The 71,717-nt window shown below is 48.1% G+C and overlaps 1 protein-coding gene and 2 long non-coding RNA genes across 4 annotated transcripts; 2 read left to right on the top strand and 1 right to left on the bottom strand.

Moving 5' to 3' along the window:
• Positions 1–23,432: 23,432 nt before the first annotated feature.
• LOC135365323 (uncharacterized) lies at positions 23,433–36,297 on the top strand. Of its 2 annotated transcripts, none has more exons than XR_010412929.1 (2): positions 23,433–23,554; positions 34,992–36,297. It is a non-coding gene; the product is annotated as an uncharacterized LOC135365323 (long non-coding RNA). The 2 variants fall into 2 exon arrangements; XR_010412928.1 differs by having other exon boundaries at positions 23,434–23,501.
• Positions 36,298–36,386: 89 nt separating this feature from the next.
• Positions 36,387–42,578, bottom strand: LOC135365322 (uncharacterized). The gene is made up of 3 exons (XR_010412927.1): positions 42,162–42,578; positions 38,482–38,569; positions 36,387–37,665 (listed from the first exon to the last, which is right to left on the bottom strand). It is a non-coding gene; the product is annotated as an uncharacterized LOC135365322 (long non-coding RNA).
• Positions 40,323–41,111, top strand: LOC135365237 (olfactory receptor 2AJ1-like). The gene has a single exon (XM_064595578.1). The coding sequence runs from the start codon at positions 40,323–40,325 to the stop codon at positions 41,109–41,111; it is 789 nt and encodes a 262-aa protein (XP_064451648.1).
• Positions 42,579–71,717: the final 29,139 nt, after the last annotated feature.

The following is a 71,717-nucleotide window of genomic DNA, read 5'->3' on the forward strand; positions in this document are numbered from 1 at the left end:
GAAAGTGGTTGCTTTTCTGTTCAGAGAGTTGCTGCTATTCTTTTCTTCGATCTCCTGTAGAGTTTGTAGGTGTTCAGAATGGTTTGATCCCTATCCAGCTGAATTTCTGGGACCAGACAAAATCCAGGTCTCCTACTCCTCCACCCTCTTTCTCCGCCCCTCCCTTCTGTGTCTGTTTTTATGACACTACAATACTATTTTGATTACTAAACCTTTTGATATATTTTGAAGATTGGAATCGTGCTGCCTCCCATTTCCTTTTTTTTTTTTTTTTTCAGTATTGCTTTGGCGATTAGGGATGTTTTCTGGTTCCATACAAATTTTAGGATTGCTTGTTCTAGCTCTGTGAAAAGTGCTGTTGGTATTTTGATAGGGATTGCATTAAATGTGTGGATTGCTTTGGGGAGTATAGACATTTTCACATTCTGTTCTTCCAACCCATGAGCATGAAAATCTTTCCATTTCTTCCTGTCATCTTCAATTTATTTCATCCCTATTTTGTAGTTTTCAGAGTACAGGTCTTTTCCTTCTTTGGTTAGGTTTATTCTTAGGTATCTTATTATTTTGAGTGCAATGGCAAACAGCATTGTTTTCTTATTTTTTCTTTCTCCTGCATCATTTATAGTGTACACAAATGCAAGAGAGTTCTGCACCTTGATATTATACCCTGGGACTTTACTGAATCCATTGATCAGTTCTAGTAGATTTTTGCTGGGATCGTCAGGGTTTTCTGTATAAAGTATCATGTCATCTGCAAACGGTGAAAATTTTACTTCTTCCTCGTTTGGCTGCATTTTATTTCTTTTTGTTGTCTAATTGTGGGAGATCCATAGGGCAGTCAAATCCCCAGAAAACCAGACTTGCCAGGAGCCTTTTGACCAAACCGCCTCCGACCAAGCTTGGCACAAGGCAAATATGTCATCTGCACAGAAGGGTGACCAGGAGCCTTAGGACCATGGGCCCTCCATCTCAGGTTTGTACAAGGCAAAGGAATCACCAAGACCCTGGGCCAAGTGCATGAGCACCGATGCAACAAAGAACAGCACAACTGAATCCTCAGAAAATCAGGCCTCCTAGGAGTCTCAAGAATATGAAACCTCCAACCGAGCTCTGCACTGCCCAAATGAGGACCCTTGACACCAGGCTGAGGTAGAATCGTCTGAACAGGAGCCCTCCAACACAGCCAAGCACTGGGCACAAGAATCCCCTGGACACCAGGCTGAACAGAAGCACCCTGAGATCATGAGGACACCATCCCTGCCAACCACAGGGTAATCAGGTCCCCAGAACACCAGGAGCACTTAAGCTAGGAGCTCTCCAACAAAGTCTGGCATGGCTAAATGAATCACCTGGACCGCAGACTGCAAAGGAGCCCTCAGAAGAAAAGCTATCCAACCCAGAAGAGCATAAGGCAATCAGGCTCTCAAACACAGGATTTTGAGCCCTCTGACCAAAACCCCTCCAACCAGACCTGTCAGTGGAAAAATGTATTATCTGGACAATAGGCCCAGCAGGAGCCTTAAGTCCAAAAGCCCTCCAACCCAACTCAGCACCAGGGAAAGGAGCCACCTGGAACCTGGCACAAAGAAGGGGAGTCTTATACTGCTGTACAGAAAATGGCAACAAAGTCCCCAGAACACCAGCCCCAATAGATGCCCTGAGACCAGGACACCACCAACCCAGTGGCACACTGGGCAAAGGAGTGCCCTGGACACTGGGTTGAGGGGGAGTCCTCTATCTGGGAGCTCTTCAGCCCAAGAAAGCAGAGGGCAATTGAGTCCTCAAAACACTGGGCCAAACAGGAAACTTCACACTCTCCAACTCAGCTTGGCAGTGGGCAAAGGACTCACTTGGAAAACAGGATGACTGGACTCCTACCAAATGAGGACCCTTTAACTGAGGAGACAGCTGGCAAATGAGTCCCTAGAACACCAGGCCCACTGGGAGATCTGGGACCCCAAGCCTTCTGTTTCAGCTTGGCACTGGGCTGAGTCTCTCAGACATCAGGCTGAGCATGAGCACTCTGACCCAAAACCCTCCAACTCCACAGAGCACAGGACAATTGGGTCCCCAGAACACAGGTTGGCTGGGAGCCCTCTGGTCATGACTCCTCCAACTCAGCTCTACACTGGGCCAAGAAGTCTCTAGAACACTAAACTGACTGGAAGCCCTTTAACTAAGGCGACCCCAGGACAAGTGAGTCACCAGTGCCCAGGGATACACTTCAGCATAAAGTCCTTGTAGCTAGTCACCTGGGTAGCCCTCATCTTTTTGAGAATTATCCTCAAGAGAAAAGGATAACAGGCACCTGGGTGGCTCAGTTGGTTAAGCGACTGCCTTCGGCTCAGGTCATGATCCTGGAGTCCCTGGATCGAGTCCCACATTGGGCTCCCTGTTTGGCAGGGAGTCTGCTTCTCTCTCTGACTCTCCCGACCCTCCCCCCTTAATGTGCTCTCTCTCTCAGTCTCTCAAATAAATAAATAAAATATTTAAAAAAAAGAGAGAGAGAGAGAGAGAGAGAAAAGGATACCAAGCCAAAAAGCGGAGTCAAACCAAAAGTTTGGAGAGTTTGAAATAGAACCCATAGCAGGAGATGAGGTAGGGGGACAGGAGGGGCTTGTAGAAGAGACCCCAGGCCCTGAGAACAGAGGACTCATTGGCAAAGGTCCTCCAGATGAAGGTGAGGTGCTCCATCCTGGAAGAAGAAGTGGAGACCTTAGAAAAACAAGTCAAGTAGTGGGGTGAGAAGCAGGCTCAGGTCTATGAGGTGGAGAGATTCTTTGGGTACATCAAGGACTTGCTGGAAGTTTTGCCTCCCAGGCAACATCATCCAAGTGTTGATGTCCCAGCACCCTCCCATCCAAGATGACATAAATGTGGAGCTTGGAAAAGTTTGGTCATCTCCAGGAGTGAGAGTTTTAATATTTTTCAGAGGCCTAAATAACTTAAAACCATTATTTCATAATGAGTCCAGGAAACAACCCCTGGGTGACTGTGATGTACAGCCTGGGTTACCGTCACTACTGTGCCTTATAAGTCATCACATTCTCCAGTTGGTGGGCAGGGGCCTCCACAGCTCTGAGAAAGTGTCAGTGAATTATGCAGAGCTGACCCTGAGCACAACCTTCCGATCCCCATCAACACTTTCAGACATCCTGTTTTGTAGAAATCAAGGTCAGCTGCTGAGGTCATCCCCATTCCGAAGGAAGGAAAAAATAAGCTGTAATGTCCATATGTAGGTATTTCTGCAAAAATGATTTATGTCCCTAGCCCCATCACACATGCTCTGGCAAATTGGAGTTTGGACCCTGGCATGAAGTTTCCAAACTCTGGTCACCAGAGCTAGTATTTCCTGACTGCATGTCCCTGTGTGATGCGGATCTCTGAAGAGTAAATGTGACAAGATGAGGGAACCAGGCTGGAGGGAGGCCAGAAGCAGGGGACCATTCCCTGCCTCTGGATGATTTCCTGTGGGTGAGGTACGTACAGACTGGAGTGAGGAGCCTGGAGTGTGGGCTTTCTGCTCTGAGTCACAGAAGCACTGCAGAAGTTGGGGGAGACACAGATTACTACTTGCTGCTCCATGTGGAGGGGTGGATGGACAGAGTAAAGAAGAGAAGGAGACAGGTAGGAAGAAGTGGGAACAGGTGCGCATGGAATACTCAGGTGTCTGTGGATATGGAGGAAGGTGTCTACCTCTAATAGGCAGAGCTGAGATTCTGCCATTCATTGGACAGAAGGAAGGAGGAAAGTAAGGTTCCAGGTTTGTCTTCTCCCTAGAGATTATCCCTTAACCTCAACACAGGATGTGGGAGCTCAAGTGCCTTGTGGATGCTCATGAGCTGGGGTCTGCCTATGACTGTAGTGGAGGTAAGAGAGACTAGAGCCATGGACCCTTGGGGGAGCTCAAGGCACTGTGCTCATTTCACCTAGGCATGAACTGATTAGAGCCATGAAAAAGCTCTCTTAGGGAAGGTCAAAATGAGGGGGACTTGGGAGGAGAGAGGTTAGTATCTCTAAGATGGATGGTGTCTGATCTTATAGGAGGGCTGCTGCTTTCAGGAGCCAGTGGGGAGTCTGGTGGAGTCCAGGTCACTTGGATTTGAGGGAGAAGTGGATCACACTGTGATCCCAGAGCTGCTAACCTCTAGTGGCCACCTGCTCAGACCCCACTTACCAGACACATGTTTCTGGACACAGCAGGATCTTGGAGGTGCTGGGACCCCACTTTGGAGGTGTGAAGCAGAGCAGTTCACCCCTTGAGCCTCCATTCCTTCATCTGTAAAATGTGGGCAACTTTGGGGGGATGGCTGTGTGAGCAGGATGCAGGAGAAGGCAGGGTTGGGGAGGGGATCTACAAGAGCAGGGGACAGATGCTGTCCAGAGGAGGGACAGCAGGCTGTGAACCAGGTCCATGTCCTGTCAGTTCCTTCCCAAACTCAAAACAGCAGGTTCAGGAGGAGAGCAGTCTAGGTCCTGCCTCTGTCCTGTCCCACACCTGGCCTTCTCTGCCCCTTAGGGTACAGCACATCACAGCCCAGCACCTGCCCAGTCACAGACCATCACCAGGTTCCTCCTGCCTCCAACGCTGCTGCTTAACACCCACACATTAGGGTCCTGGGGAAGCTTGGAGCTTCAAGGAGCCAGGGTGGGACTGATAGCTTTAGGGAACTATTCTGAGGTGTGTTGAAAGGTAGAGCCATACTATAGGGAGGGAGGGATTTAGGTACATTTAGTGATTCACAGGAAGGTTCAGATAGTACAGAAAAGTCCCTCTGCAGAGGCACTCCTGGCTCATTTTGCCCCAAGGTAACATCCTACATCACTACAGGACACTATTCGCACCAGGAAAATGACAGTAGTATGATGGATATGTCTAGGTCTGTCACTTTGTCATGGACATTTCTATGTTCAACAGCACAATCCAGGTAAGGAACTACTCCATCAGCATGAAGATTTCCCTCTTGCTACCCTCCCCTGCCCCAGCCATCCCTTCCATGCCATTCACCCCTGTGTTTTACACTTTGGCATTTTGTGTTGCCATTTTGTTGGCATTTTGTTACATGAGGGGACTCCTACAGCTGTGACCAGTGATGATGTTTTTTTGTTTGTTTGTTTTCACTCAGGATAATATACCTGGAATCCATCCACGTTTTGTGTTATCCTAACTTTATTACTTTTTATCACTGAGTTGTGCTCCCTGGGTTGGAAATGCCACAGTTTGTTCATCTGCTCCCCTTTTGAGGGGTATTTTGCTTTGTTTCCAGTCTTTAGAGACTACAAATATACCCACAGTGAATATTTGGGCACAGTGTTTTGTGGGATCTTAAATTTTCATTCTCTAGAAGAAAGGTCCAGGACAGTGAGTGCTGGGTTGTCACATATAGGTTTCGCTTTTGCAGAACCTATCAAACTGTCTTACCAGAGTGGCTGTTCCATGTACATTTCCACCAGCAATGTAGGAGAGCTGGCTCTTTCCTACATTTGATGTTTTTACTGTGTTTTATATTAATGAGCTGTCCTAAAAGGTAGGTAGTAGTGAATTTCAATCAAGTTTTTCGTTTACATTTCCCTCATGGGAACTAATGTACAGTTTTTTCTTGTGCTTAGTTGCCATGTGCATGTTCTCTTTGCTGAAATGTCTGTTCATGTCTTTTGCCCATTTGCTATTTGGATTTTTTTTTTTCCTCCCCCTGTTGAGTGTTGTTTTTTTACATATTATAGATAGAAGTTCTTTGTCAGATAAGTGGTTTGCAAATATATTCACCTAGTCTATAGCTTGTCTTTTCATCCTCCTAACAAGATCTTTACTACAACAGAAGGGTTTAATCTTGATAAAGTCCAGTGTTATACCCTATGAGTCCTCCTTTCTTGTCTTGTATAAAAATGCACCAAATGCTAGGTTTAGAAAATGGCTAAACATCCGTAATGCATTTTCTCACAGTTCTGCTGCATAGAAGTCCAACATAAGGCACCAATTTGATCAGGTTCTGAGGAAGCCTATCCTCCTGGAGTTTTGTCGATAGCCACCTTCTGGATTTGTGCTCACATAACCTTTCTTTGCAGATGTGCATGGAGAGTGAAAGTTCTCTGTGTCTCTTCTCATAAGCATGCTAATCCCATCATGAGAGCCCTAACCTTGTGACCTAACTCAACCTATGTTCCTCCCAAGGTGCCAGGTCCAGTTTCATAGGGGTTAGAACTGAAACATGGGAGTGGGATGGGGGATCAAATTTAGTCTATATCATGTGTCTTGACAGATGTCTTGGGGTTCCCTATGGGTTTTGTTCATTTTCTTCAATTTTAGGCTCATGTTTTATGTCAAATTTGGGAGATGATCAGCCATGTTTTCTTGAAATATTCTTTTTTTTTTTTTCCTTTACATTTCCTTGAAATACTTTTTAATCCCTCCTTTTCTTTTTTTCTCATTCTGGGATTCTTGTGACATGAATAGATTTTTGTTTTTGTAGATTTTTTTTCTCTCCATTGTTCATATGAGATACTTTCTGTTGTTCTACCTTCAAGGTACTGACTCTTTACTCTGTCATCTACATTGTCCTACTGAGCCAATTTACTGCGTTGCAAAAATTTTAGTTATATTTGTTTCAGTTCTAATTGTTAATTATGTTCTTTTTATATCTTTCTGTCCTGAGACTTACTTTCATTTGATTCAATCCCAACTGCAATAGATTATTGAAGCATTTTTATAATGGTTCCTTCCAAACACATTGGAAATCCCAACATCTAGGTCATCATTGATCTTGGCGATCTTTGGATTGTGTGACATATTCAAGTTGACATTTTTCTGGACTTTGGCATGGTGAATGTTCTTAATTATCCATCTTGCATATTTGAGGTGTTATGTCATGTGACTCTGGATCTTCTTCATTCTGGTGTGTGAGCAGGTGTTGGGTCTACAAGAGTGTGGCTAGTATGGGAAGCCCCAGTTATGTGCTCAAACCAGAAGAAGCAAACTGAAGGCTGGCCAAACATAGCCATGAGTTTACAGTGTACCTGTGGGGAATGTCACATCTTCCTGTCATTCTTACCAGAAGCCAGAGATGAGGGCACATGACAGCTAAAAACATGTTGTTTGCTGAATTAATTTCTGTGCATGGATGAGGCCTTTGTAAGGACCCAAAGTCTACTTGGGAGGGGGAGATTTTAGGAAAAGTGTGTTCCGTGTATGGACGTCATTTGAGAAATTTTGTTTATGTTGGTGGAAGAAGGATGGGCTTACTGAGATGGCTGGTATTGCTGTTGGGCTTGTTCAAAACTCAAGTCAAGGTGGCCCCTCTTACGAGTGTCCTCATCCTAGATATCGTCCTCCCAGGAGCTGCTGAGGGAGCTCAGGCCTCATCGAAAAGGTGAGCCCGAGCTGGTGGGCAGCCTGGTGTGAAATGAGACACAAGTTCCCCTCCCTACTCACTTTTGCAAATGCCAGCTTGGGAATGACCTTTACCCTCATCCAAGCCATCACAGTGGAGTCACAAAGGGAGCATAGCCTGGTAGTCAGCTCACCCGGAAGGCCCAAAGGCTAGTCTCTCCCTCTCTCTTCATCAGCCTGGGGCAGCTGTGGGGTCCTCTCACATCCACTCTGGCACTCTCTAGGGGAAGCAGACCACTCACCACTGAACACAGGACCAGGGGTCTCATGAAGTATTCTCCTTTCAGGCCTACCCCCAGGACCATTCCCAGCCCTGATCAAGCCTCCTCTGGGCTGCAAGCCCCAGGTGCTTGCTTCCTGACTGGCAACCTCTTGCTCTGTTTAGCCAAAGCGAGCCTCTCCTCTTGCACTGGGGAACCCACATCACACAGAACTGCTGGAGTAGGGTGACTTTTCAGATCATCGCAATAAGACAGGATGAAGAGAATATCCTTGAACCCCCCAAAGTACGGATCAGGCATGTCAAACCATCTCTGCTTCTTCCAGAACAGCTCTCTCTACAGTCCATCATGACTGACCCCACAGATGGGGGAGTCCATTCATTCAGGGCAAATTAAGACATCTCTTTGGGAAACTCTGTTGCCAAAATTAACCCTGAACATTTCCTTCAAGGTGTGGGTTTCCTGAAATAGAAGTGAGCTCATGAAACCACACTCTGAAATTCAGCATTTCAATTCCACAGGGGAAAACTGAAGACGGTTTAAACTTGCTCATACTGCACCCCTCAGTTTGGCAGCAGTGGGAGGACCTGACTGCAGGGTGGTGAGCTGGAGGGGCTGTTCCAGGTGCAGCTGCAGCCATGCCCTAAGTAGACTCGCCTGAAACAGGGTTCTCAGGGTGTCACAACACACAGTGAGTCTCAAGGGACTATGGTTGTGCTGCAACTTGTAGAAACCTCAGTAGACCTTTGCTTCCCACAGTGAAAAGGAAGAAAACCCTGTGGGACAATGCTACACAAATCCAGGAATGGTCTCCCCAGTTCAGCTTCATAAATGGCCCCACTGTCCTACTCGCTCATGCCCCAAACCAAAAGGCCCTCCTGGACTCCCTTCCGGTAAACACCCATCTGCCCGGGTTGCTCTTCTCTGCCCATTTAGCTGATGTCCCTGTGGAGGACTGAGTGAAAACTCTGCAATCCCCTGTATCCCACACTGGTCCTGCTCAGACCTCCTGTGGATTCCAGGACACATGTTCCTCGGTCGACTGCACCCTCTAGCCCCCCATGTCTGCACGTCACCACCTTTCACTACCTATGTCCGCTGGAGTGCTGCTCCCATACGCTATGCTCCTTGCCACTTAGGGTTGCCGCAGGAACTCCTCAGAGAACACCTCCCTCTACAAACTAGTCCATCGCCCAGTCCCCTCTGTCCATCCCCTGCGCTCACACACTGGTCCCAGGAGTCACCGACATTGCTTCACTGCACTGCGTTCTTTCTCTCAGAATGCTACCTCCATGAGCCCAGGGACGGATCCCCTCCATCTGTTTAGTGTCCAGTAGGCCTTAGGCACTAGTGAATGCTCTGCTCTTGAGGGAAGTCACATGGGAAGAAACAATCCAACTCAATGTAGTGGTATGCAATATGAACAGGCAGCTATTTTATCTACTCTACTGCCTGCTTTACATAAGCTAAACGTTCCCTGCTTGTCACCATCTTGGATCCCAGGTTTCTTCAACTGCATGATCATGTGGGAAAGTTCTTGGACACTCTGTGACCTTTCAGGCTTCAGCAGGCCTAAGCTCAAGTGGCTGTTAGCAGCTGTGGGGGTGAAGAGCTTGCTGGGCAGGGCAGCCAGCTCACATCCTGGGGGATCCACTGCCAAACCTGACCCCTGCTGAGCCCTGCTTCTGGAGGGAAGGGATCTCACAGCACTGAGACCCAAAGACAGAAGCTCACATTCCCAGAGCCAGGGTGCCCCCCCGGCTCTCCTCATTCCTCACCTACACGTCCCCTAACAGAGCCAGCCAGGACCCCACGGGAGATCCAGCACCAGCAGCATCAGTAGGAGGAGAGTCAACTCCTGAATGAAAACTCTAGTCCCTTTCTCTCCACATCTGGAAAAGCAAACACCGAACCTGGGGTTATCGTGCAGTGGGCAGAGGGTGCAGGTAGACTGCAGCTGAGACAGAATGAGCTGGATTTCTTAACACTGCCATTTTCTTTGTCTCTGGAGAAAAAGAGAGGTGATTAACTGAGGTTTTAGCATTTCTCATTTCAGCAGATATAATCAAAAAAATAGTTGGAAATGGTCTTTTATGTGCACAAAGCTTTCCACATTTCTAGAAAGGAAAATGCTCAATTGACAGGGACTGGCAGAGCAGAACTGGATAGAGCCCAGGGGTCCTCAGGCCTGACATGCAGTCTGGATACGACAGAGCTTGGAACTGCTATGGAGTGACGTTGGAGACCTTTAAACTGTATTTCCAGGTGATAAATTAAGAGAGAAAGTTATGTTTCACAACATAAGTTTGTGGGTATTATACTCTAACCCTGTTCACTAACCCCCTTTTTTTCAGTTTTAGAGGTAGAATTTACTGATTCATCAGTTGCATATAACACCAGCGCTCATTACATCACCTGCCTCCTTAATGTCCATCACCCAGTTACCGCATCCCCACACCCACCTCCCCTCCAGCAACCCTCAGTTGCTTTCTAGAGTTAAGACTCTCTTATGGTTTTTCTACCTCCAATTCATTTCTCTCCCTTCACCTATATTCAATTTTTTTGTTTCTTAATTTCTATATATGAGTGAAATCATATGATAATTGTCTTTCTCTCATTGACTTATTTCACTTAGCATAAAAACCTCTAGTTCCATCCCCCTGGTTGCAAATGGCAAGATGTCTTCATTTTTGATGGCTGAGTAGTACTCCAAGTGTATATAGAGCAGATCTTCTTTATCCATTCGTCTGTCAATGGACACCTGGGCTCTTCCCATATTTGAGCTATTGTGGACATCACTGCTATATACATTCAGGGGGTGCAAGTGCCCTTTGAATCACTGTATCCTTTGGATAAACACCTACTAGTGCGATCCTGGGATTTGGGTAGCTCTATTTTCATTTTTGAGGAACCTCCATGCTGTTCTCCAGAGGGGCTGCACCAGCTTGCGTTCCCACCCACAGTGCAGAAGGAGCCCTTTCCTCCGCATCCTCACCAGCACCTGTTGCCTCCTGTGTTGTTAATGTCAGCCATTCTGACAGGTGTGCGGTCGCCGCTCCCTGTGGTTTGGATTCGGATTTCCCTGATGATGAGTGACATTCAGCATATTTCCACGTGTCTGCTGGTCGTCTGGAAGTCTTCTTTAGAGATATGTCACTCGTGTCTATTTAACGTGCCTCTCAGGGAAACTCATCCTGGTTTTGATTTCAGCACAGCAGCTTCCCGGGCAGTGACTGTCCTCGCCCTTGACTCCGGTGCTTCAGCATCACAGGGTCGACTGTGCCCTAAGGCCGGAGAGTTCATTTCCCCTCTTTCTGCACCGGGCAAGCTCCTGACTTGAGCTCGATGGCTGACGTCTCCAGGAACCACCCTGCGGGCCAGGCCAGCAGACCTGCAGGCCCCTCCCCACTCAGAGGCGCCTCTGTTTGGGAGGATCTGGGTGGGTTTGCACACCTGCCCACTGTGCCCCTTGCCTTTTCTCTTCCTGTGCTCGGAGTTCTCGCACTGACGTTTAAGTTCATCAGTGAAGGAGGAACCCTAACCCCCGCCCCCACCCACCGCCCCAGCAACAGCAGAGGCCCAGCCCCAGGCGCTGTCACCTCCAGGACCTGCAAGCAGTGCACCGTGGATTCCCGCACGTTCCCGGGGAGCTGCAGCTACAGGGCCCCGGAGACCCCAGCAGCAACCCAGGGTGAGAGGGGCGGGGCCTGCTGCCTGCTGATTGGACAGGAGGAGAGGGGCGGGGCCAGCTGCCTGGCGAATGGCCAGAATGAGAGGGGCGGGGACAGCTGCGTGGTGACTGGCCAGGATGGGAGGGGCGGAGACAGCTGCGTGGTGACTGGCCAGGGTGAGAGGGGCGGGGCAAGCTGCCTGGCGAATGGCCAGAATGAGAGGGGCGGGGACAGCTGCGTGGTGACTGGCCAGGATGGGAGGGGCGGAGACAGCTGCGTGGTGACTGGCCAGAATGAGAGGGGCGGGGACAGGTGCCTGGTGATTGGCCAGGGTGAGAGGGGCGGGGACAGCTGCCTGGTGACTGGCCTGGATGAGAGGGGCGGGGCCAGCTGCCTGGTGACTGGTAAGGGTGAGAGGGGTGGGGACAGCTACTCTGTGACTGGCCAGGGTGAGAGGGGCAGGGACAGCTGCCTGCTGATTGGCCAGGATGAGAGGGGCGGGGACAGCTGCCTGGTGACTGGTCAGGATGGGAGGGGCGGGGACAGCTGCCTGGAGAGGGGTCAGGATGGGAGGGGCGGGGACAGCTGCCTGGTAACTGGCCAGGTTGACAGTGGCTGGGACAGCCGCCTGGTGATTGGTCAGGATGAGAGGGGCGGGGACAGCTGCCTGATGACTGGCCAGGATGGGAGGGGCGGGGACAGCCGCCTGGTGATTGGCCAGGATGAGAAGGACGGGGACAGCTCCCTGCTGATTGGCCAGGAAGGGAGAGGCAGGGACAGCCGCCTGGTGACCGGCCAGCATGAGAGGGCCGGGGACAGCAGCCTGGTGACTGGCCAGGGTGAGAGGGGCGGGGACAGCTGCCTGCTGATTGGCCACGGTGAGAGGGGCGGGGACAGCTGCCCTAGAGACGGGCCAGGATGAGAGGGGCGGGGCCAGGTGCCTGGTGACTGGCAAGGGAGAGAGGGGCGGGGACAGCTGCCTGCTGACTGGCCATGGTTAGGGGGGCGGGGATAGCTGCCTGGTAATTGGCTAGGCTGAGAGGGGCGGGGACAGCTGCGGGCTGATTGGCCAGGATGAGAGGCGCGGGACAGCTGCGGGCTGATTGGACAGGATGAGAGGGGCGGCGACAGCTGCCTGGTGATTGGCAAGGATGAAAGGGGCGGGGACAGCCGCCTGGTGACTGGCCAGGGTGAGAGGGGCGGGGACAGCTCCCTGCTGATTGGCCAGGATGAGAGTCTCAGGGACAGCTGCCTGGTGATTGGCAAGGAAGAGCCGGACAGAGAAAGCTGCCTGCTGATTGGTGAGGGAGAGCGGGGTGGCGACAGCCGAATGGTGATTGGCCAGCGAAAGCGGGGAGAGGACAACTGCCGGGCTCCTGCCAGTGGGTGAGGGCAGGGACAGCCGCCTGCTCTTCGGGCAGGGACCACAGGTGAAGAAGGCTGCCTGGCGACGGGCCAGGGATTGGGGGGTGGGGACATCGCCTCCTGCTCCGCCAGGGCCTGGTGGTGACTTAGGGGTCCTGGTGCAAGCAGTCACCAAAGCCAGGACCCCAGCGCTCCGGGGGGAGCGAGGACTCCACCTCTGCGCCCCGCCCGTCCCCCGGGCGCCCGAACGCACACACGCAGCCAGGAGCAGCCCGGCCTCCCTCACTGCGCCGTGCATGCGGGCCCACGTCCCTGCTCCAACCCATGTTTGCAGAACAGAGCCCACGCTCGTTAACGGGACACCGTGACCCACACGGAGAGCCGCCGACCCCCCTGCGCCCCTGCAGACGCTCCCCAGGCGGAGGCCGCCTGCCCAGCCCACTCCCCGCCCTCTGACACTCGCCCACACGCATCGTGGGTGCCCAGCCCCATGCTCTCCCTCGCTACTCCCAGAGGCCGCTTCTGCCTGTCCACTCAGCATCGCTGCCTGGTCCAGACGAGCTGGCTGCAAGCTTTGTGCACCAGGCCCCGAGCACCGCACCCCATACTGCCTTCCGAGAATGTGAGCCCGGAGGATGCACACCGTGCACGGGACGCAGAAACCTCCCCCTGCCTCCTGGAAACGCACCGTGACCACGTACTTGGCTCCCAAGTGGTGTCCCCATCGCCAAACAGGGAAGAAGTGGCCGCATGGACCCTCCCACCCCAACACAGGCAGTGACTCTGGAAGACGCTTGGAAGATCAGGCCACGGAGCACAAAGAACCACCCAAACCAGAAAAGTAGGGCATCTGTACCCAGACGTGGGAAATTTTAGGCTACTACCCAGGCGCAAATCCCCCACTCCGGTAGAGGATCCAGGTGTGGGGTGTCTGTGAAGGGAAATGCCGTTCCCTCTCTTGGGGTCTTACTCCCTAATGTCAGTGATTCAGGGCTGGATGCCAAGACCTGGCGGAGCTTGCCGCCATCCAGAGTGCCGTACCCATATTGGGTCACTGTGCCCAGATGCTGGTGCTTCCATGGCCTGCAGGCCTCTGGCCTGGGCTGGCTTCAGCCTGATGTCTTGGCTACACACCGCCTGGGCAGCCTTTTATCATTTGGGGTATTTTCTCCTGAGTGAGCCAAGGATGACAAGGCTAAAGACAAGAGGAAGACCAGCAGCCGGGAGAGCTCACCTTCTCCAGATACACCAATCTCCACCTATGTGTAGAGCAGATCCCCCCAAAGAACAACTGAGGGCAGTCGGAACAGCTTCTGCACAACAGGAGAGAAACAGAGACATCGTAGCAGAGGACCCCAGCCTAGCAGCCTGCCAACTGCGGTGGGGAGAGTTAGTTCTGGGGCCCGTAAGCTGATTTGTCTGCCTGGGGCCCAGAAATGAAGCTGCATTTTAATGCGCAACTAGAATGTAAAAGATCCACCGCAAAAGCTCCCCGAAATGGGGAGGGGTAGTGCTGGATGTCTCTCTCTGCCAAGGTCCTGGCAAACACCATGGTCACATTCCACTCCACCTTGAGAACGTGGACAGAAGCAGGGTCTGAGCACCCCAGGCAGGGTACTACCTTGCTGAGCCCTTGGTCCCCAGCCCACTCTAGACCCAGCTGTGCCTACAAGGCAAACCCAGCTGGCACACACTGGGGCACCCTGGTCAGCATTCAACACAGCGCGAGACCTCACACCGAGGGGACACAGGTGCTCAGCACCCCAGAACACTCCAGGCCTACACGACTCGGCTTCCTAGGGCACCCCTGCAAGGAGGGCTACGGGACTTCCTGGGTCACTACTGCTTCAGCTCCAGGAGCCCTGCCAAGTAGCTCCCTATGTGGACAGCCCAGGACCACCCAACCCAAATGCTGTCGAGGCTCTCGTAGGGCTGAAGACCCCAGGACTCCCCAGCTTTCGCCCACTTGGCTTCAGCCATCTTTCTAGGAGATCCTGTGCACAGAGAACCCCCCCAATCCTGAATTCACTTCTGCTATAGCTACCATCCCAAAGTGCCTTCCCTGCAGAGAGCACTGGGACACTCCAGCACACACCCACCTCAACTACAGCTGTTTGACCAGGCTACCCACTGTGCAGAGCACCCCAGAAAAGCTCAGCTCCTGATCCATCTCCACTCCAGCCACCCTCTGCACAGAGAGCCCTGTGATGGCAGTCGTACCCAATTCAGCGTCAGCTCAACAGCGTGGGTGCCCTCGGTGTGAAACTAAAACACCTCTACGCTTCTTGTAGCAGGACTCCCAATAGACAAGGTATGGAAACAACCCAGGTATCCATCCAGAGGTGAATGAATGAGGGCTACCTTTCAGCCTAAAAACCACCTCCCTGCTTGCCTAGCCTGGAGTCCCTGCCTGCACCCCCAGGTCCCACACTATGCCCGCACACCCCAGGGTCGCAGGCCACACCCTGGTACCCCCACTCCCCTATGCCAATGAAGCACCTGGAAGTACCTGCAGACCCTGGTCCTCCTCCTCCTTGGCAGCAGCTGACTCAGGAATTGGTCCAGGAAGCCAACATGCGGGAGAAATTCCACCTGGAAGAAGATGCACAAGACTCAGAACGTGGGTTTTCATGTGCTTCGTGAGGTCACACAAAGATCACCACATCGTCCCAACCCCTTCAAAGCTTGCTGTCTCTGATACTACAAGTTAGAAACGCTTCTTTGCCTTAGCAGCCCAATCGTGGTCCAGCAGCACCACTGTGGGAGAGCACAAAACAAACTTTGTAGGAAAGCTAGGAATTACAGAGTTCATAAATACACCCCAGAGATAGGATACGTCACCCCTGGTACATATTTCTGAATTAGAGGCACATAAGATTGAAACAGGGAATGAGCTTTATCCTCAAGAAACAGGTCAGCCTTTAGTGATTATAGCTCCAGAGGCAAGGCTCTTCCACGCTGTACACTCATGGATCAAAACTAAAATCCACACATAGCCAGTTATTGATCCTATCCGTGGAATGCACTTTATACACTTACCCACAAAAGAATCCTCAAGGTCCTCCAGAGAGGTGCTGTCTGAAGTCAGGGGATAGATGGTTCTCCACATGAGGATCCTGAGGAGAAGAGCATGAACACCAAGTGAAGGGGCGCACAGGAAAAAGCTGGCAAAGGAAGCTGAAGCAGAAATCAGCAAAGAAGGGAATTGGAAGTAAGTTATGCAGAACTGGAGAGTGGAGTGTCCCCAAGAGACCAGAGTTACCTTCAGCCCTTAGACAGGCTGAGGGAGCCTAATTCCAGCTGGATTGCATTTGGGTTCCTGTCACTCCCAGACAAACTCAGTTCTCTTTTATAGATATACTTTCGGACTCATTTTTTTTTTTTTTTTTTTTGAAGCATAGTTGACACGAAATATCATGTTACCTTCAGGTGGACATGATCGTGATTGGATAAGATTTGCCTTATGCTACACTCACTACAAGTGTAGTTACCTCCATCACCAGAGATACAATTAAAATATCATTGACCATATTCCCTATGCTGTGCCTTTCATCCCCGTGACATGTTCATCTCATAACAGGAACACCTCTCTGCTCTTTCCTCTTCTCTCCCCTAAGTTCCAGACCCTATGTATCTGCTCTGGGAGGAGACAGCTCCATCTGAGCTCACTCTTTCAACAAGTACTCAGTGGAAGCTTGCTGTGTGCCAGGTGGGAACAAATATGGAAGGTTCAGGAACACATTGCATTTTTGTTTTTTTTTTTTTTAGTTTGAGGCTAAATTTAGGGATGCATCAGTTTTATAGAAAACCCAGTGCTCATTCCATCAAATACCATCCTTAATGCCCATCAACCAATCAACCCATGTCCCAGCCACCTCCCCACCATCAACCCTCAGTTTGGTCCCAACACTTAAGAGTCTCTTATGTTTTGCATCCCTCTGTGTTTTCATCTTATTTTATTTGCTCTTCCCTTCCTCTATTGTCATCACTTGTTTCTTAAATTGCACATATGAGAGAAATCATATGATATTTGCCTTTGGCTGATTTATTTCACTTAGCATAATACCCTCTAGTCCTATCCACATTTTTGCTAAGGGCAAGATGCCATTCTTTTTGGTGGCTGAGTAATATTTGATTGTATGTTTATACCTCATTTTCTTTATCCAGACTTTCAAAAGTTCTGATTTTGCAAACCAATGCTTATACTACTTTGCAGTACTCTCCTCAAGCAAGCCCCCTCTCCTCCCCTGTATCCTCAGCTATGTCACACCAGATTCACGTCTCCACACCTCCTACCTTCTAAATGGTGGTCACTTTTCTACTTGTAGACTGGTAGCATCTGTTTTCTCAGATCTCTGACTCATTTCTTGGGTGTTCTGAATGATTTGATAAGTATGTAGTTGGATTTGAGGGAGGAGTTCCCCCCATAACTTTCTGATTGGACGCAGGACACGAGGACTGTGAACCTGGTGATAGGCTGGAATTTGTTGTCCCTTTCTAGGAGAGCTGAATGCTGTTTTGACAAGCAGGTAATGAATTGTGATACGCCTTCATCTTTTCGAGGTTTAGGTGTATTGTGAGAAGATGTACCAAACATAACGCCTACCATTCTCTAAAATTCTATTTCAGCTTTGATGGGTTACTTGACAGTAGGATTTCCCTAGTGCCATGTTGTCCCCCTTACCCAACAGCAGTGATGTGTCTTGGGGTCTAATGTCCCATGTCTTCACTAACATCGGTGTCAGCGTTTTAGGGAAAGGTGACTCTGTGTGACACATTTAGCTTTCTACTAGTTGGGTCTTTCAGCCTCACCATGTCCTTCACTATGAATTCATCCCAAATAGGAATTTTTCATCTTGAAGGAAAGCTTATCTATTTTCCTTTAAAACAAGGTTTCTAGGCAATGATGTCAGGAAGGTCACTGAGATAGCCATCAGTCATTGGCCAGCCAAACTGCATGGTGATTGGCCACCCGAAGGAAGCCAACGTGACAGCGCCCTGGTGATTGGCCAGGGCATGGTGGTGACATCACAAGAAGGCATTCTCATGCCCCAGAGCTGTTTTAAAAGCTCGGCAACAGCCACGGCTGCACAGAGGAGAGAGATGGCGCTTCAGCTACAGCTCTTCCTGCTATTCCTAGCATTCTCTGACCTTTTTCTGCCCTGCCCATGGCAAGCCCTCTGCCCACTGCCTGCCCTGGGCCGTTCACCAATACTCTGCAGTCCACCTTCATGTTTGCACCTACCTTTGCACCCCTGTGTGGTCCTGAGGTCCTCAAACCTTCATCTGGCGACTCCTGAACCCTCTTCCCACTATGAGGATGGCCCAGCTGCTCAGGAACACATCTCATTTGGCACATGGGAGTGGGACACTGGAAATCAGGTCACCATGGATTCTCAGCCAGCTGGTTCCCACACCTCTGGGTTCCCAACAGGGCTCAGCACAGGAAAGCTGAGTCCACATCCTGAGGGAGCACTGGGCACATTACTACTCTGGAGCCCTCCAAACCACCTCAGCACAGGGACCATGAATGAATTGAACGTCCATACGTCCCTGATGTCGACAATGTTTAGAACGCCTACAGACACCAGGGAGAGCGGGACTTTTACAAAACAAGTAAGTACTGGGGGAAGGAATCACCACATCATTGGACACAGTGCAAGTCCTTGGACCACAAGTCCTGAGACCACAAGCTGGCTGAACCAGCTCAGCAGTAGACAAAGTAACCCCCCAGACACCTGGCTGACCAGGAGCCCACAGACCACAAACCCTCCAACAAAGTATAACAAGCAGAAAGTCAGTCCCCGTAAGAGAGCACCAACCAGGAACCGAAAGACTGGGAGTCTTCTGAACCAATTTGACACTACTGGGCAGATGAGTCACACAGACACTGGGTGGACAAGAAGTCCTACCACAAACAGGCCACTCCAGTGTAGCACAAGGCAAGTAAGTCCAGAGAATACCAGGCTTGCCAAGGGTCAAGAAACCATGAGTCCTGCATCCCAGCTCAGTATTTGGGAAAAGGATTCACCTGAATAACACCATCACCATGTGCCCTTGGAACTGGAGTCCAAAAACTCAGCTCTCTACTAGGACAGGCAGGCCCCTGGAGAGTGGGCTTATCACGTGCCCTTGGATCTGGAAACCAACACCTCAGCTCTATCCTGGGCCTAGCAGGCACCTGAACAGCAGGCTCACCATGTCCCCTTGGACCTGGAGACCAAGAAAGGAGCCCTGGGCTAGGCCAAGCAGACAACTTGACAGTGGGATCACCATGTACCCTTGGACCTGGAGACCCAAAACACAGCTCTGTACTAGGCCAGGAGTGTACCTAGACAGCAGGCTCAACATGTGTCCTTCGATGCCAATAACAACAACTCAGCTTTACACTTGGCCAAGCAGACGGCTAGAGAATGGGCTCATCATGCTCCCTTGGACCCGGAAACCAACAACTCAGCTCTATCCTGGGCCAAGCAGAAACATTGATAGCAGGCTCACCGCGTGCCCTTGGATCTGGAGACCAAGAAATCAGCTCTCTATTAGGCCAAGCAGGCACCTGGACAGTAGGCTCACCATATGCTCTTGGAGCTGGAGAACAACAATGCAGCTCTGCACTAGCCCAAGCAGGAACGTGGACAGCAGGGGCACCAGGTGCCTTTGGGCCCGGAGATCAACAACACAGCTCGCAATTAGGCCAAACAGGAACCTGGACAACAGGGTTAACATGTGCCCTTGGACCTGGCAACCAATAACAGAGCCCTGGGCTAGGCCAAGCAGATACCTTGATAGCGGGCTCACCATGTGCCCTTGGACCTGGAGACCAACAATGCAGCTCTACACCAAGCCAAGTAGGCACCTGGACAGCAGTCACACCATGTGCCCTTGGACCTCAAGACCAACAACTCGGCTCTTTGCCTGGCCAAGCAGGCAACTGGGCAGTAGGCTCACCATGTGCCCTTGGACCTGGAGAGCAACTACCAAGCTATCTGATAGGCCAAGCTGGTGCCTCGTAAGCAGGCTCACCTTGTGCCCTTGGATATTAAGACCAACAACTCAGCTCTGCGCTAGGCCAAGCAGACCCCTTGCGAGTGGGCTCACCATGTACCCTTGGACCTGGAGACCAACAGTGCAGCTCTGTGCTAGGCCAAGCCGGCAACTAGACAGTGAGTTCACCATGCGACCTTGGATTTGGATTCTTCCTTTCCCCCAGAGCATAGAGCACCCAAACAATGGGCTTGCCACTTGGTCTCTCATTATGAGACCTCCAAACCTGCTCAGCCTTGCACCGATGTGTCCACTGGATCCATGGAAACCTGGGAGTCTTCAAACTGTGATTCCTCCATTCCAACCTATCACTGCGCTACAGAGACACAGGGACACCAGCCTAACCCAAATTCCTCTGAATGGGTGCCTTTCCACTATGCAGACAAGGGGACATTGGAGTCCTTTCTCACCTTGGATTTACTTCAGCTTGATGTCCATGTGGCCTGCTATCTGTGCATTATTCATTTTGGGGGGAGTTCTCCTCAGAAGAAGAAAATGGCACCATGCCGTGGGAGATGAAATAGTCCAGTGGTTTGAAGACTTTGTATTAAAACTCAGGGCAGGAAAGGAGAAGGGGGGATGGGAGGGCATTGGGGAGACCCAGGCCTGGAGAACTATGGAGACATTGTCTGAGATCCTCCAGTTGAAGGAGAGGTGCTCCATCCTCAAGGGAGAGGTGGAGGTCTTAAAACAAGAGGCCAAGCAGTGCAGTGAGAGGCAGGCACAGCTCCATGAGGTGGAGAGGTTCTTCATGCAAATGAAAGTCTTCCTGGAAGTTTCTGCCTTACAAAGGGTGACGCCTGTGCACCCACCCAGGATAGCATAGAAGGGGAGTTGGGAAAAGTGTGGTCATCTCCAGGATTGGGGGTTGGTACAAATGTGAATATTAGTTTAATTAATAAGAAAAATAGTTATTTTTAAAAAACAATTAAAAATGATCATTTCTAAATGAGCAATTTATGAGAACCATCCTTGGGGGATTGTAATGTGCAGCCTGGCTTGCAGTCACTACTGTCCCTTCTGAGTCATCACATTCTCCTGATGCTGGGCAGGGGTCTCCATGGCTCTGAGAAAGGGTTGGTGAATCATACCCAGCTGACACAGCATACCCTGCCTGCCCCGTCAAAACATTCAGACATACTTATTTCTGGATCTCAAGCACAGCTGTTGAGGTCAGCACCGTTCTTATTGGAAGAAAAGGAGAAGCAGTATGTCTATATCCAGGTATTTCTGCATGAAGCGTTTCTGGCTGAGACCTCCCAGCACATTGTTGCTAAACTTGAGGTTGGACACTGATGTTATAGCTTCCAACTGTGGCCATGACAGCAGGTGTTTCTCCGCAACAGGTTCCTGTGTGATACAGGCCTTTGAAGAGCAAATGTTACAAGGCCAGGGAACCAGGGTGAGGCAGTCCAGAGGCATGGGACCATTCCCTGTCTCTCGGTGAGAAGGTGTGGGGTCTGGACGGTAGGCAGAGTGGTGTGAGGGGCCAGGATGGTGGGCTCTGTTCTGTCCAAAGAAAGACCGCAGGAATTGGGGGAGACATGCGGGATTCACATTGGGTGCTTTAGGTGCCTGGCTGTTTGCACAGAGTAAGGCACAGTGCGAGAGAGGTGGGGATAGGTGCACCTTGCAGACTGTAGGGTCTGCTTGGGTATGAAGGAAAGGGACCCCTTCCAAGAGGCAGAGCCGAGGTTCTATGATAAAGTGGACACTGGGGGTCAGAAGGGAGTAGGAAGGTGAGATTCTAGGATGGCCCATCCTGAGAAATGTTGTTCCTTCTTAGCGCCAGGGATGTGGGCTGGAAGCTCAGGTGAGTTGCAAATCCCTGTGAGCTGGGGCCCACCTGTGGCTCCTGCTGAAGTTGCATGGGAAGAGCCTAGAGCTGTGGCCCCTGGGCTGAGCTCAGTCAAGGCAGTGTGCTCATAGCAGCTGGGCATAAATGGATGGAGCCATGCAGAAGCTACCTCCGGCTCCAGACCCCAGGTCTCTGGTTGGGGGGGGGGGCAGGGAATGATGATGTCCCTCTGGGGGGGACAAGGGGTTGGGAGGGGTTTCTGTTGTCGTCAAAAGCTGTGGGCGGTCCCCGCCCTGAAGGCCTGGTTTTAATCACTGTCCAGGAAGTCACAGCCTGACTTTAACATACGAAAGGAAGGAAGACGGAAAATGCTCCTTGCTGGGGCCAGGGTTTCTCCTTCGGTCCCGAGCCGGTTCCTGACCCTCCAGGACCCCTGGCAGTTCGTTTTGAATCCTTAAGTTGACAAGCAGGGTTTACCTGAGCAAACACACATGGGCCTGGAGGTGAAGCTTCCTGCCTCTCGGGGCAGGCTCATGAGGCGCTCTCGGGGGCGTCACCGCGAAGGGCCAGGAGGCAGCGGACGCCAGCACCCAGGTATCCCCCCAGCAGGCGCGCCCCCGCCGCTGCGCGGCTGCAGGAAGGGCGGCACCTGCGCCCTGGGCACCTGCTGCGTAGGCCCCGCCCACCGCGCCGGCCGTTACTGCGAGCACGACCCGAGGCAGAGGTGTGTGCCTGCGGGAGCGGGCTGAGCGTTGGGCGGGGGGCGCAGCGGGGCTTGACCTTGCGGAGGGGAGCGGGGCGGTGGGCGCCGGGTAGGGGTTGGGGGCGTGGAGGGGCGTGGAGGGGCGTGGGTTGGAGGGGCGCGGACACGAAGGGCGGGGCTTGGCGGGGCGCGGACAGCGCATGCGCTCCGACCCCGCTGCTGCCGCCTCTCTGTCTGGGGGCCGGGCGGGGCGGGGCGTGGAGGGGCGGGGCGGGGCGGGGCGTGGAGGGGAGCGGGCGTGGACGGAGGGCGCGGAGTAGGGGTTGGGGGCGTGGAGGGGTGCGGACACAAAGGGCGGGGCTTGGAGGGGCGCGGGTAGCGCATGCGCGCCCACCCCGCTGATGCCGCCTCTCTGTCCGGGGGCCGGGCGGGGCGGGGCGTGGAGGGGCCTGCAGGGGCGGGGCGGGGCGTGGAGGGGCGCGGACACGAAAGGCGGGGCGTGGAGGGGCGCGGACACGAAGGGCGGGGCGTGGAGGGGCGCGGACACGAAGGGCTGGGGGCGGGGCGGGGCGTGGAGGGGCGCGGGCACAAAGGGCGGGGCGTGGAGGGGCGCAGATAGCGCATGCGCGCCGACCCCGCTGATGCCGCCTCTCTGTCCGGGGGCCGGGCGGGGCGGGGCGTGGAGGGGCCTGCAGGGGCGGGGCGTTGAGGGGCGCGGACACGAAGGGCGGGGCGTGGAGGGGCGCGAACACGAAGGGCTGGGGGCCGGGCGGGGCGTGGAGGGGCGGGGTGGGGCGTGGAGGGGCGCGGGCACAAAGGGCGGGGCGTGGAGGGGCACGGGTAGCGCATGCGCGCCACTCCGCTGGTGCTGCCTTTCTGTCTGTGGGCCGGGCGGGGCGTGGCGTGGAGGGGCGTGGAGTTGCGGGGCAGGGCTTGGAGGGCGTGGACACGAAGGGCGTGGCGTGGAGGGGCGCGGGTAGCGCATGCGCGCCGACCCCGCTGATGCTGCCTCTCTGTCTGGGGGCCGGGCGGGGCGGGGCGTGGAGGGGTGTGGACACAAAGGGCGGGGCGTGGAGGGGCGTACAGGGGCGGGGCGGGGCGTGGAGGGGCGGAGCGGGGCGTGGAGGGGCGGGGTTGGAGGGGCGCGGACACGAAGGGCGGGGCGTGGAGGGGGCGGACACGAAGGGCGGGGCGTGGGGGGCGCGGGTAGCGCATGCGCGCCCACCCCGCTGCTGCCCCCTCTCTGTCCACTCAGGGAACGCGGCGCCCTGAAACACGGAGCCTGGACCTGCCGCCGCTGCCGCCTTTGCAGGTGTGTGTTCGCAGCTCTGCACTGTCTCCCCCGGCAGACGCCGGGCAGCTGCGGTAAGAGGAGCGCGTCCTGTGCGCACAGTCCCCGCTCGCAGGGCACTGCTCCTTGGTGCCCTCCAATCCGCAGGGATGTAGCTGGGCCAGGCGACACGGAAATGAGAAGCGGGGTTGATCGATCACTTAGGAAAGTCACACTGGTTGGGAATCACATAGCATATTATCATTATTATTTAAGGTGGTTCCTAGGTTTACTCGGCCCCGACTGCTGGGTTTAAGTGTGTTTTCCAAACGGTGTCCTTGGAGTGCGCAGACTTGGGGGAGCTCAGCAGCTGGTAAGCAGAGCCAAGCCTGGCAGAGAGGTTGCCCACGCGATCTCCAGTGACGGCCCTTCACCACGCCAACACCGTCTCCTTAACTTTGAAAAGAGGACGGCACCGGAGCAGAGCGGGGACCAGCGTGGATGGCCAGGCGCCGCCCTTTAGAGCCAACCAGGCAGTGCTCCCTGAGAAGGAAGGCACCTTGTAACCACCCTCAGACCTGCCAGGCATACGAAAAGCCAGGAGGGTGTGGAGAGCACATGGGGTGAACACTCATCTGTGAGAATTCTGAGCAGGGAGCAAACTCAAGGCACGTGTTTCCCTTGTTAAACTCCGGAACATGAGTTTCCTGGGTCAGAAAACAGACTTAGGAAAAGGAGGCACAGCATTTCCATCCTACATCCTGCGCCCTCTCCCGTCTTCCGCACGCTCTGCCTGGACTCCAGTGAGAAGCCCAGTGAATGAAGGCGCACCCCTTCAGCCTCTTCATCAGCCCTGGGGGCCTTGGCTGTGCAGGGAGCACTCAAAGCTCCCAGACCCCCTTTTCTGTTCCTCCGTCCACCTTCTTCGACTCTGGCCGAATCCCACAGTTGAAGGGGATTTACTTCCTCATATCACAGCCCTTCAGCAGCACTCCCCACGCCTCCATCCACGGTCAGGACTGCAGGGGAGGGGCGGCACCACGGGGGTGGACCCTCCAAAGCAGCGTCCTGCCCCTGCCTTCCTGGTGGGCCCAGGAGTGGAGGAGCACACTTAAGGACTGCTCAGCTTCCAGCCCACCTTCCTGCCCCTCCCTCCCTGTGCTGCAACCTTGGGGAGGATGAGCTGTGAAGAGAGGCTGAATGAAGGTACAGCCCATCAGATATTACATCAAAGAGAACATGCAGATGGAAAATTAGCACAAGAAAAAATGTACAAACTCACTAGCCATGAGGGAAATGCAAATGAAACCCTGAGAGTTATCATGACTACCCACCTGTTAGGACAGCTGGTTAATATAAAATACAGTACTACATTTCGGGTGGGAATGTAAATGGAACAGCAACGCTGGTAGGACAGTGTGATAGGTTCTATAGAAGTGAAACATAAACCCTATAACCTCGCAAGCACTCTCCTGGACCTTCATCCCAGAAATGAAAATTTAAGATCCCATGACTCACTCTGCACAATGGTTCACTGCAGGTTTATTTGTAATAGATGAAAGACTAGAAACAAACAAAGGGGTGAAGAGTGCCTCTGTGAAGGGACGTTTCTGAACTACCGGCAGCTTTCTGTGAATCTATAAATCGACCCCTCTACCTCCCTACCTCTCTGTAGCAGGTGCTCCACCTGTCAGCACACCTCAGAATAGTCCCTAAGACTAGCAGTCCCACCCTGGCTCTCTGGATCTCCAAGTATCCCTAACAGCCCCAGAACCCTAAGATGTGGGTGTCAGGCAGCAGTGAAAGAAGCAGGTAATTGTTCTCTGTTTTGTAGTTTGTTCCTGTCTTCTTCTTTTGCTGTCTCCTTTGTGATTTCCTGATGTTTTCTACTTATGCTTAGATTCCTTTTTCTTTCTCTTTACTATAACTACTGGAGGTTTTAGCTTTGTGAATGCTACCAAGTGTACATAAAACATCTTAGAGTTATAACACTTCATTTTAGGTGATCAAAATTAAATTCAATAGTATATAAAACCTCTACAATTTTCCTACTCCTGCCCCACATGTTTTATTCTATTGATGCCAGACTTTATGTTCTTTTATATTGTGTATCCATTAACACCTTATTGTAGTTTGGATATTTTTAATAATTTTCTTGAAGGGCCTGTTACCAAGGACATTGCTGGGCTTGGATCCTACCTGGTCCCTGGGTGAAGTCATGTCCTCCAGGACCAGAGTCAGTAAGAATGAAACTGGGACAAGGTTCTACTCCAAGGTACACAGTTGAGTCCACAGAAAGTGAACTATAACCAGGTTTGTGAATAAAGGATCCTTCCACCAGTTCCTGGGAGGTTCTTGTCAGGTAGGTGGACAGGTCCTAGTTCAGGCAAGATTGGCCCCATACCATGGCTTAGCAAGGCAAGAATTGAGTCATGATGTTGCTTCAGAAACCAGAACTGGGACCAGTGTCTGCAACTTGTATCTGGGGGTACAGATAATTGTGCCCCCTGCCATGTTCTTGGGTAGGCAGGACTGTCCCTTGACAACAGAGCAGTGGGCAGGGAGGTAGGTCGTAGGGCTGATCAGAATACTCTGATCAAGGTCAAGGGGCCTGCCTATGGGGACAAGGATGGGTGTGGTTCCTCCCAAATCCCTTGGTGGATGATGCTGGTATAAGGACAAAGTCCATATACAACCGTAGCTGAGTCTACAGGGAGACTGGGTGTCTACAGAGGTCCTTCTCAGTCTATAACCAGGACCGTGGCAGGAGAATGTGACACATGGTTGTACATATGCCTTCTCAAAAAGGTCATTCTCAGGCTTGGACTCCATCTGTTTTACACAACATCATACCTGGATTCCAAAGGTCACTTAAATACAAGTTCATCAGTGGATGGCTGCACATTGGTGTTGCTGGGGACTATGAATGGGGAAGCCTCCTATTACACTATCTTCTTCAGCCATATATTCCTGATGAAATTAAAATTTTTTCTGATGGGGCATCTACGTGGCTCAGTTGGTTAGGCCATTGGCTCTTCATTTTGGCTCAGGTCATGAAATCAGGCTCTTGGTATAGAGCCCCATATCAGGCTCCATGCTCAACACTGAGTCTGTTTGAGGATTCTCTCTCTGCCTGCCCTCCCCCTCTTTAAATCCATAAATAAATCTTTAAAAAAATGTTTGCTTATGGAAGAAAGAAATTTATAAATGAGAATAATTTTGGAGAGGAGAGAGGTTATGTGGAGCCTCAAAGGCTGAGAATATCTACAATTTTGAGAAACTGCCTACATTCCATGATCACTTCCTGTCTCTCATGGGGATTTTATTGAAGAGGGGCATAGTCAACACAAGTTAAAAGCCTAGTTTATTTTGATAGACTCTGTCTATTTTGAAAAGCTGAAAAGAAAAAATTTGTTTACACTTCAAAGCAACAGTGTTAAAACTAATATGCAGCACATGGACAGAAACCTTAAAGAAAATTATGATTTTGGGGGCACCTGGGTGGCTCAGTCAGTTAAGCAGATGCCTTTGGCTCAGGTCATGATCCCAGGGTCCTGGGATCCAACCCCGTGTTGGGATCCCTGCTCAGCAGAGAGCTTCTTCTCACTCTCCCTCTGCTGCTCCCCCTGCTTGTGCTCTCTCTGTCAAATAAATAAATACAATATTTTTTAAAAGCCTACATCAATAAAAAAAATAAATATTTCAAATAAATAAATTTATATACCTCAAAAACTAACAAAAGAAGAACATACTAACCCCAAGTTACCAGAAGAAAGAAGAAATAAAAATTACCTCAGAAATAAATGCAATCTGGGTGCCTGGGTGGCTCAGTCGTTAAGCGTCTGCCTTTAGCTCAGGTCATGACCCCAGGGTCCTGGGATCCAGCCTCCCATTGGGCTCCCTGCTCAGCGGGAAGCCTGCTTCTCCCTCTCCCACTCCCCCTGCTTGTGTTCCCTCTCTTACTGTGTCTCTCTCTGTCAAATAAATAAAAAATCTTACAAAAAAAAAAAAAAAGAAAGAAATGCAATCAAGAACACAAATGCAGTAGAAAACATCAGTAAACTAACAGCTGGTTTTGAAAAGATAAAGTTATTTTTTTTGTTGTTAGATACACAAGGACAAAAATCAAATAAACAAAATTACAAATGAAAGAGGAGACATAGCAACAGATAATACAAAATTATAAGGAATCATAAGAAACTTCTATTAACAGTTACTCTACAAAAATTTGTATAACAGAAACAGAAAAAAAAATTCCTAGAAATAGCCAACCTACAAAGATTGAATCATAAAGAAATAAAAAATCTAAATGAAGAAAGAACAGGAAGACTGAAACAGTAATCAAAGAAGAGCAGGGAACACTTGCAAATAATCTTACCAATCTTACCAGGGAAGCCTTACTGTTAAACCAAGGCCAGAAAATGACACCACAAAAACAAAACTACAGGCAAATATCCCTAATGAAGATAGTTGCAAAAAAGCCTCAATTAAATACTAGCAAACCCAATTCAAGAGCACATTAAAAAGAATCATACACAATGACCAAGTGGGATTTATCCCTGGGATATAAACATGATTCAACATATACAAATCAGTAAACACGATAAACCATATATTTAACAAAATGATATAAAAATCATATGATCATCTCAATAGGTGCAGGAAAAAGCATTTGATAAAATGCAACATATTGTCTTGATAAAAACTCTCCACACATTAGTTATAGAAAAAAAAAAAACACATAATAAATCAATACTAAAAATGCTGAAAACTTTGTTTCTCTAAGATCAGAAACAACACAAGAATGATCATCTTAAAATTTCTATTCCGTATAGTACTGAGAGTTCTAGCCAGAACAATTAAGCAAGGAAAAAATAAAAGATATTCAAATCAGAAATAAATAATCTAACTTACTTCTTTTTACAGATTATATCATCTTGTATCCAGAAAACCACAGAAGAGTCTATCAAATAATTGTTAGAACTAATAAACAAACTCAGTAAACTTGCAGGATATAAAATCAATATACAATAATACACTAATGATGAAGTATCAGAAAGAGAAATTAAGAAAATAATCCATTTACAATAATATCTAATGAATGAATATATATATATATATAAACAAACAAAGGAAAGTTAGTTGAAGGAAATAAATAATGAGGATCTGATTGGAAATAAATACAATAGATAATAAAAAGAAAATAAAGGTCACCTGGCTGGCTAAGTCAGCAGAATGTGTAACTTTTGATCCCAGGTTTGTGCCGCATGTTTGAACCCCATGTTGGGTGACCCCATGTTGGAGCCCGATGTTGGGTGTAGAGATTACTTAAAAATAAAATATTTTTTTAATAAGAGAAAATACAAAAAAATCAATGAAGCTAAGAGCTGCTTCTTTTATAAGGTAAACAAAATTAACAAACTTTTACCTAGACTCAAGAAGAATAAAAGCATTCCAATAATTAACATCAGGAATGCAAAAGAAAGCATAAATGATGCCACAGAAATACAAAGTACCATAAGAGACTACCAAGAAGATTTATATACCAATAAATTAGACAACCTAGAAAGATGGATAAATCCCTAGAAATTTACAATCTTCCCTGAATGAATCATGAAGAAATAGAAAATCTGAATTTCCATTTTACTAATAAGGAGAGTGAATTAGTAATCAAAAACCTCCCCACAAACAAAAGTTCAACAGATGGCTTTACTAGTGAATTCTATGAACATTCAAGAATATCTAATAGTTATACTTCTCAAAATCTTCCAAAAACTCAGAGCAGTTGGAATGTTTCCAAGCTCATTTTACAAGGCTAGCATTACCCAGATACCAAAACCAGGCAAGGACACCATAGGAGAAAAAAAAAAAGAAAAGAAAAGAAAAGAAAAAAATACATGTGAACTATTATTTTATATTATATCATATATGATATATATCATGTATGATATATTTTATATATATTATATATATTATTTATATATTTTATATTATATATCACAGATGAACATAGATGCAAATATCCTCAACAAAATACTAGCAAACTGAATTCAAGAGTACATTAAAAGAGTCATATACCATGTTCAAGTGGTATTTATTCCAGGGAGGCAAGGATGATTCAACATATATAAATCAGTCAGTGTGATAGATCACAGTTACAAAATTAAAGATAAAAACCATTGATTATCTCAATTAACTTAGAAAAAAAATCTGAAAAAAATTTGACATCTATTTATTATAATTCTCAACAAAGTGTGTATAGAGGAGAAGTACATCAACATGATAGAGGCCATTTATGACAAACCAACTGCTAAAATATAATGGTGAAGAGCTGAGAGTTTTTACTCTCATATTAGGAACAAGACAAGAATACCCGCAATCCCCACTGTTAGTCAACATAGCATTAGAAGCCCTAGCTGAAGCAATTAGATTTTTTTTTTTTAAAAAAAAAGGTAATATAAAAGGCATTGGCAAATCAGCAAGGAGGAAGCAGTGCTATCATTTGCAGATGATATGATAGTATATATATAGAAACTGTGAATGGCTACCAGACACTGTTAGAACTAATAAATAAGTTCAGTAATGTTACAAGGTATAAAATTAATATATAAAAATCTATTCTGCTTTTTTCAAAGATTTCTTTATTTGAGAGCAATTGAATGAGCAAGAGATAGAGCCCAAGCCAGGGGAGGGGCAGAGAAGTAGACTCCCTGCTGAGCAGGGAACCTGATGTGGGACTCAATCCCAAGACTCCAGGATCATGACCTGAGCTGAAGGCAAACCCTTAATCCACTGAGCCACCCAGGCGACCTTTATTCTGTTTTTATACAATAATAATGAGCTTTTAGAAAGAGAAATCAAGAAAATCCCATTTGTAGTCATATCAAAATGAATATCAAGAAATAATTTTTCAAGGAATAAATTTAAGCAAGGAGGTAAAAGACTTGTACATTGGAAACTATAAGATATTGAGGTAAGTAGATAAATGACAAATGAATGGAAAGAAATTTCATGTTCATAGATTGGTAGAATTGATATTGTTAAAATGCCCATACTACTCAAAGAAATCTACAGGTTAGTACCTCTGGTGAGGCAACAACAAGATTCAGTAAAATCCCTACCAATATGCCAATCACATTTTTCACAGAAAAGTAAAACAAATAATTCTAAAATTTGCATGGAAACACAAAAGACCTCAAATAGGCAAAACAATCTTGAGAAAAAGAAAAAAGTGAGACATATGCTCCCTGATTTCAATGTCTAATACAAACTATACCGTTCAAATCAGTATGGTATTGACATGAAAACAGACACATAGATCAATGGGACAGAATAGACAACCCAGAAATAAACTCACACATATATGTTTGATTAATTTACACAAAGAGGGCAAGAATATACATTAAGGAAAGGACTGTCTCTTCAGTAAATCATGGTGGGAAAACTGGTCAACTATATGCAAAGTACTAAAACGAGATTGCTCATTTATATCACATACAAAAATCAAACTAAAATGTATTAAAGACCTAAATGTAAGACCTTTTTTGTTTTGTTTTATTTAAAACTTATAGAAGAAAACATAGGTAGAATTCTCCTTGACATTGGTCCTAGAGATGCTATTTTGGATATGATTTCAAACGCAAGGGAAACAAAATAAAATATAAACATATGGGGCTGCATCAAACTAAGAAGCTTTCCTGCACAGCAAAAGAAAGCATTAACAAAATGGAAAGCAACCTAAGGAATGGAAGGAGATAGTCTCAAAAATATATCTGATGAGGGGTTAATATTCAATGTGTACAAAGAACTCATACAAATTATTAACAAAACAATCTGATTTAAAAATGGTCAAAAAAGAGGCACCCGGGTGGCTCAGTTGGTTAAGCATCTACCTTTGGTTCAGGCATAATCTTGGGGTCCTGGGATTGAACCCTGTGCTGGGCTCCCCATTCAGCGGGGAGTCTGCTTGTCCTCGTTCTGCCCTTCCCTCCCTTGTGTGCATGACAAATGTAATAAAATTTCTATTATAGGAGTCCCAGAAGAAGAGGAGAGAGAAAGGGGGGCAGAAAATTCATCTGAAGAAATAATAGCTGAAAACTTCCTTAAAGTCGGAAAGGATACAGACATCTAGATTCAGGAGGCAGAGAGAACTCCCACCAAAATCAACAAAACACATTCTAATCAAGACATATTGTGAATAAATTTGCAAAACCTAGCAATTAAAAAAATCTTAAAAGCAGCAAGACAAAAGAGGTCATTGACTTACAAAGGAAGACCCATAACCCTAGCTGCAGATTTTTCAACAGAAACAAGGCAAGCCAAAAGGAAGTGGTATGATATATTCAAAGTACTGAATGGGAAAAATCTGCAGCGAAGAATACTGTACACAGGAGGGCAGTCATTCAGACTAGAAAGACAAATAAAGAGTTTCCAAGACAAACAAAAACTAAAGAAGTACCTGACAACTAAACCAGCCCTTCAAGAAATAGTAAAGGGGACTCTGAGTGGACAGGAGAGACCAAAAGTGTCAAAGACAATCATAGATCAGAGAAAACCTCCAGAAAAAAAATTACAAAAGAAGTAATGAAATGGCTATAAATACATATCAATAATTACTTTGAATGTAAATGGAATAAAGGCTCCAATCAAAAGACATAGGTTGTCAGAATGGATAATAAAACAAGACCCATGTATATGCTGACTACAAAAGACTGATGTTAGATCCAAAGACACCTGCAGATAGAGAATGAAAGGATAGAGAAATACTTACCAAGCACCTGGATATCAGAAGAAAGCCAGAGTAGTAACACAGATATTGGACAATTAGAATTTATATCAAAGAATGTAACCAGAGATAAAGAAGCGTACTATATCATAATAAAGGGGACAATCAACAAGAAGACCTAACAATTGTAAATATTTATGCACTCAACATGGGAGCAACAAATATATAAAATAATTAGTAACATACTTAAGGAACTAATTTAATAATAACAAAATAATAGTAGGGATTATAACACCTAATTTATATTGTGGAGAGATCAGCCACAGATAGATAATAAATAGATGATAGATGATAGGTAGATATAGATAGATAATAGATAGATGATAATCAGCCATAAAAAAGAATTATTCAGCCATAAATAAAAAATACAATTTTGTCATTTGCAACAACATGGATGGAGCCAGAGAGTATTTTGCTAAATGAAGTAAGTCAAAGACAAACACCATATGATTTCACTTATATGTGGAATTTAATAAACAAAACAAATAAGCAAAGGGAAAAAATAGAGAAAAAAAAAAGAAACAGACTCTTAACTCTAGAGGAACAAACTGATGGTTCCTAGAGTGAGGTTGGAGGGGCAATGGATAAAATAGGTGACAGGGATTAAGGAGTGCACTTGAGATGAGCATTGGGTGATGTATGGAAATGTTGAATCACTATGCTGTATATCTGACACTAAGATAACACTCTGTGTCAATTATATTACCTCATTAACATATAGCTGTCATAATAATGATGTGTAAGAACAGTAAATTAACTATGCTTTGTTACATTTACTTTTTTAAAGATTTATTTATTTATTTATTTATTTATTTATTTGAGAGAGAGTCAGAGAGCATGAGCGGGGGAAGAGCAGAGGAAGAGGGACAAGCAGATTCCAAGCTGAGCATGGAGCCTGATAGGGGGCTGATCCCATGACCCTGAGATCATGACCTGAGCTGAAATCAAGAGTCAGAAGCTCAACCTGCTGCCACTCAGGTGCCCCTTGTTACTTTTACTTTCATATTTAGTTTATCAATAATCATTTAATTGACTTATGAACCTATCAGGAATAAAAATAAGCATAATCGCTCATATAAAACAATTCCATCTTCTTATCTGCCTCTCTGTAGTAGGCTGTCTGTGGGATAAGAAGGTTCATTCGTTGACTCCACAAACACCCAGGAGACTCTCCATGCTGCAGCAAGTGAGGTCAGCCTAGTGGCCTTCTCTAACGCTGGTATCTAATGTAAGAGGCAGACCACACACAGTTCCCTGAACAGACAATATGCTCTCAGGCTTTGAAAAATGGGAATAAAATATGCTAAGAACAGAAGGTATAATGGGGAAGGGCTCAGAAAGGCGGGGTTTTTTTTCTTTAACAAATGTTTCATCTCACTTTATTTAATCCATCTGAAATAGACTATCTCCCTTCTGTCTCTGACACCAGGATTTTTTCTGCTCTATCCTGAGGAATGCCTGTCTGTCTCAATGCTCCCACCCCTCTCCACACAAACAGTTTCCTCCTGTTCCCTTCATTTCCCTCCCCAGCTGTCCTCTGGGAATATGGCAGCCCATGTCACCCATCAAAGAGTAGCTATTTTCTCCTCCAGAAGCTACATGGCACAGGATTCCAATGGGGTAGGTGTCCTCCCTGCTTTTCCTTGGTCCTCCCAAATCATTTATCCCCCTTGTCCTTGCAAACTCTCAGCTACTTTAAAGCAAATTTCTGGATTGGGGCATCACACCATGCCTCTGTCATTCTGGAAGCAGTGACATTGAGGCCGATATGCGAATGGTGTGGGCAATGGCTAGGCACCAATGAGGAGGGGCCTCTGGGGAGCAAGTGAGCCCAGTGTGTTAGGTGTGAAGTAATCCATCAACAAGGCTCTGTCCTCGGTGGTATGAAATTGGTAACATTAATGAAGTGAGAGAAGAGGGCCCTTGGGAGACATTAGGGGCTAGGGAAGGAAGAGATGAGTAGGTCACATTCAGGGTGCATAGAGGAAACATAAACTCAGACAGTGCAGCTGTAGATGAAAGCAGATGCTCTGACAGAGCTGCCCAGTTCTACACAAGAAAGAGAAGCAAGGAAGCGTGGTCTAAAGAGAGCACGGAAGTCTCCATGGAAGGATATGTTTACATCAACCCCTAGATTTTGGGAGACTTTGAAGGGGTTAGAAATGGTGGGGAAGACTGTTTATGTGGAAGAAAGAATATGAGTGTGGCAAAGATGCAAGAAAGACAATGTCATGTAAATATAATTACTTTAGTTTCAATGGAAATGGGAACTAGAGATAGGGAGATTTTATGTTGTCGCTTGTTTGTCTGATTATTATTTTTAACGTGTATAGAATGGAATGTGCATACAGTGTAATCTAGCAGATTTTCTGCATGCTCAAAACAGTGTTCCGGATAGAATAAACTAGACTAGACAAAAAGTGTACTCATAGGGGGAGAAATTGGAGGCAGACATTTACTTGAATTATCTTTACACTATTATAATTCTTTGAAATTCTATGTCATAAAAGGATGTGTTATGCCTTTTGAATAAAACACACTGGAATTATCCTAGATCCATTATCCAAAAAAATGTATGACCCGATACGAATGCTAAGGAGAGCAAGAACACACCACGGAAATGTCTTGCCTTTTCCCTTCCCAAATTATTTTTCTAACAATTTGGTGAGTTACTTTTCATTAGTATTCACACATTATTGTGAATAATAAATTGGCTCCTAAGCTCCCGGGTTTTATTTCCTGTACAGATCTTCCAGAAAGAATGCAGGACCACACATCATCACCTGTAGATGTAACTCACAGGCCAAAGGAGTGAGAAAAGTGTGCTTCCAGTCCCAAAACTCTGCCATTGTCATTGTCTGAAACTGACTTCATCGGCCACACTCTTCTGACTTCAAAAAGAGCTGTGAAGTGTGTGATCGTATGTGGACAGTACTGAACCCATACAGATCTAGACATTCTACTAACAAAGGATAGAAGAGATGCTTTAGAGTCACCATGACGACCATGGACTGTAGCACCATGAGGAGGAATAACCATGGGAGACATTTATGTCAGGAGAGTTGGTAAGAGATGGTGATTTTTATATGGAGGAGCGCAGAGATAAAGAAAAGTTGGGATAACTTTTTTTTTTTTTTTCTGATTTCTGGCTCGGGCTGTTGTAAATGGTGGTACCAATGGTGATACATGCTTCAGGAGACTTTGGCAGTTCATTGTTAGGCACGGTGAATTTGATGTCACTGTGAGAGACTACTCACAGGACTCCCTTAAACTGGCATGGCAGCAACAACGAATAGATACAAGTTGGCCATGCAACAGTTCCTTGGTGTATGATTCGGTGTCCCGAAAAGTCAAAAGGACAAACAAAAAAAAAAAGTTAATTATAATGTCAATTAGCTAGTATAGAATGAAATTCTGAGCAGCTCAGCGGATTGGTTTCATAATAAGGAGCACTGCTTAGCTCTCCACACATGCCTGTGTTTGTGTATATGGGTGGGAAACAAACCACACGCTGTCATTCAGCAAACTGCAATTCCACTTCCCCCAGAGAACCTCATGGACCAATTTCACCAGGCAGAGTACACAATCTGCTTCTTTCTCACAACATCGAATTCTATTTCTTTACTCGGTTATATGCTCTCATATCCTGAATACTACTCTCTCTTTCTAGAATATAGTAGTTTAAATGCTTATTTAAAATATAAAGTATGTTGGCTAACTGAACATAATGAAAAATTAATAAAAAATAAACCAAAATAATTATAGAAATACTAATACTGCAATTTTAGAAACAATAATAAAAACAACAGTAATAATCCTTGTCCCTATGTAACGACTAAGTGCTAAGCTCTGTTCTGCGTGTGCATGTATGTACCTGCGTATGTGCATGCATCTCTGTCATATACTGTGTTGTCTCTTAGTCTAGAAAAAAAACTTTGATAAAAATTCATTTGATAAAAAATTGATTTGATAAAAATTCATTTCAGATAAAATTTCATGTCTGATTGATGTGTTGTATAATAAGACAATATAAAATATTTCAAAGATACTGTATTTGCATTGTATTTTCTTGTTTATCTCTTCAAATCTTGGAAATTTTTCACTTATATTACTACTCTCTTAATATAATCATTTGGTCAGTAGCATACCCATTCCTAGGGAAAGTCACACTATCATACATTTATGGTATGCATTTTTCATGTCAACTCCTTTAAATAAGCAATGATTTTATTCCATCCATATTTAGGGAAATCCATTGTTAGACCTCTGCCTCTTCTATGAAATTCCATTACAGTCAATTATCAGCAAAGACCACTTAACTGGAATCAATTGCACACCAACCATGTAAGTCTGGAATTTAAGACAGTGCTTATAATAGCTATATCATTTTGGTCATTGATATCATACATTTTTAGAATACATCCAAAAATAAAAGTAGCATTATCTTTTAGTATAAATAGAAGCATGTATATCAATCAGACTTAATATTCCCAGGATTTCTACATTAAACACCTGAAGATAAATATTACTCAGGAAGTAATGATCTATTATTTTTGTCCTTCATCTTACAGTCAAAATTTTAATATAAAGATGTAATGTAGGAACATACAAATAATTGAATAGATGTGTAGTCTTACTAATTTTATTGAATAGTTTCCTTCTATTTAAATGTAATTTCCCTTCTGTTTAAATTTAAGGAGATATTCTGAATGTTTTATTCATGTACTGAGAGATGTGACAGAAAAATGAAAAGAATATTTTTCAAACTAGTTAAGTCAAATTAGTGCTGCATAATGAATTTTCAAAATGTTGACAAATGTAAAATGGTAAAAAATATTTGAGCATATTGCATTCACTAGGTAAAGTGCATGGGAGCCTTTCTTTTACCTGGGAGGCAAGTTTGGGATATGACTGTGTTTATAGCTAAAGACTTGGTATCTAATGATGACAGCATCTTCTATAATTAGTCTCCAAACTTCTAGAGGTTAGCATGGTGTAAACTGCATGTTACGTTTCTTTACTTACATTTAGTATTATTAGACAGAGAATATTTAATGTCATATAGAGAGAAAGAGACTATAACTTTATAACGGTAGCACAGATTTGGAAGATTTTACAGGATATGTAACATTTGTCTTCCCACTTTTAAACATAGTGTTAGGAAGCTCACCATTAGAGTATACCTCTTTGGATTCAAGAACACATTTCATTCAACATTCTGGATGGCATAGAAGGTATCATTTTATCTATCATTCTAGCATCATGGAAGGATATTCCAGATGCCCGATTGACCAGTTAGGCAAAGATTCTTAAAAGATGGTTGTACACCTGGGGGGCTTAGTTGGTTAAGCAGTGGACTCCATCTCAGCTCAGCTCTTGAACTTCAGGTGCCCCATGGAAGTGGAAAGAAAGTAGCAGAACCTAGAAGATGAAGTAGTTGTTGAATTTATTAGGGAGTACTTCTAAAATCTGAAGACAAAATGTAGACAAAATATTCTTGTAGAGGCAGCACAAACTCTTTAAAAATGTAAATATAATTGATATATTGTGGATAACTTTGGATATCAGAGTCCATAGTCAAAAATACCTTGAACAAACATTTACTGAGAACCTACAATAGGCCAGGGACTACTATGTGATGGGGTTCTGCAGAAAATAGACATTACATATACTTTTTTTTCTTTTTTTTTTTTTTTTAAGATTTATTTATTTTAGAGAAAGAGAGACAGGGAAAGGGAGGGAAAGTGTTAAGCAGACTCTGTACCTGTGTGCACAGCCTGACCTGGGGCTTGATCTCATGACCCTGATATGACAACCTGAGACAAAACCAAGAGGTGGGCATTTAACTGACTGTGTCTCTCAGATGCCCCCACACTTCTCAACACTAAAATCGAGTATGGATTTTTAATGAGAATGAGCATAACAATTGAAATCATTAATGGAAAATGGAAAACCAGAATGACAAAATTATTTTTGGCAGTGAGAAAAAGTCAACAACTTTGGATAATGATATATTGAATTTGAGTTGTCAATAATATTCATTGATTTTTTTTATTCATAGATTTTAAAGACTAACTTATGATCCACCAGTTCATGGAAGGCATCGATGTCCTTAAATCTCAATCCATGTCCTTACCAAATTTTACTGAGCTGTTGGTCAAACCAGTCAAAACAGCAAGACCTACTTAAACATGTATATATCTGCAACGTCATTCAAAGGTTAATCTTTTCATATACCTAACGTTATAGCAAAACAGTGGTCACATTCCAGGCCATCAAAATAGAGTGTAGAGGTTGATTTCATAATGAAGAATCTCAATAATCACTAAAATAAAACAGAAAAATACACATTATTTATATTTTATCAGGGACATATTTGTACATTTGCTTCCCAAAGGGAAAACCAAAACACATTTCATTCAAACTTAAAAGAGTTTTTTTGTTGTTGTTTTTAAGATTCATGGTGCTTGAACTTACAACCCTGAGATCAAGAGTCACATGCTCTACTGACTAAGCCAGACAGGAACCCCAAACTTATGAATAGTTCTTAAAGAAGGCAAATAACTTGTTTTATATGTTATTTATTTTTCATGATTTGCAGCAGTGTTTTCTTAAATTCTCTCTGTGTGTATAAGTATGTATGCATGTATATCTATTTATTGAGGGATAGATCATACATAGTGAATTTGTGCACATATAGTAAAGGGAACACATCTAAACAATTTCATTATTTAGGAAACAATATGATTCTCTATATAAAGAATTAATGAAATATAATTCAATTTTGAGGCGTTAATAAAACTGGCCCAATCAAAATATATTCTTATTTTAACTGAATAAAATTTTCATTTTTTACATTTAAATGCTGATATTTACAAATTACAGATTAAATTATAAATACAGATTAAGCTAGTTTTTATAGTATATCATTACTTATTATTTTAGAAAGATGTATAAATAATACATTACATTTCATTTCCTTTAAGCTTTATCCAAATAAAAAATGAGACAGAAAATTGAGTGCCAAATGCTATTCATTTATTCAGGTATTTAAAGGATATTATTGAGCAACTACTATATACCAGGCATTGTGTAGCCATTCAGTTTATACAGAGGGCAAAACAACGATTTCACATTGGGAAGTTTAAGTTCTGATGAGTTAGAATGACCATAAAAAATAAATGTAGTTCATAAGTTTATTGAATATGTAAAAGATGAAAAGTGATTTGCAAAATACATCAAAGGACAGCACAGTAAGGAGAAATAGGCAAGTCGGGGGTTACTGAGATTTTAAGTACACTGTTCAGGGTAGGTCTCATTTAAAAAGTGACATTTGACAAAAAATTGAACTGCATTTAAGAATACGGAATTAAGACTACATGGAGCTAACAGCTTTCTCAATAGACCAATATCATCAGTTGATTCAAGCAAATAAATGGCCATCTTGTAAACCAAGCCCACCTCCAAAGCTGGTTGAGAGTCTGTTGACTTGAACTGCAAAATCTGCATCACTCTCATTTTATTATGCTTCTAAATGTAAATGAGTTTGAGATTTATGCCGCTGCATTTTAGCTCTATTTTTTTCTATTTTAGGAAAAGAGTGGAGTTCATGATGGGGCATGAGAATCACAGTTTCACCAGTGACTTCTTTCTTTCTTTCTTTTTCTTTCTCTTTCTTTCTTTCTTTCTTTCTTTCTTTCTTTCTTTCTTTCTCTCTCTCTCTCTCTCTCTCTCTCTCTCTCTCTCTTTCTTCCTTCCTTCCTTCCTTCTTTCTTTCTTTCTTTCTTTTCTTTCCTTTCCTTATTTTTTAAAGATTTTATTTATTTATTTGACACAGAGAGAGACAGCGAGAGAGGGAACACAAGCAGGGGGAGTGGGAGAGGGAGAAGCAGGCTCCCCACTGAGCAGGGAGCCCGATGCGGGGCTCGATCCCAGAACCCTGGGATCATGACCTGAGCCGAAGGCAGACGCTTAACGACTGAGCCACCCAGGCGCCCAGTGATTTCATTCATTTAGGACTCTTTTCTTCCTCTCAATCAAGTCTAGTTTTCATCTCCTTTATATTCATCATTTTTATTATGACTATAACAGAAAACACAATCATGATCCTCCTTATCCTCAGGGACTCAAGACTCCATACTCCAATGTATTTCCTGCTCAGCCACCTGTCTTTCATGGACATCTTGCATATTTCCAACATTGTTCCCAAAATGGTCACTGGCTTTCTGTCAGGCAGCAGAACTATTTCATTCGCAGGTTGTGGCTTCCAGATATTTCTATCCCTCACCCTCCTGGGTGGTGAATGCCTTCTCCTGGCGGCAATGTCTTATGATCACTATGTAGCCATCTGTCACGCACTGCACTATCCCATTCTTATGAATGACTATGTCCGCATTCTCATGGCTAGAGGGTCCTGGATTGCTGGGACCGTCAACTTCATAGTCCACACAGCTTATGCACTCCAGTTTCCCTTCTGTGGCCCAAGAGCCATTGATCACTTTTTCTGTGAAGTCCCTGCCATGTTGAAGTTGTCCTGTGTGGACACAACACTCTATGAACGAGGAGTTTATGTAAGTGGCTTAATTTTTCTCCTTGTCCCTTCCTCCCTAATCCTTGCTTCTTATGTCCAAATTCTCCTTACTGTTCTTCAAATGAAATCATCAGAAGCACGGAAAAAGTCATTTTCTACCTGTTCCTTCCACATGATTGTGGTCACAATGTACTATGGGCCATTTATTTTCACATACATGAGACCCAAATCATACCACACTCCGGGCCAGGACAAATATTTGGCAATATTCTATACCATCCTCACACCCACACTGAACCCTATCATCTACAGTTTTAGGAATAAAGAGATGTTCTGAAGGCAATGAAAAATATGCTCAAAGTCACTTTCTCCATTAAAGATAGTAATAAAAATGCTTGAAGCATGTGTTTTCTATATCAATATTCAATGCTTAGAGATTATCCATTAGTCATATCTTTAGAAAGAAAATCAAAGTTTCTATCCATCAAGAGTGGAAAGTGGATTTTTCCAAACCTCCAATGAAAATAAAAAAAAGTTTTACAGGTATTTGTTTTATAAATACATACATCCAGAAATGTACTGTTCCCTCCCATGAAAAATTCTAAGAACTTATAAAAATTGACTTTTATAATACAATCACGTTATATGGGATCTATCCATATAACTTTTGTATTTCATGAAACAGTAAAATTATAATTCCAAGGTTACAAGCACTTATCAAAAATTCATAAAAAAATTATAGGCAAAAAGGGTGCAGGTGTTCAAGAGGTAAAAATTCTAGTTATATGATACATAAGTTAAAAATAAGTAAGTCCTGGAGGAAGGGGCGGAGCAAGATGGCGGAGGAGTAGGAGACCTGGATTTCGTCTCCTCTCAGGAATTCAGCTGGATAGGGATCAAACCAATCTGAACACCTACAAACTCAACAGGAGATCGAAGAAAAGAAGAGCAACAACTTTCTGATCAGAAAAGCGACCACTTTCTGGAAGGTAGGACGTGCGGAGAAGTGAATCCGAGGCGATATTCGGGAGGATAGACAGTGGGGGAGGGGCCTCCATCGGCCGGTTCTGGCAAGTGATAGAACCACGGAGCACAAAATCGGAACTTTTAAAAGTCTGCTCCGCTGAGGGACATCACTCTGGTGGCTAAGCGGGGGGTGGAACCCTCCGGGACAGTGTGGTCTCAGGACCCTTGTGGTCACAGAAAGACCGGGGGGTGCCTGAGTGTGGCAGAGCTCCCAGGTAACGGAGCAGGGAAGCCGGCTGCAGAGGCGGAGCCCAGGCGCAGGCTCTCAGCTCGGGGTCGCCATAAACTGGGATCCGCGGCACAGTCGGGTGCCTGCTCCTCCAGCAGGGACCCAACAAGCGGCAGATCCGGGGAGACTCACCTTCCTCCCCCGGGAGGAGCCGCGCAGGAGTGCACCGCAGGGATCTGCTGGGTTTGGAGACTCCACCCAGGGTTGGGTGCCAGAGACAGAAACGTGCGGTCACAGGCCGGTTGAGCACGGAGTGCAGCTGCAGACCGGGGAGACGAGAGTGACTGACGGCTTTTCTCTGGGGGCTCACTGAGGAGCGGGCCCCGAGTTCTCGGCTCCTCCGGGGCGGAGATTGGGAGGCCGCCATTTTCACTCTCCGCCTCCAAAGCTGTACGGAAAGCTCGCAGGGAACAAAAGCCCCGGAGAGCAAACCCGAGCAGATTACTTAGCCGGGAGGGGGCAAGGGCGGGGCAATTCCGCCTCCGGCAGAGACATTTGAGAATCAATGCAACAGGCCCCTCCCCCAGAAGATCAGCGAGAACAGCCAGCCAAGACCAAGTTTACCAATCAATGAGAACGGCAGGACTCCAGCGCTAGGGGACTACTGCACATAGAATTCACGGCTTTTTTACCATGATTCTTTAGTCTTTTAAAGTTAATTTTTTTTAACTTTTTGTCTTTTTATTTCTTTTTGAATTTTTCTTTTTCCCTTTTTCAACCAACATCTTATCAATCCCTTTAAAAAAAAATTTATTTTTCATTTTTAGAGCCATATTCTATCCCTTCATAGTAGTTACCCATATTTTTGGCTTATATATATAAGTTGTTCTCTCTTTAAAATTTTGAGATAGTTTCTTCTAACAGATTAAAATATACCCTAAATCTCTAGTATATGGTGTTTTCTATTCCCCTGCCTGATCACATCCTCTCCCTTTTTTTTTTCTTTTTTCTTTTTTTAAATCCTCTTCTTTCTTTTTTCAAACAACTTCTTATCAATTCCTTTTATAAAATTTTTTATAATTTCCATTTTTACAGTCATATTCCATCCCTTCATCATATCAACCCTTATTTTTGTACATATATAAGTTTTTCTTTCTTTAAAATTTTGGGAGGCACTTTCTTCTAAAAGACCAAAATACACCCCAAATCTAGTGTGTGGCACTAATCTATATACTATATAGATCATATTTGATCACATTCTGGTTTTTCTTTTGTTGTTGTTTTGTTTTGTTTGTTTTTGTTTTTATTTTTATCTTTTTCTTTTTTTTTTTCTTTTTCTTTTTTCTCTCTTTCCCTTTCTTATCCCACTGCTTCAGGTCTTTTCTGATTAGTTTAGAGTATATTTTCTGGGGACGTGGTTACTCTGCTAGCATTTTGTTCTCTCATTAATCTATTCTCCTCTGCACAAAATGACAAGACGGAAAAAATCACCTCAACAAAAAGAACAAGAGGTAGTACCGACTGCCAGGGACCTACTCAATACGGACATTAGTACGATGTCAGATCTAGAGTTCAGAATCATGACTTTAAAGATACTAGCTGGGCTTGAAAAAAATACAGAAGTTATTAGAGAAACCCTTTCTGGAGAAGTAAAAGAGCTAATATCCAACCAAGTAGAAATCAAAAAAGGCTATTAATGAAGTGCAATCAAAAATGGGGGCGCTAACTGCTAGAATAAATGAGGCAGAAGAGAGAATCAGTAATATAGAAGTTGAAATGATGGAAAATAAAGAAGCTGAGAAAAAGAGAGATAAACAACTACTGGATCACAAGGGCAGAATTCGAGAGATAAGCGATACCATAAGACGAAACAACATTAGAATAATTGGGATCCCAGAAGAAGAAGAAAGAGAGAGAGGGGCAGAAGGTATAATGGAGCAAATTATAGCAGAGAACTTCCCTAATTTGGGGAAAGAAACAGGCATGAAAATCCAGGAAGCACAGAGAACCCCTCTCAAAATCAATAAAAATAGGTCAACTCCCCAACATCTATTAGTAAAACTTACGAGTCTCATAGACAAAGAGAAAATCCTGAAAGCAGCTCGGGAGAAGAGATATGTAACCTACAAGGGTAGAAACATTAGATTGGCAACAGACCTATCCACAGAGACCTGGCAGGCCAGAAAGGAATGGCAGGATATATTCAGAGCACAAAATGAGAAAAATATGCAGCCAAGAATACTCTATCCAGCTAGGCTGTCATTGAAAATTGAAGGAGAGATAAAAAGCTTCCCGGATAAACAAAAACTAAAGGAATTTGCAAACACAAAACCAGCCCTACAGGAAATCTTGAAAGGGGTCCTCTAAGCAAAGAGAGAGCCTAAAAGCAACATAGACCAGAAAGGAGCACAGACAATATACGGTAACAGTCACCTTACAGGCAATACAATGGCACTAAATTCCTATCTTTCAATAGTTACCCTGAATGTAAATGGGCTAAATGCCCCAATCAAAAGACACAGGCTAACAGACTGGATTAAAAAACAAGATCCATTGATATGCTGTCTGCAAGAGACTCATTTTAGAACCAAAGACACCCCCAGATTGAAAGTGAAGGGGTGGAAAACCATTTACCAGATCTCTGATTCATTTCTTGGGTGTTCTGAATGAATTGATAAGTATGTAGTTGGATTTGAGGGCGGAGTTCCCCCCATAACTTTCTGATTGGACGCAGGACACGAGGACTGTGAACCTGGTGATACGCTGGATTTTGTTATCGTCCTTCTAGGAGAGCTGAATGCTGTTTTGACAAGCAGGTAATGAATTGTGATACACCTTCATCCTTTCGAGGTTTAGGTGTATTGTGAGAAGATGTACCAAACATAACGCCTACCATTCTCTAAACTTCTATTTCAGCTTTGATGGGTGACTTAACAGTAGGATTTCCCTAGTGCCATGTTGTCCCCCTTACCCCACAACAGTGATGTGTCATAGGGTCTAATGTCCCATGTCTTCACTAACATCGGTGTCAGCGTTTTAGGGAAAGGTGACTCTGTGTGACACATTTAGCTTTCTACTGGTTGAGTCTCTCAGCCTCACCATGACCTTCACTATGGATTCATCCCAAATACGAATTCTTCATCTTAAAGAAAAGCTTATCTATTTTCCTTTAAAACGTTTCTAGGCAATGATGTCAGGAAGGTCACTGAGATAGCCATCAGTCATTGGCCAGCCAAACTGCATGGTGATTGGCCACCCGAAGGAAGCCAACGTGACAGCACCCTGGTGATTGGCCAGGGCATGGTGGTGACATCACAAGAAGGAATTCTCATGCCCCAGAGCTGTTTTAAAAGCTCGGCAACAGCCACGGCTGCACAGAGGAGAGAGATGGCGCTTCAGCTACAGCTCTTCCTGCTATTCCTAGCATTCTCTGACCTTTTTTCGGCCCTGCCCATGGCAAGCCCTCTGCCCACTCCTCCTGCCCTGGGCCGTTCACCAACACTCTGCAGTCCACCTTCATGTTTGCACCTACCTTTGCAGCCCTGTGTGGTCCTGAGGTCCTCAAACCTTCATCCGGCGACTCCTGGACCCTTTTCCCACTATGAGAATGGCCCAGCTGCTCAGGAACACATCTCATTTGGCACATGGGAGTGGGACACTGGAAATCAGATCACCATGGATTCTCAGCCAGCTGGTTCCCACACCTTTGGGTTCACAACAGGGCTCAGCACAGGAAAGCTGAGTCCACAACCTGAGGGAGCACTGGGCACATTACTATTCTGGGGCCCTCCAAACCAGCTCAGCACAGGGAACATGAATGAATTGAATGTCCATCCGTCCCTGATGTCGACAATGTTTAGAATGCCTACAGACACCAGGGAGAGCGGGACTTTTACAAAACAAGTAAGTACTGGGGGAAGGAATCACCACATCATTGGACACAGTGGAAGTCCTTGGACCACAAATCCTGAGACCACGAGCTGGCTGAACCAGCTCAGCAGTGGACAAAGTAACCCCCCAGACACCTGGCTGACCAGGAGCCCACAGACCACAAACCCTCCAACAAAGTATAACAAGCAGAAAGTCAGTCCCCGTAAGAGAGCACCAACCAGGAACCCAAAGACTGGGAGTCTTCTGAACCAATTTGATACTACTGGGCAGATGAGTCAAACAGACACTGGGTGGACAAGGAGTCCTACCACAAACAGGCCACTCCAGTGTAGCACAAGGCAAGTAAGTCCAGAGAATACCAGCCTTGCCAAGGGTCAAGAAACCACGAGTCCTGCATCCCAGATCAGTATTGGGAAAAGGAGTCACCTGAATAACACCATCAGCATATGCCCTTGGAACTGGAGTCTAAAAACTCAGCTCTCTAATAGGACAGGCAGACACCTGGAGAGTGGGCTTATCACGTGCCCTTGGATCTGGAAACCAACACCTCAGCTCTATCCTGGGCCTAGCAGGCACCTGAACAGCAGGCTCACCATGTGCCCTTGGACCTGGAGACCAAGAAAGGAGCCCTGGGCTAGGCCAAGCAGACAACTTGACAGTAGGATCCCCATGTGCCCATGGACCAGAAGACCAACAACTCAGCTCTCTGCTAGGCCAAACAGGTACCTGAGGAGCCAACTTATCATGTGTCCATGGACCTGGAGACCAACAACTCAGCACTTTACTAGGCCAAGCAGGCACCTGGACAGTAGGCTCACCATGTGCTCTTGGACCTGGAGACCAACAATGCAGCTCTGCACTAGGCCAAGCAGGAACGTGGACAGCAGGGGCACCAGGTGCCTTTGGGCCCGGAGATCAACAACACAGGTCTCAATTAGGCCAAAGAGGAACCTGGACAACAGGGTTAACATGTGCCCTTGGACCTGGCAACCAATAACAGAGCCCTGGGCTAGGCCAAGCAGATACCTTGATAGCGGGCTCACCATGTGCCCTTGGACCTGGAGAGCAACTACCAAGCTATCTGATAGGCCAAGCTGGTGCCTCGTAAGCAGGCTCACCTTGTGCCCTTGGATATCAAGACCAACAACTCAGCTCTGGGCTAGGCCAAGCAGACCCCTTGAGAGTGGGCTCGCCATGTACCCTTGGACCTGGAGACCAACAATGCAGCTCTGTGCTAGGCCAAGCAGGCAACTAGACAGTGAGTTCACCATGCGACCTTGGATTTGGATTCTTCCTTTCCCCCAGAGCATAGAGCACACAAACAATGGTCTTGCCACTTGGTCTCTCATTATGAGACATCCAAACCTGCTCAGCCTTGCACCGATGGGTCCACTGGATCCATGGAAACCTGGGAGTCTTCAAACTGATTCCTCCATTCCAACCTATCACTGCGCTACAGAGACGCAGGGACACCAGCCTAACCCAAATTCCTCTGAATGGGTACCTTTCAACTCTGCAGACAAGGGGACATTGGAGTCCCTTCTCACCTTGGATTTACTTCAGCTTGATGTCCATGTGGCCTGCTATCTGTGCATTATTCATTTTGGGGGGAGTTCTCCTCCTCAGAAGAAAATGGCACCATGCTGTGGGAGATGAAATAGTCAGTGGTTTGAAGACTTTGTATTAAAATTCAGGGCAGGAAAGGAGAAGGGGGGATGGGAGGGCATTGGGGAGACCCAGGCCTGGAGAACTATGGAGACATTGTCTGAGATCCTCCAGTTGAAGGAGAGGTGCTCCATCCTCAAGGGAGAGGTGGAGGTCTTAAAACAAGAGGCCAAGCAGTGCAGTGAGAGGCAGGCACAGCTCCATGAGGTGGAGAGGTTCTTCATCCAAATGAAAGTCTTCCTGGAAGTTTCTGCCTTACAAAGGGTGACGCCTGTGCACCCACCCAGGATAGCATAGAAGGGGAGTTGGGAAAAGTGTGGTCATCTCCAGGATTGGGGGTTGGTACAAATGTGAATATTAGTTTAATTAATAAGAAAAATAGTTACTTTTAAAAAACAATTAAAAAACGATCATTTCTGAATGAGCAATTTATTAGAACCGTCCTTGGGGGATTGTAATGTGCAGCCTGGCTTGCAGTCACTACAGTCCCTTCTGAGTCATCACATTCTCCTGATGCTGGGCAGGGGTCTCCATGGCTCTGAGAAAGTGTTGGTGAATCATGCCCAGCTGACACAGCATAAACTGCCTGCCCCGTCAAAACATTCAGACATACTTATTTCTGGATCTCAAGCACAGCTGTTGAGGTCAGCACCGTTCTTATTGGAAGAAAAGGAGGTGCAGTATGTCTATATCCAGGTATTTCTGCATAAAGCATTTCTGGCTGAGACCTCCCAGCCCATTGTTGCTAAACTTGAGGTTGGACACTGATGGTATGGCTTCCAACTGTGGCCATGACAGCAGGTGTTTCTCTGCAACAGGTTCCTGTGTGATTCAGGCCTTTGAAGAGCAAATGTTACAAGGCCAGGGAACCAGGGTGAGGCAGTCCAGAGGCATGGGACCATTCCCTGTCTCTCGGTGAGAAGGTGTGGGGTCTGGACGGTAGGCAGAGTGGTGTGAGGGGCCAGGATGGTGGGCTCTGTTCTGTCCAAAGAAAGACCACAGGAATTGGGGGAGACATGCAGGATTCACATTGGGTGCTTTAGGTGCCTGGCTGTTTGCACAGAGTAAGGCACAGTGCGAGAGAGGTGGGAATAGGTGCACCTTGCAGACTGTAGGGTCTGCTTGGGTATGAAGGAAAGGGACCCCTTCCAAGAGGCAGAGCCGAGATTCTATGATAAAGTGGACACTGGGGGTCAGAAGGGAGTAGGAAGGTGAGATTCTAGGATGGCCCATCCTGAGAAATGTTGTTCCTTCTTAGCTCCAGGGATGTGGGCTGGAAGCTCAGGTGAGTTGCAAATCCCTGTGAGCTGGGGCCCACCTGTGGCTCCTGCTGAAGGTGCATGGGAAGAGCCTAGAGCTGTGGCCCCTGGGCTGAGCTCAGTCAAGGCAGTGTGCTCATAGCAGCTGGGCATAAATGGATGGAGCCATGCAGAAGCTCCTTCTGGGGTTGGGAAGTGAACATCAGGGGGCCTTAGGAAGTGGGAGGCTTGACTTCTAAGATGGATGGTGTCTGAGCTAATTTGACAGCGCTGCTGACCCCAGTGCAGCTAAAGTGACCCCAGTGCAGCTCTTCCTGAGCTTTCATAAAACCGCCCTTTTGCACCAAAGAGGTCTCAAGAATTCTTTCTTGGCCATTGGATTTGACCCCTAACGTTCTTTCCTACATCAGTCCCACCTTCCAGAACTTCCCCATCCTCCCACCTTGAGAGTGGACTTCCACTTTAATTAGGTGTTTGGTGCTTGCTACATCCCTGCTGACTGCCTCGATTCAAGCACGGATCAGATCCCTGCATGAATCTTCTCCTGGAGAATCCAGGAACTGAGACCTCGCTTCACACAATGCAGACTCAGGGGTAACAGCTTCAGCTGATGTCTGAGGGCCACCAATTGGCACCTGCTGCCTCAGAATGATTGGGAGTGGGGGGCTCTCCCATCCTCTACACTGTGCAAGCATCTGGGGACAAGCACTAACTCCCCAGGCCCGGAGGGCCCCAGTGCCCAAGGTCTGCAGAAGGACTACATGCTGTGCATGTGCAGCTGGGCAGACCAGTATCGGGAGGGATCTGGAACTGGCAAGGGTCTGGGAGTCCTGATCACAGGATTCAGCTCTTGCCGGACCAAGTTTGTGCCTAATTGGAAGCTCTACTTGGCACAAGTGGGCATGGTCCCCCTGAAGGCCAAGATGGAGGAAATGGTAGTGCCCTGCCTGCATCAGCCCAGCCCCCTGGCTAGGGTCTCCTTCACTGAGAGACTTGCTTACTGGTCAGCCCAGGCCACTATCAGGCAGTCAGTCCAAACAGGGACTGGTAGTCCCCCGTTTAAAGCTGCCCTCAGGAAGATTTGGGGGGCACTGGGCACTGTCCCCTCTGGAGGCTATGCAGCTTTTTGGGACCAGCCTGACCCTAACAGGCCCCAAGAGCCAAAGGCCAGCTAACAGAGTACACACTGCACATGTGTGGGAGACACAGGTCAGGGGAGCCTGGAATCTGAACCAGGGCATCTGTAGGGACAGGCTGAGTTCGAGTAGTGAGCTACTGGGGGACCAGGACACGGCCTAATTGCAAGTGCTAGTCTGCCCAAATGTGCCAATTCTTCCCCCTGAAGACACACCTGGACGAATCTGGACTGCCCTGTCAGGCAAGGCAGTGCAGGGCGGGTTGAGATTCCCTCCAGTAAGAGACACCCAAGAGCCTTGATTATGGTCGCCCGGGACCCCCTCAGGCAGCCAGTCTAAGTGGGGAGTGACTGAGCCAGATTGAAGCTGCTACCTCAGGAAGAGTTTTGGGGAGTGAGCTCTGTCCACCCCGGGAACGCTGCCGGTTCAGGGCACCCGACTAAGCCCAGCGGGCCTGGTGAACCGGGGCAGCCCAACACTGCTGGCCGACAGTGTAGACACTCTTGGCTCACACTACTTGTCTCTCCTGGTTGAGCACCCCATATCCTCTCCTGTCTTTACCTGCTAGACCTAACTGGCTATCACCTGCATGTCTCCACACCGATTGTCTGCATCATATTATGCATACATCTTGGATTTCTTTCCTGTCCTTCCTTTCCTTTGCTTCCCCTCCCTCCCTCCCTCCCTCTCTTCCTTCTTCTTTCCTCCTTTCTTTCTTTCATTCTTTGTTTCTTTCTTCTTTTTCTCTTTCTCCCTCCCTTCTCTCTCCTACCTCCCACCCACGCCCCTCCCTCCCGTCCTTCCTCTCTTCCTTCTTTCCTCCTTTCTTTCTTTCTTTCTTTTTTTCTTTCTTCTTTCTTTTCTCTCTTTCTCCCTCCCTTCTCTCTCTCCTACCTCCCACCCACGCCCCTCCCTCCCATCCTTCCTCTCTTCCTTCTTCTTTCCTCCTTTCTTTCTTTCATTCATTGTTTCTTTCTTCTTTCTTTTCTCTCTTTCTCCCTCCCTTCTCTCTCTCCTACCTCCCACCCATGCCCCTCCCTCCCGTCCTTCCTCTTTCCGTTCTTTCCTTCGTTCTTCCCTTCTTTCCTGTCTCTCTCTCTCTTTCTCCCTCCCTTCTCTCTCTCCTACATCCAACCCACGCCCCTCCCTCCCGTCCTTCCTCTTTCTTTCCTTTGTTCTTCCCTTCTTCCTTCCTTTCTCTCTCTCTCTTTCTCCCTCCCTTCTCTCTCCTAACTCCCACCCACGCCCCTCCCTCCCGTCCTTCCTCTCTTCCTTCTTCTTTCCTCCTTTCTTTCTTTCATTCTTTGTTTCTTTCTTCTTTCTTTCTCTTTCTCCCTCCCTTCTCTCTCTCCTACCTCCCACCCACGCCCCTTCCTTCCTTCCTTCCTTCCTTCCTTCCTTCCTTCCTTCCTTCCTTCCTTCCTTCCTTCGTTCCTTCCTTCCTTCCTTCCATTTGTTTATGCTAACAGGGACACATTAATTTGTCCAAAGCTTTTATCCCCTTGCTTGGCACAGTATCCAAATAAGCTGTGGCCCTAAGGGTAGTTTGTCTAAGTATGTCACAGCCACACCTTTCAGGTGGTGAAATTCATGCAGCTCAAGACTGAAACCAGTTCCCGACAGTTAGCAGATGCTGTCGGACGTTGCTAACCATGCTGGAGAAGGTCATCCTTGGACACCTGCGCCACTGTGGATGAGAGAGAGGGGAAATAGTGGCCTTCCTCCTCCTCAAGGATGTGCCTGGAGGCGTGGATTGGATAGGAGAACGGCTGCCTCCCTTCTGTCACCCGCTCTGTCCACGTGCCCTGCACCCACCAGAAGTGGGATTGTCTGTTTGCCAGAGTTGCAGTGGCCTGAAAATAGGCCTTTCATTTTCAGGGGAATGGACCACATTCTGGAGAAAAGGGAGCTTTTAATACGGTCTGCAGTTACGCTTAAGCACTACTCACTGGGGTCTCTCTTTATACGTCAAGTAAAAGGATCCCTCCCCGCAGTATGCAATGAGACAGAGGTCCTGTCTGCACAACAGCTTTGTGTCCTTACACAGAATTACATCCACATGGGGAGCACGGTGCCTCAGCAGGAAGTCCGGGGCAGCACGCTGACCACTCAGACAGTCCTTCCGCTGCCTACCTCTGGGGCCTCCCCCTGGCCTCCTGGATGACAGGGGCACTGCTGCCCCACCTCTGCCCTGTGCACCAGTTGCCCAGGTGCGAAAGCAAATGCAACCTCACGAGTCTGGAGCCGCATTGGGCCGGCAGCTCCCTTTCCCCTACTAGTGGTACCCGGCATAGCCGGAGCTCTGCTGTTGTAGAGCTAAAGACAATCAGCTCAAGGCCGTCTGGGTTGGTTAGACTGCCACTGCCCGGCGTGAACGTGGGGCCTTGCGTTTCTGAACACGAAGGCAGTGATTGTGTTCGGAGGGTGCCGACCGGGTTCATGGTATTACAAGGAAGGGAAAGCTGTGTTGGACGATGGGAGACCCAGGGATTCAGAGTATAGGGCGTCTTTACACTGTTGGCCCCAGATACAGTGAGCAAGTTCCCTTCGATTCCTTATAGACAAGAAAAGTCACCTGCCTTTCTCATGTGGATTATAGCATTGTAGTTCTCTTGGTTGAACTACTCAACAGAAGTCCCACTAGTAAGGGGGACTGGTTGGCTCAGTCTGTAGAGCATGTGACTCTTGATCTTGGGGTCCTGAGTTCAGCCCCATGTTAGGTGTAGAGTTTCCTTTAAAAAAAAAAAAAAAGAGAGAGAGAGAGAGATTTTACTTAATACCTTAGAAAAAGGGTGGTGGACCTGAGTGGCTCAGTTGGTTAAGCGTCTGACTCTTGATCTCACCTCAGGTTTGATCTCAAGGTTGTGAGTTCAAACCCTGCTTTGGGCATGCAGCCTACCAAAAAAATAGTTTACTTAAAAAAAGAATTACTTCTCTTTTTTCACTATATATTCATTTTCTTATGTTTTTGATTTTCCCTGCTATTATACATGCTTATTGACATAATTTGTATGAGTCTATGATAGTCCATTTAGAGGTTTGCACTATGTGAACTATTCCTCACATCCTATGTGAGAACTTGGTGGACCCAGGTCCTCTGGGGTCCTTGGTCTGTGTTCTCATCTCATTATGTCTTTTTCTCTTATCTCTACTAAGGAAATCATAGGAAACAGAAATTTGCACCTACCCTAGAGCTATGGTTCTGAGGAGCAGGTGAGAAACCTGTGTTTCTCTCTAGCATGCTCCTCCTCAGGGTAACACATTTGCTGACCAGCTCTCATCTCTTAGTCTCTCATTTCCTGCCCCTCCCCATGGCCACCTGTGATTGTCAGTATCTGACCTTTCTTTGCCCAAATGGTGGTTGCTAAGGGCTCCCTCAGAGCACCATCAGCACGTAAAGAGAAAGAGAAGGAAGGTCACCCATGAAATCCAAAAGGCTGGGTGCTTCTTCAGAAGGAAGATGTACAGCCCATCACCTGGCCCATCCCCCAGGGAGGCAGGAGGTATTTGGAGGGATGGGAGAGCAAACCAAGGCTGCCCTTTTCCATGTGGTATCCCAGGCCTTGGACCACAGAGTTTTCTCTGTGCCCCTCCGTGTTGCTTTGTGCACATATCAGTAGCCTCGGCAATGGTGATGCCCACTGGCTGTGCTTACCAGACCTCGCTACTCTGGGAGACTTCTGAGCCAAGTGACCTGGCAGTGCGACCTCCTATTGACCATTTTCATCTGCAGAGTGAGCTCTGCTGCAGAAGCTGTGTGGCCAACAGGAGAATGGGTGTCCCAGGGTAGCAGAGAAGTTTTGCTCATGGATCATTTCCATGGGTCTTCTACTTCCTTTCAGTGACCGCTTACGAATGTCCAATCAAGTTCAGCTCTGTTGGGGTAAGAAAGAGAATTCACTTCTATCTATGAGGGAGGTTATACTCAAAATAGCGACTGGGGTGCGTGGCTGCCCAGGCACACGATAATTTAAAACCAACAGGTGATGCAGGTAATTCTCCCCTCAGCCACTCACCAGCTCAGTATGTCTGTGTGTCTGCTGTCTTTTGTGGCTAGGATATTTTTCAGTATATTTACCAAATCTCCTTTCTTAAGAGATGGCCCATCTTGACAGTTGTCTAGTCTGCTTTCATCACTGATGACCTAATGTGGCTCTAAGTTTGTATTGTTGACTTTGCTGGTCATAGACCTTCCTTCAGAAGCAGTACCTCAGGGTAAAAGGTTTGTTCCCAGTGGGCTGCAGGGTTCCACCTGGCAGTTTGCCTCCACAGGGCAATCCAGAGACAGAATCACAGATGCAGTTGCGTCTTCATCTCATGAAGTTTGTGAAAGTCAGTGTGAGTCTCCGTGACCCATCTGGTATCCACAGTAGACCAGCCTAGTAAAATGAACAGTGGTTGGAATAACCCACTCTGCCTCTCTGCAGAGCGTCACAATTTTACTAATCTCTCCCATCCCTCCACGGATGTTGCATGGCCTCTGATTTAGTCTGAGGAAGGGCATGGTCCCAAAGGCCTCTCTTCGGTCTCCTCTTTCCTAATAAACATCAGACCAAGGTTCAGAAACCAAAGTGGGAATTCCACCAGTGCTAATATGAGTATTTCCATTCCACATTCTTGACCTGGGGAAATGAGCATAGGATTACTCTCTGGTCTCAGTGAACAAACTGTTAAATGTAGGACAAGGCTTCTTCTATTTCCACACCTTCCAAAGCCCCTACTCAAACTTTTGGGCAGGTCATGTAACAGTCCTGGTCTTTGGGCATCAACCTATGTTCGGAATCATTCTATAAAAGTTCCCAGAAAAGGTAGTGTTTCCCTTTTTTCCAGAGTTGGTCCCACCAGTGAATATCTGTGTCTTGGGGGACATTTGGGGAAAGTTGGGGGTGGGAGATGAGATGCATGGCACACATGTAGAAGGTGGTAGGGTCATTTCCCAAAGGGCTCCAGTCTCTCCCTCACTCTAGGGGCTCAGAGGCCCACACTGGCTTAGGGCTCATAGCTGGAGAAGAGACCATGACTCTTCACTATAGTAACTACTCAATCTAGATATTTATTTTTTCTGCCACATTGCCCAACAATTTCAATCTGGACAGACCTGATCAACTGTCCAACAGCACACACCCTTGAGGTTCCCGTCCTCTGGTTACCATTCTGGCTCCATGGCTCCTGGGTGACTGCACACACCTTGACTCTGCTGGTTGAAGCATGCTCTCCTGCCACTCCTCACCTCCCATCTTCTGCAGTGTAGGACAGCTCCCCCAGAGCTCCTCAAGGACACTGGTACCTCCCGTACCCATGCCTCTGTAAGTGTGTTGATGAAGGTAGTGTATGGATGGCTGTGTCTTTCAGCAAGCATGATTAGGGATGGCTGAGCACACGGCACATCACAGAACCATTTCAACATGCCTGATTCTTATGCTTCCTGACTTCTTCCTGCCTTCCTCAACGGTATACCCAAGGAAATCCCAACATTTGGCCCTTATTGACCCAATATAGCGTCCAGAATATCAACACCGTGTGCAAGTGGTCAGGGTCGTCCTTTAAATACCAACTCTTAACTGAGCATATTTCTATCAATGAATTCAGTCCAATCCATATCTTTATTTTGTCCCTTTGGTCTACCACTCTCACAACATATTCCAGCCCTGCCACTCAGGCTTTGGCCAACACAGAAGGGCTAGGTTCTCTAAGCTGTCAATGTATCGTCTCTCCTTCAGGAAAGGCCTCGGAACTTTCTAAATGTCTAATATTCAAAATTTTTTCTTTTATTTATTTATTTTTATTTTTTTTTTTTTCCGAGAGATAGAGAGTGACCATGAGCGGGGGCATGGGGGAAGGGTGGGGTGGGCGAGAATCCCAAGTAGGCTCCATGCTCAGCATGGAACCCAATGCAAGGCTCAATCTCCCAAGCCTAAGTTCGTGATATGAGCCAAAATCAAGAGTCAGACACTCAACCAACTGAGCCACTCAGTCGCCCACAATTTTATCTTTAGATCAACTTCTATTATGAGCTCCTATCAATACAGAGCAATGAAGTCAAGCAATTCTTTCATCCTATAGAAAAACTTCTCCCTGAGGAAAGAGTGACTCTGCAGGGACCAACAGAAATTACACATCAAGCTAATCATGGACTATAAAACAAGGGGGAAAATCATTTTAGGGTGATGGATACATGTACATCACCTTCATTACAGTGATTGTTTTACTGGTATGTACATAAATCAAGAGTCTTGAAATTATACACTTAGATCTATGGAAGTTTTGGTTACATAATTATACTTCAAAAGGCTATAAAAATATCCAAAGACTCACACACCTAGGAAGGTAAATACTCTGTACTTACTGATCTGAAATAGTTACGGAAATAGACAACTCATCTCAAAAGATCCAACCACATCATAATGAGGAATTCTGGTAGGTCAGAAGAATGGAAGGAAATAGAATAAATTCACTAAGGTACTTGAACTATAGGAAGCTAGAAGGTAATATATTGATGTCCTATATGCTCTCCAATTTCCCTCTTGACATACACTTTCCTTCTTAAAAATTTTGTCTATTTCTTTGAGAGAAAGAGTGGGAGCACACAGAAAGGCAGGGGCGAGAGGGGCAGAGGGAGAGGCAGAAACAGACTCCCTGCTGAGCCCGATGTGGGGCTCCATCCCAGCACCCTGAGGTCATGACCTGACCTGAAGGCAGCCGCCCAACTGACTGAGCCAACCAGGTGCCCTAATATTCCCTTTTTTTTGGTTAGTTTCTACCTTCTTACCTATTTTATCCACTTCTTGCCCCTCACCTTGGCAAATCATGTATATGTTCTCTGTATCTATGAGTGAGAGTTACTGTGTTTTTTGTTTCCTGGTTTGCTTTAGATTCCACATATATGTGAACTCATGGTATTTGTCTTTCTCTTTCTGATTTATTTCACTTAGTACGTCCCCTTGGCTGTTATGAATTATGTGGCAATGAATGCAGTTGCGCACGTATCTTTATGAGTTAGCGATTTCACTTTCCTTGATTTTAACACCTAGGAGGGGAATTGTTGGATGATATGGTTATCCTATTTTGAAATTAGTTTCCCTGAAGTAATCTGTATCCCCAACGTGAGTCTCGAACTCACGACCCGCAATCAAGAGTCACACACTCTTCTGACTGAGCCAGCCAGGAGCCCCTCACATTGAATTTTTTGAGAAAACTTGATACCATTTTCCATAGTGGCTGCACCCATGGACAATCCCAACAACAGAGCTTTCCTCCACATTTTGGTCGACCCGTGTGTTTTCTGGTCTTTTTACCACTAATATTTCTGACGGGTGTCACGTGTCATCTCTTTGGGTTTTGATTTGCATTTCCCTGGTGACACATGGTGTTGAACCTCTCTTTATGTATTTGTTCGCCATCTGCATGTTTTCTTTGGAAAAATGTCTATTCTGAACTCTGCCAATTTTGTAACTTCCATTTGTTTTTGTGTTATTGAGTTGTATGAGTCTCTAATAATTTGGATATTAAGCCTTTATCAGTTAGACAGTTTGCAAATATTTTCTCCCATTCAGTATGTTGTCTTTTCACTGCGTTGATAATCGGTGACCCTCACGAGTGTCTGCAGTTGGCCCTGTCTGTTCTTCTAGGTCACAGTGCCCTACATGCTGAAAGGAGACCCCAACTACGAAACACATTCTTCTCTAGCCTGACCACACCCCACATCTGGGTCAGAGCACCTCGAAAACCTGTCACCTGCTGCTCTACCTGGCCAAGAATCAGCCCCTCCCCTCACCCCCATGGGCACGGCTGCAACCCTCTCACAACCTTCAACACCCCTCAAAAGGCCCAGCCTGACAGAAACTCGGGGCTCACATGTCTCTTGGTGTCTGGCCCCTCTCTTCCCGGGGAGAGTGAACACACTCTGTCCTGCTTGTGGCTCTACTCTTTGTGCAATTCCTTTTTTAAAATTTATTCTTACTTATTTTTAATTTTTTTAAAAATATTTTATTTTTTTATTTGAGAGAGAGTGAGATAGTGAGAGCAGGAACAGAAGCAGGGGGAGTGAGAGAGGGGGAAGGAGGCTTCCCGCTGCTCAGGGAGCCCGAAGCGGGGCTCCATCCCAGGACCCTGGGATCATGACCTGAGCCAAAGGCAGACACTTAATGACTCAGCCACCCAGGTGCCCCTCTTTGTGCAATTCTTTGCCGCCCGCGGCACCGGCCACCTTGACCCTAACATCAGAATACATTACATCTTCCAAAATTAGAGAAAAATTATACTGGTCATTAAGTCTGTTTAGAGTTTATTCTTTTCTCTTAAACCCCACTTGATCCCTACCGGGGTCTTCATGACTTCCTGCATAAGCATTCAAGAGCTTCACCAGGGTCGGCCTTTCTATGCCATAGTTCCTCCTGCATCACCTGGTTCCACCAACGGCTCCTCCTCCTGCCCTCCACCTCTCCTAAGGACCCTGGTGGTCCTGATTGTCATTCCCACAAGACCTCCCTCCCTCTAGCAGGCAGTGCTCTCAACACTGCCCCCCAGAGCCCACGTCCTGTAACTTTGCCCTGTAACTGCCCCGTGGGGGTAAATCAATACTTCCTGCTCTAGAAAGCCCTGCCTTACCTGCAGAACTGGGGCAGTGACTCTCCACCCAGTCTTTTCCATTGTGCCCACGCAGAAGCCCTGAGCCCCCAGCAGGGGTGCGCCGCACACTGTCCTGGTTGCGAGGGGTAGCTCAGCTTTCACCGTCTGGGCCGAGGCTGTGAGGCACACTGTCCAAGCCCTCAACTCTTGAAACTTCAATTTTCTCACCTACAAAATGGAGAAATCAATGTCTGTGTCATAAGAATGGATGCCACTAAAATAGAACAATCTGTGTGACTCAGTGAGAATAGAATGCCTGGTCCACATTAAACAATAAAATAAAGCAACTTGAATCAAACCAGAGTGTAGATCAGATGAGCCTGGGTTCAAGCCTCCACACATCCAATAGTCACACATCCCCAGGCCTGTTTCTGAACTTCGCACGTCTCAATTCCCTCACTGAAAAATGGGTGTAGGTGTGATAATCCACTTATTCCTCTATTCATAAGAACACCACCAGATTGTGTGGTACCATACATCAGGCCCTGGGCCACAAGGTAGGAATGCAAGGACAAGAAAGGAGCACTCCCAGCCCTGGGGGCACAGAGCCACCTAGAACATAGACCACAGAATCACAGTCCTGGCTAAACACTGGAGTCCCCTGAGCCCCGTAAACAATCCTGATGCTGTGCTCTGCCCAGGGATTCTGAGCAGGAGGCCTTGAGGTGTGGCTTTAGGAGGGATTCAGAGCTTCCCCTCAGACCCCAATAGGCAGTACACATTGAAAACTACTGCTTTCGCACTCTCAGAGAATTCCTTTACAGCTGATTTGTTGCAGAACATTTCCCCCAGAGCTTGTCTGAAGTACTGAGGACATAGAGGTGGGGTGGTCTTCAGTCCTGGGACAGGGTGTCCCACTTCCCACACAGGTTGCGTCAGCTCAAAGGGAGTCAGAAGCTCCACTGGGGGTCTGGTGGGTGGGTTGGCTGCAATCTTATCTGTTTACAGCTGATAACAAGGAAGAACCTTCCCCAGAGCCAGGGATCAGCTGCCCCACACCAGGCTTGCAGCCCTTCTCAGGCAGCTGCTTCCAGCTGGGCCTTGCTCACCAAGGGAACCCGGGCTTCTCTGCCCTGAAATGCAAAGCACTTTTGACAATACCTGTGGGTAAATGAGAGCACGTGACAGCCCTTTCCCTTCCTGGAGCTGCCTTAGGCAAACAGCCAGAGACAGGACATTCCATCCCTCTTTCTGGCTTCTCAATCCTGTCTTGCTGGCAAGACATTTCCTTTGCTTTTCCTACAGGTTCCTTGTAAAGTGTATATTTTCAGAACCTTATTTGACACAGAAGTTATCATGATTTCTGAGATTTGGTTTCAAAGACTCCAGAAAAAAAAAGGGGGGGGGGTGGGTGCTGAATAAATGAGATTGGCAAAGGTTGACACTTAATCTCTGAACCCCAGTTCAGTGAATCATTATCCTGCTTCTTGGGTATATTCAAAAGCGACCACAAACAAAATATAATGAAAGGCAGTATGGGAGGAAATACAATATTGGATACTAGTCTTAGAACGTGAATGTCATAAGAATGGTTTGAATTCGTTCGATATTATCATGTAAACTGAAGTTTTAAAATTTCTTATTCAAAGAAATATAGCCCTTTAGACTACACATGGTTTTATTTTAGCGTACAACCCATTTTGCTCAAAAGAGTTGAGGGTTTGCCCAGGTCCTGGCAGCTCACAGAACTAGTCCTTGGGAGGCCCACAGGTGCACCTTGCAGACTGTAGGGTCTGCTTGGGTATGAAGGAAAGGGACCCCTTCTAAGAGGCAGAGCCGAGATTCTATGATAAAGCGGACACTGGGGGTCAGAAGGGAGTAGGAAGGTGAGATTCTAGGGTGGCCCATCCTGAGAAATGTTGTTCCTTCTTAGCGCCAGGGATGTGGGCTGGAAGCTCAGGTGAGTTGCAAATCCCTGTGAGCTGGGACCCACCTGTGGCTCCTGCTGAAGTTGCATTGGAAGAGCCAAGAGCTGTGGCCCCTGGGCTGAGCTCAGTCAAGGCAGTGTGCTCATAGCAGCTGGGCATAAATGGATGGAGCCATGCAGAAGCTCCCTCCGGTTCCAGACCCCAGGTCTCTGGTTGGGGGGGGGGGGATGATGATGTCCCTCTGGGGGGGACAAGGGGTTGGGAGGGTTTTCTGTCCTCATGGAAAGCTGTGGGCGGTCCCCGCCCTGAAGGCCTGGTTTTAATCACTGTCCAGGCAAGTCACAGCCTGACTTTAACATACGAAAGGAAGGAAGAGGGAAAATGCTCCTTGCTGGGGCCAGGGTTTCTCCTTGGGTCCCGAGCCGGTTCCTGACCCTCCAGGACCCCTGGCAGTTCGTTTTGAATCCTTAAGTTAACAAGCAGGGTTTACCTGAGCAAACACACATGGGCCTGGAGGTGAAGCTTCCTGCCTCTCGGGGCAGGCTCATGAGGCGCTCTCGGGGCGTCACCGCGAAGGGCGAGGACGCAGCGGACGCCAGCACCCAGGTGTCCCTCCAGCAGGCGCGGCTGCAGGAAGGGCGGCGCCTGCGCCCTGGGCAGCTGCTGCCTAGGCCCCGCCCACCTCGCCGGCCGTTACTGCGAGCACGACCGGAGGCAGAGGTGTGTGCCTGCGGGAGCGGGCTGAGCGTTGGGCGGGGGGAGCAGCGGGGCTTGACCTTGCGGAGGGGAGAGGGCGCGGGCGGAGGGCGCGGGGTAGGGGTTGGGGGCGTGGAGGGGCGTGGAGGGGCGTGGGGTGGAGGGGCGCGGACACGAAGGGCGGGGCTTGGCGGGGCGCGGACTTGAAGGGCGGGGCGGGGAGGGGCGGGGCGGGGCGGGGCGTGGAGGGGCGCGGACACGAAGGGCGGGGCGTGGAGGGGCGTACAGGGTCGGGGCCGGGCGTGGAGGGGCGGGGCGGGGCGTGGATGGGCGCGGATACAAACGGCGGGGCGTGGAGGGGCGTACAGGGGCGGGGCGGGGCGTGGAGGGGCGCGGACACGAAGGGCGGGGCGTGGCTGGGCGGGGCGTGGAGGGGCGCGGACACAAAGGGCGGGGCGTTGAGGGGCGCGGGGAGCGCATGCGCGCCGACCCCGCTGATGCTGCATCTCTGTCTGGGGACCGGGCGGGGCGGGGCTTGGAGGGGCGCGCGCAGCGCATGCGCGCCCACCCCGCTGATGCTGCCTCTGTCTGGGGGCCGCGTGGGGCGGGGCTTGGAGGGGCGCCGGTAGCGCATGCGCGCCGACCCTGCTGATGCTGCCTCTCTGTCTGGGGGCCGGGCGGGGCGGGGCGTGGAGGGGCCTGGAGCGGCGGGGCGGGGCGTGGAGGGGCGCGGGATAGGGGTTGGTGGCGTGGAGGGGCGTGGAGGGGCCTGGAGGGGCCTGGAGGGGCGGGGCGTGGAGGAGCGCGGACACGAAGGGCTGGGGGCCGGGCGGGGCGTGGAGGGGCGGGGCGGGCGTGGAGGGGCGCGGACGCAAAGGGCGGGGCGTGGAGGGGCGCGGGTAGCGCATGCGCGCCCACCCCGCTGATGCCGCCTGTCCGGGGGCCGGGCGGGGCGGGGCGTGGGGGGGCTTGGACACGAAGGGCTGGGGGCGGGGCGTGGAGGTGCGCGGCGGGGCGTGGAGGGGCGCGGGCAAAAGGGCGGGGCTTGGAGGGGCGTACAAGGGCGGGGCCGGGCGTGGAGGGGCGGGGCGGGGCATGGAGGGGCGCGGACAGGATGGGCGGGGCGTGGAGGGGCGCGGGTAGCGCATGCGCGCCGACCCCGCTGGTGCCGCCTTTCTGTTTGGGGGCGGGGCGGGGCGTGGAGTGGAGGGGCGGGGCGGGGCGTGTAGGGGCGCGGCCACAAAGGGCAGGGCGAACAGGGTCGGGGCGGGCCGTGGAGGGGCGGGCCGGGCGTGCAGGGGCGCGGGCAGAAAGGGCGGGGCGTGGAGGGGCATACAGGGGCGGGGCGCGGGGTGGAGGGGCGGGGCGGGCGTGGAGGGGCGCGGACACGAAGGGCGCGGCGTGGAGGGGCGTGGCGGCGCGGGGCGGGGCGTGGAGGGGCGTACAGGGGCGGGGCCGGGCGTGGAGGGGCTGGGCGGGGCGTGGAGGGGCGCGGGCACAAGGGGCGGGGCGTGGAGGGGAGCGGAGGGGCGGGCAGGGGCAGGGCGTGGAGGGGCGCGGAAACGAAGGGCGGGGCGTGGAGGGGCGTGGAAACGAAGGGCGGGGCGTGGACGGCGCGGACACGAAGGGCGGGACGTGGGGGGCGCGGACACAAAGGGCGGGGCGTGGAGGGGGCGGGTAGCGCATGCGCGCCCACCCCGCTGCTGCCGCCTCTCTGTCCACTCAGGGAACGCGGCGCCCTGATACACGGAGCCTGGACCTGCCCCCGCTGCCGCCTTTGCAGGTGTGTGTTCGCAGCTCTGCACTGTCTCCCCCGGCAGACGCCGGGCAGCTGCGGTAAGAGGAGCGCGTCCTGTGCGCACAGTCCCCGCTCGCAGGGCATTGCTCCTTGGTGCCCTCCAATCCGCAGAGGTGTAGCTGGGCCAGGTGACACGGAAATGAGAAGCTGGGTTGATCGACCACTTAGGAAAGTCACACTGGTTGGGAATCACATAGCATATTATCATTATTATTTAAGGTGGTTCCTAAGTTTACTCTGCCCCGACTGCTGGGTGTAAGTGTGTTTTCCAGACAGTGTCCTTGGAGTGCGCAGACCTGGGGGAGCACAGCAGCTGGTAAGCAGAGCCAAGCCTGGCAGAGAGGTTGCCACGCGATCTCCAGTAACGGCCCAACACCACGCCAACACCGTCTCCTTAACTTTGAAATGAGGAGGGCACCGGAGCAGGACGGGGACAGGCGTGGATGGCCAGGCGCCGCCCTTTAGAGCCAACCAGGCAGTGCTCCCAGAGAAGGAAGGCACCTTGTAACCACCCTCAGACCTGCCAGGCATAGGAAAAGCCAGGAGGGTGTGGAGAGCACATGGGGTAAACACTCATCTGTGAGAATTCTGAGCACGGAGCAGACTCAAGGCACGTGTTTCCCTTGTTAAACTCAGGAACACGAATTTCCTGGGTCAGAAAACAGACTTAGGAAAAGGAGGCACAGCATTTCCATCCCACATCCTGCGCCCTCTCCCGTCTTCCGCACGCTCTGCCTGGACTCCAGTGAGAAGCCCAGTGAATGAAGGCGCACCCCTTCAGCCTCTTCATCAGCCCTGGGGGCCTTGGCTGTGCAGGGAGCAGTCAAAGCTCCCAGACCCCCTTTTCTGTTCCTCCGTCCACCTCTTCGACTCTGGCCAAATCCCACAGTTGAAGGGCATTTACTTCCTCATATCACAGCCCTTCAGCAGCACTCCCCACCCCTCTGTCCACGGTCAGGACTGCAGGGGAGGGGCGGCACCACGGGGGTGGACCCTCCAAACCAGCGTCCTGCCCCTGCCTTCCTGGTGGGCCCAGGAGTGGAGGAGCGCACTTAAGGACTGCTCAGCTTCCAGCCCACCTTCCTGCCCCTCCCTCCCTGTGCTGCAACCTTGGGGAGGATGAGCTGTCAAGAGATGCTGAATGAAGGTACAGCCCATCAGATATCACATCAAAGAGAACATGCAGACGGAAAATTAGCACAAGAAAAAATGGACAAACTCACTAGCCATGAGGGAAATGCAAATGAAACCCTGAGAGTTATCATGACTACCCACCTGTTAGGACAGCTGGTTAATATAAAATACAGTACTACATTTCGGGTGGGAATGTAAATGGAACAGCAACGCTGGTAGGACAGTTTGATAGGTTCTATAGAAGTGAAACATAAACTCTATAACCTCGCAAGCACTCTCCTGGACCTTAATCCCAGAAATGAAAAGTTAAGATCCCATGACTCACTATGCACAATAGTTCACTGCAGGTTTATTTGTAATAGACGAAAGACTAGAAACTAACAAAGGAGTGAAGAGTGCCTCTGTGAAGGGACGTTTCTGAACCAGCAGCTTTCTGTGAATCTGTAAATCGACCCCTCTACCTCCCTACCTCTCTGTTGCAGGTGCTCCACCTGTCAGCACACCTCAGAAGAGTCCCTAAGACTAGCAGTCCCACCCTGGCTCTCTGGATCTCCAAGTATCCCTAAGAGCCCCAGAACCCTAAGATGTGGGTGTCAGGCAGCAGTGAAAGAAGCAGGAGGGGTCTGGGGCTGGTCTGTTACTGGGCAGGTGCTGGGCTGTGATGCGCTGTGACCCTCAGGGGCAGAAAAGGCCAGGTGTGGGACAGAGACAGCACGCAGAATGTTGTCCTCCCAGAGCTGATGTTTTGCCTTGGGAGAGGAAAGGCCGGCACAAGGACCTGGCTCAGAGTCTCCTCCCCTTCTTCTCTCCCTCCCCTTGGCTGCATCTATCCTCTGTCCTTGAGGATCACCTCCCCAACCCCACCTTCTCTGGCCTCCTGCTAAAAAACCACCACCCCAACCAAGTTGCCCCCATTTTAGTGATGAAGGAAAGGGGATTCAAGAGGCGAGCAACTCTGGGGTACCAGCCACCCAGGAGCCTGATGTTTGTGGAAACCAGGGTATATTGAGCAGGGTGTGAGCAGCAAAGCACATGAACTTCCAAGTGCTGGGATCACATAAGCGACCCATATCCCCCTTACATCGAAGTGACCTGGACTCCACCAGCCTCCACACTGGCTCCTGAAAGCAGCGCTCTCAAATTAGCTCAGACACCATCCATCTTAGAAGTCAAGCCTCCCACTTCCTAAGGCCCCCTGATGTTCACTTCCGAACCCCAGAAGGAGCTTCTGCATGACTCCATCCATTTATGCCCAGCTGCTATAAGCACACTGCCTTGACTGAGCTCAGCCCAGGGGCCACAGCTCTAAGCTCTTCACCAGGAGCCACAGGTAGGCCCCAGCTCACAGGGATTTGCAACTCACCTGAGCTTCCAGCCCACATCCCTGGAGCTAAGAAGGAACAACATTTCTCACGATGGGCCATCCTAGAAGCTCACCTTCCTACTCCCTTCTGACCCCCAGTGTCCACTTTATCATAAAATCATAGAATCTGCCTCTTGGAAGTGGTCCCTTTCCTTCATACCCAAGCAGACCCTACAGTCTGCAAGGTGCACCTATTCCCACCTCTCTCGCACTGTGCCTTACTCTGTGCAAACAGCCAGGCACCTAAAGCACCCAATGTGAATCCCGCATGTCTCCCCCAATTCCTGCGGTGTTTCTTTGGACACAACAGAGCCCACCATCCTGGCCCCTCACACCACTCTGCCTACCGTCCAGACCCCACACCTTCTCACCGAGAGACAGGGAATGGTCCCATGCCTCTGGACTGCCTCACCCTGGTTCCCTGGCCTTGTAACATTTGCTCTTCAAAGGCCTGTATCACACAGGAACCTGTTGCGGAGAAACACCTGCTGTCATGGCCACAGTTGGAAGCCATAACATCAGTGTCCAATCTCAAGTTCAGCAACAATGTGCTGGGAGGTCTCAGCCAGAAATGCTTTATGCAGAAATACCTGGATATAGACATACTGCTTCTCCTTTTCTTCCAATAAGAACGGTGCTGACCTCAACAGCTGTGCTTGAGATCCAGAAATAAGTATGTCTGAATGTTTTGACAGGGCAGGCGGGTCATGCTGTGTCAGCTGGGCATGATTCACCAACACTTTCTCAGAGCCATGGAGACCCCTGCCCAGCATCAGGAGAATGTGATGACTCATAAGGGACACTAGTGACTACAAGCCAGGCTGCACATTACAATCCCCCAAGGATGGTGCTCATAAATTACTCATTCAGAAATGATCATGTTTTAAATTGTTTTTTTTTTTAAATAACTTTTTATTATTAATTAAACTAATATTCACATTTGTACCAACCCCCAATCCTGGAGATGACCACACTTTTCCCAACTCCCCTTCTATGCTATCCTGGGTGGGTGCACAGGCGTCACCCTTTGTAAGGCAGAAACTTCCAGGAAGACTTTCATTTGGATGAAGAACCTCTCCACCTCATGGAGCTGTGCCTGCCTCTCACTGCACTGCTTGGCCTCTTGTTTTAAGACCTCCACCTCTCCCTTGAGGATGGAGCACCTCTCCTTCAACTGGAGGATCTCAGACAATGTCTCCATAGTTCTCCAGGCCTGGGTCTCCCCAATGCCCTCCCATCCCCCCTTCTCCTTTCCTGCCCTGAGTTTTAATACAAAGTCTTCAAACCACTGCACTGTTTCATCTCCCACGGCATGGTGCCATTTTCTTCTGAGGAGGAGAAATCCCCCCAAAATGAATAATGCACAGATAGCAGGCCACATGGACATGAAGCTGAAGTAAATCCAAGGTGAGAAGGGACTCCAATGTCCCCTTGTCTGCAGAGTTGATAGATACCCATTCAGAGGAATTTGGGTTAGGCTGGTGTCCCTGCGTATGTGTAACGCAGTGATAGCTTGGAATGGAGGAATCACAGTTTGAAGACTCCCAGGTTTCCATGGATCCAGTGGACACATCGGTGCAAGGCTGAGCAGGTTTGGAGGTCTCATAATGAGAGACCAAGTGGCAAGCCCATTGTTTGTGTGCTCTATGCTCTGGGGAAAAGGAAGAATCCAAATCCAAGGTCGCATGGTGAACTCACTGTCTAGTTGCTGCCTTGGCCTAGCACAGAGCTGCATTGTTGGTCTCCAGGTCCAACGGTACATGGCGAGCCCACTCTCAAGGGGCCTGCTTGGCCTAGCACAGAGCTGAGTTGTTGGTCTTGATATCCAAGGGCACAAGGTGAGCCTGCTTACCAGGCACCAGCTTGGCCTATCAGATAGCTTGGCAGTTGCTCTCCAGTTCCAAGGGCACATGGTGAGCCTACTGTCCAGTTTAGCCCAGGGCTCTGTTATTGGTTGCCAGGTCCAAGGGCACATGTTAACCCTGTTGTCCAGGTTCCTGTTTGGCCTAATTGAGAGCTGTGTTGTTGATCTCTGGGCCCAAAGGCACCTGGTGCCCCTGCTGCCCACGTTCCTGCTTGGCCTAGTGCAGAGCTGCATTATTGGTCTCCGGGTCCAAGAGCACGTGGTGAGCCTACTGTCCAGGTGCCTGCTTGGCCTAATAGAGAGATGATTTCTTGGTCTCCAGGTCCAAGGGCACACAGTGAGCCCACTGCCGATGTTTCTGCTTGGCCCAGGATAGAGCTGAGTTGTTGGTTTCTGGGTCCAAGGGCGCACGATGAGCCCATTCTCCAGGTGCCTGCTTGACGAAGTGTAATGCTGAGTTGTTGTTATTGACATCGAAGGACACATGTTGAGCCTGCTGTCTAGGTACCCTCCAGGCCTAGTACAGAGCTGTGTTTTTGGTCTCCAGGCCCAAGGGTACATGGTGATCCCACTGTCAAAGTGTCTGCTTGGCCTATCCCAAGGTTCCTTTTTTGGGCTCCAGGTCCAGGGGCACATGGCAAGCATGCTGTCCAGGTTCACGCTTGGCCTAATAGAGAGTTGGGTTGTTGTTCTCCAGTCCCAAGTGCACCTGGTAAACCTGCTGTCCGGGTACCTACTTGGCTTCATGAAGAGCTGCATTGGTCTCCAGTCCCAAGTGCACATGGTAAGCCTGATGTCCAGGTGCCTGCTTGGCCTAGTAAACTGCTGAGTTGTTGGTCTCCAGGTCCATGGACACATGATAAGTTGGCTCCTCAGGTACCTGTTTGGCCTAGCAGAGAGCTGAGTTGTTGGTCTTCTGGTCCATGGGCACATGGGGATCCTACTGTCAAGTTGTCTGCTTGGCCTAGCCCAGGGCTCCTTTCTTGGTCTCCAGGTCCAAGGGCACATGGTGAGCCTGCTGTTCAGGTGCCTGCTAGGCCCAGGATAGAGCTGAGGTGTTGGTTTCCAGATCCAAGGGCACGTGAGAAGCCCACTCTCCAGGTGCCTGCCTGTCCTAGTAGAGAGCTGAGTTTTTGGACTCCAGTTCCAAGGGCATATGCTGATGGTGTTATTCAGGTGAATCCTTTTCCCAATACTGAGCTGGGATGCAGGACTCGTGGTTTCTTGACCCCTGGCAAGGCTGGTATTCTCTGGACTTACTTGCCTTGTGCTACACTGGAGTGGCCCGTTTGTGGTAGGACTCCTTGTCCACCCAATGTATGTGTGACTCATCTGCCCAGTAATATCAAATTGGTTCAGAAGACTCCCAGTCTTTGGGTTCCTGGTTGGTGCTCTCTTAAGGGGACTGACTTTCTGCTTGTTATATTTTGTTGGAGGGTTTGTGGTCTGTGGGCTCCTGCTCAGCCAGGTGTCTAGGGGGTTACTTTGTCCACTGCTGAGCTGGTTCAGCCAGCTCGTGGTCTCAGGACTTGTGGTCCAAGGACTTGCACTGTGTCCAATGATGTGGTGATTCCTTCCCCCAGTACTTACTTGTTTTGTAAAAGTCCCGCTCTCCCTGGTGTCTGTAGGCGTTCTAAACATTGTCGACATCAGGGACGGATGGACGTTCAATTCATTCATGGTCCCTGTGCTGAGCTGGTTTGGAGGGCTCCAGAGTAGTAATTTGCCCAGTGCTCCCTCAGGATGTGGACTCAGCTTTCCTGTGCTGAGCCCTGTTGTGAACCCAAAGGTGTGGGAACCAGCTGGCTGAGAATCCATGGTGACCTGATTTCCAGTGTCCCACTGCCATGGGCCAAATGAGATGTGTTCCTGAGCAGCTGGGCCATCCTCATAGTGGGAAAAGGGTCCTGGAGTCGCCGGATGAAGGTTTGAGAACCTCAGGACCACACAGGGGTGCAAAGGTAGGTGCAAACATGAAGGTGGACTGCAGAGTGTTGGTGAACGGCCCAGGGCAGGAGGAGTGGGCAGAGGGCTTGCCATGGGCAGGGCCGAAAAAAGGTCAGAGAATGCTAGGAATAGCAGGAGGAGCTGTAGCTGAAGCGCCATCTCTCTCCTCTGTGCAGCCGTGGCTGTTGCCGAGCTTTTAAAACAGCTCTGGGGCATGAGAATTCCTTCTTGTGATGTCACCACCATGCCCTGGCCAATCACCAGGGTGCTGTCACGTTGGCTTCCTTCGGGTGGCCAATCACCATGCAGTTTGGCTGGCCAATGACTGATGGCTATCTCAGTGACCTTCCTGACATCATTGCCTAGAAACCTTGTTTTAAAGGAAAATAGATAAGCTTTCCTTCAAGATGAAAAATTCCTATTTGGGATGAATTCATAGTGAAGGTCATGGTGAGGCTGAAAGACTCAACCAGTAGAAAGCTCAATGTGTCACACAGAGTCACCTTTCCCTAAAACACTGACACCGATGCTAGTGAAGACATGGGACATTAGACCCCATGACACATCACTGTTGTGGGGTAAGAGGGACAACATGGCACTAGGGAAATCCTACTGTCAAGTCACCCATCAAAGCTGAAATAGAAGTTTAGAGAATGGTAGGCGTTATGTTTGGTACATCTTCTCACAATACACCTAAACCTCGAAAAGATGAAGGTGTATCACAATTCATTACCTGCTTGTCAAAACAGCATTCAGCTCTCCTAGAAGGGCGACAACGAAATCCAGCCTATCACCAGATTCACAGTCCTCGTGTCCTGCGTCCAATCAGAAAGTTATGGGGGGAACTCCTCCATCAAATCCAACTACATACTTATCAAATCATTCAGAACACCCAAGAAATAAATCAGAGATCTTAGAAGACAAATGCTACAAGCCTCCAAGTAGAAAAGTGACCACCATTTAGAAGGTAGGAGGTGTGGAGATGTGAATCTGGTGTGACATAGCTGAGGATACAGGGGAGGAGAGGGGGCTTGCTTGAGGAGGCTACTGCAAAGTAGTATAAGCATTGGTTTGCAAAATCAGAACTTTTGAAAGTCTGGATAAAGAAAATGAGGTATATACATACAATCAAATATTACTCAGCCACCAAAAAGAATGGCATCTTGCCCTTAGCAAAAATGTGGATAGGACTAGCGGGTATTATGCTAAGTGAAATAAATCAGCCAAAGACAAATATCATATGATTTCTCTCATATGTGCAATTTAAGAAACAAGTGAGGACAATAGAAGAAGGGAAGAGCAAATAAAATAAGATGAAAACAGAGAGGGATGCAAAACATAAGAGACTCTTAATTGTAGGGACCAAACTGAGGGTTGCTGGAGGGGAGGTGGCTGGGACATGGGTTGACTGGTTGATGGGCATTAAGGATGGTATTTGATGGAATGAGCACTGGGTGTTCTATGCAACTGATGCATCCCTAAATTTAGCCTCTGAAACTAAAAAAAAAAAAAAAAAAAAAAATGCAGTGTGTTCCTGAACCTTCCGTATTTGTTCCCACCTGGCACACAGCAAGCTGCCACTGAGTACTTGTTGAAAGAGTGAGCTCAGGGGCGCCTGGGTGGCTCAGTCGGTTAATCGACTGCCTTCGGCTCCGGTTGTGATCCTGGAGTCCCGGGATCGAGTCCCGCATCGGGCTCCCTGCTCGGCAGAGAGTCTGCTTCTCCCTCTGACCCTAACCCCTCTCATGTGCTCTCTCTCATTCTCTGTCTTAAATGAGTAAATAAAATCTTAAAAAAAAAAAGAAAAGAAAGAGTGAGCTCAGATGGAGCTGTCTCCTCCCAGAGCAGATACAAAGGGTCTGGAACTTAGGGGAGAGAAGAGGAAAGAGCAGAGAGGTGTTCCTGTTATGGGATGAACATGTCACGGGGATGAAAGGCACAGCATAGGGAATATGGTCAATGATATTTTAATTGTATCTCTGGTGATGGAGTTAACTACACTTGTAGTGAGTGTAGCATAAAGCAAATCTTGTCCAATCACTATGATGTCCACCTGAAGCTAACATGATATTTCGTGTCAACTATGCTTCAATTTAAAAGAAAAATGAGTCCGAAAGTATATATATAAAAGAGAACTGAGTTTGTCTGGGAGTGACAGGAAACCAAATGCAATCCAGCTGGAATTAGGCTCATTCAGCCTGTCTAAGGGCTGAAGGTAACTCTGGTCTCTTGGGGACACTCCGCTCTCCACTTCTGCATAACTTACTTCCAGTTCCCTTCTTTGCTGATTTCTGCTTCAGCTTCCTTTGCCAGCTTTTTCCTGTGCGCCCCTTCGCTTGGTGTTCATGCTCTTCTCCTCGGGATCCTCATGGGGAGAACCATCTATCCCCTGGCTTCAGACAGCACCTCTCTGGAGGACCTTGAGGATTCTTTTGTGGGTAAGTGTATAAAGTGCATTCCACGGATAGGATCAATAACTGGCTATGTGTGGATTTTAGT

The sequence above is a fragment of the Mirounga angustirostris genome, unplaced genomic scaffold, assembly GCF_029215605.1.
Source record: "Mirounga angustirostris isolate CCGP_5_RB_7025 unplaced genomic scaffold, mMirAng1.0.hap1 SCAF_7, whole genome shotgun sequence".
Classification (NCBI taxonomy): domain Eukaryota; kingdom Metazoa; phylum Chordata; class Mammalia; order Carnivora; family Phocidae; genus Mirounga; species Mirounga angustirostris.

Bases quoted from the DNA above. Each gene is read 5' to 3' on its own strand.
- LOC135365237 (XM_064595578.1), top strand. From the start codon at position 40,323: ATGACTATAACAGAAAACACAATCATGATCCTCCTTATCCTCAGGGAC.